The 72,089-nt window shown below is 39.0% G+C and overlaps 2 protein-coding genes across 3 annotated transcripts in view; both read right to left on the reverse strand.

The window, feature by feature from the left end:
- Nucleotides 1-15,062: 15,062 nt before the first annotated feature.
- Nucleotides 15,063-53,218, reverse strand: USP53 (ubiquitin specific peptidase 53). Of its 2 annotated transcripts, XM_061372122.1 has the most exons (17): nt 52,509-52,910; nt 43,416-44,083; nt 40,734-40,826; nt 36,953-37,087; nt 34,870-34,983; nt 34,707-34,789; nt 34,284-34,389; nt 33,343-33,489; nt 32,680-32,829; nt 31,982-32,153; nt 30,794-30,943; nt 29,034-29,177; nt 28,068-28,791; nt 26,588-26,629; nt 25,343-25,410; nt 17,271-17,370; nt 15,063-16,476 (listed from the first exon to the last, which is right to left on the reverse strand). In XM_061372122.1, the coding sequence occupies exons 2-17, from the start codon at nt 43,557-43,559 to the stop codon at nt 15,612-15,614; spliced, it is 3,237 nt and encodes a 1,078-aa protein (XP_061228106.1). In that variant the 5' UTR covers nt 43,560-44,083; nt 52,509-52,910; the 3' UTR covers nt 15,063-15,611. The 2 variants fall into 2 exon arrangements, with proteins under 2 accessions (XP_061228106.1, XP_061228108.1); XM_061372124.1 differs by lacking the exons at nt 40,734-40,826; nt 43,416-44,083; nt 52,509-52,910 and adding an exon at nt 53,162-53,218.
- A 16,123-nt stretch (nt 53,219-69,341) lies between these two features.
- The window catches only part of MYOZ2 (myozenin 2), an 18,179-nt gene continuing 15,431 nt past the window's right edge, over nt 69,342-72,089 (reverse strand). Inside the window, exon 6 of the mRNA XM_061372120.1 lies at nt 69,342-69,772. Coding sequence (XP_061228104.1) covers nt 69,541-69,772 — 232 coding nt within the window. The 3' untranslated portion in view covers nt 69,342-69,540. The remainder of the gene's footprint in view (nt 69,773-72,089) is intronic.

The following is a 72,089-nucleotide window of genomic DNA, read 5'->3' on the forward strand; positions in this document are numbered from 1 at the left end:
GGTCCGTGCCTCCATCTTCACAAATGGCGCCCCAATGTGGGACAAGACAGAGAGCTGTGACTCGGCGACCGGTGAGGATGCCCAGCTGAACTCCGAAAGGCTGCAGCAATTATCCAATACCTCTGACTGAGGTAAGCGGCTGGGAACGGGAACATGGGAAACTCAGTATCCCCTAAGCACAGATCGGTGTACAGAGTACTAGTAAAATTCCTAGCTAAGAAGGTGGTTACTGTAAATGAAGATAAACTGGAAAACTTATTAATATGGATAAATTGAAAGACTTGCTAATATGGGCCTCGGCCTATGCCCCAGAGGCGACATCAACTCATTTATCAGAAGGGAGTATGGGACAAGATTGGGGTCTACCTTTGGGACTCAGCCACAGGTGATGATGCAGCAGCATCCAAATTGCTGGGGGTATAGCGCTCAGTCTATGAGGCACTTGACAGGGCACCATCAGCTCCTCCTTGTCAGGATGGAGGCACGGACCCAGAGGCAGAGTGCAAGCTGGATCGTTTATTGCAAAGATTACACGATATTTACACACTTTCAAGCAATTAGCCAAGCACATCTGTGTCTGCCTTGCAGTTACATCAGGTGAAAGGTCTATCTGATTTTCTTACCGACATCCTCTTCCCAGTTCCGATGTCCCTGTTCCTTGCCAGTTCCAACGTCTTCCAAGTACCAGTCAGGGACAGGTCACTCTTTAATTGCCTGTGGTTCCTCCTGTCCATGATCATTCTTAATTGTCTACTGTATCTTCCCCTTCCCATGGTCTCTGCCAGTTTCGATACATTCCAACCCCCACAGTTCCCCCTTCTTGTTTTTGCAATGCAGTATACACGTCTTTCAAAAGCTTGGGCTAATATACGCTGCATACATTGTAATAAGCAAGGTACAACACAATGGCAAAGAGAGCAAGCAAAAAGACCAGTCCTCCCTTAACCAAAGTCAATAGCCACCCCGTTATACCCCAATTAGAGAAAAGCGATGACAACCAATCTTTATCATCTTCCCTTAACTTCATTACACTGTCTTTTAGCTTACGGATACTGTCATGTATGGATTCTGAATGGTCTGACAAATTCATACAACATATTCCTTCCAAAATTTCACACGTATGTCCATGTGCTAAGAGGAGAAAATCGATTGCTGTTCTATTTTGTAAAGTTGTATGTCTTATAGAATCAACATCAGTGAGCAATGCAGACAGAGCAGATGCTGTAGCATTAGTTTGCTTAGCAAGCCAACATCCTAACTTATTCGGTGTTGCTAAAGCTTGGGCGCTAGCTACTCTGGGAGCTAAAAATGAAGCAGCTATTATTTCACCTGGGTTCCAAAAATTTACCTTGTTATCGCAGCTTGGTTGAAAAGCGTGAGTTAACCTTCGAGGACGCAATCCTTGTTTATTCATTATCATGGTATTATTGGGGATGAACATACCTAGGGTTCCTATTGCACACAGGCCCCTCTTTATGTGGGATGGTACCCCTTGCCAGGCCCGATCCTCACATATCAAAAATATACCAGCGGGGAGGCCTATTGGTTTATTTAGGGATTTAGAGATGTTGGGACTGGTATAATTGCACCAGACGGAGTTATTGCGATACACTTGCATGCTGGCATTAACGGTGAACACCCCTCGTGACATGTTAGTTCCTGAGTAGTTAAAGAACAAGCAATAATTTATTTTTACAGATCCTAACAATTCTATCTCTTGAGGCTCACTATGGAGCAGGGGTAAATATGGTATCCATCCATCCCGATTGTCATACCATTTACTGCATACTTGGGGTACATGGAGTATCATCTTGCACAGCAATTCTATGCGATCAGTGTTGGGGGAGACCCACTAAACAGGTTCGAAAGGGGTTGCCTGCAGATGACACCAACAGACAAATGGTATCTTGCCCGGTGGCATTCGCCATGGTCACCCAAATGTTTCGCTGCTCAGCTATTGATTCCCAAATGGCTCTAGGATATGATAAAGCAATTGCAAAGATGCATATAATGGCACATGCTATGGGAAACCTCATTTTCGCCTCTTGGATAACTTCCACCGGAATCATTTTTGACAGGTGTTTGGTTCTTTCCCAATCAGCCTCCCAAACTTCCCAAATTTGTGGAACCAAGTGTGATCTCACACACACAAGGCTTAGTACATTGGCATCAAGCTCTGCCTGCTGACGGCGGCGGCAGATTGCTCACCACCCTTCCCAAAAGGGCGAAGCACAATACCACCGTCGGCGGCAGGGGCACTCACATAAAACCCAAGCACAGTGTCCACTGCCTGGACAAGCCAGACACGGTATACTTTGCAGTCTTCTATTCTTTAACGGCAATAGTGCTGGGTCGTGATGTTTCCAGTCTACAGCTAATGGGTGTGTTACCCTGGCGCGGTAGGCACCGGTGTAGATGGTAGTCCCAGTTGTTGGTTCTCCAAGGAGCGAGTGGCCAATCTTATAGAGTTCCTAGGAATCAGTTCCAAACCACTGATGAATTGGCATGTACATGACCAAATTTAAGGTTCAGAGGATCTGAGTGCTGGTCGGACCCATCGAGCAGGGATCCAGCCATGTCGGGTACCTGTGGAGACACAAGCATAACCCTTCCCCCAAGTTATTAAGGAATATGGCCCTTCCCATTTACCGGATTCTAAATTTTTTACCATAACTGGTGCTTGGCCATGAACTGCTTCTAAGGCTGGTCGGCCGAAATGATTTTCCACCGGCGGCTGGTCGTCTTGCCAGCGATTCAAAAAGTTCAAAACATATAATGCTTTTGCTGTGCGCTCTTGGGGGTATTGAACCCCTCTCTTCCCCCTTCTTGTTTTAACAACATATTTTTGAGAGTGCCATGGACACATTCAGTAAGTGTCTGGCCGGTGGGATTGTGGGGAATATCCGTGACATGTTCAATGCCCCAGGCAGACAAAAAGGTTGCTACCTTTTGGGATATGTATGCCGGCCCATTATCAGTTTTGATGCGGGTTGGTGTTCCCATAAAGGCGAAGGCCTGCGTCCAATGTTGACAAATATGGCGGGCCTTCTTCCCAGTATGTGGGCTGGCGAAACGGAGGTTAGAGTGAGTATCTAACGAAACATGAACATATTTCAAGTGACCAAAGGCTGGGAAATGAGTGACATCCGTTTGCCAAAGGTCAAGTGAATGTAGCCCATGAGGGTTCATGCCATACAGCGGGGGCAGCAAAAAATTCTGACAGCTACGGCAGGCCCGAACAATAGATCGTGCCTGCTCTTGGGATAGATGAAACTGTCGCTGCAGAGCAGCGGCATTCTGGTGATAAAAATCATGCGAGAGCTGTGCTTTCAACAAAGTATTCAGCACCAAGATGGGGGTTGTGAGGGCATCGGCGTAACGATTGCCTTCCACAACAGGTCCCGGCAGGGAAGTATGTGTGCAGAGGTGTGTGATAAAATATAAGCTTACCCGAGTGCGTAAAAGGGCGACTAGGGTTTTGAAGAGATCATACAACAGAGCATTTGAAATTTCTCACAGTAGCGCGCATTCTGTGTGTTGTACTATACCTACTATATATTGAGAATCTGAAACAATATTCAGGGGTTCATCCGGCCAGCATGAAAATGCTCGAACAACAGCTGCCAGCTCTACAACCTGTGTAGAGCCATGCACATAAGATACATCAGAACACCAAGCGTCGCTGACCTTCCAAACCAGGACGGATTTACCAGATTTGTCTGACCTGTCTGTGAAGACCATCCTCGCCCCAGGAATGGGGCTATGACTATAAGCCAGACAGGGTTTCAGGGGCACAAGCTCAAAAGAACTGTAGCAAGGCATTTTTTGGCCAGTGAATGGAGATCTGCCCTGGGAATCCTGCAAGGGCATAGACAAAGGCATCACTAAATTGGAAGAGATAATTAAGGAGCTCCGTGGTAGCACTGAGATAGATAACTGCAGGCTCAAGGCCCAGGAGCTGTCGGAGGCGAACACATGCTCTGCCAATTACTTCTGCCAATTGTTCCGCAAGAGACAAGACGGTTCATCTCCCTGTGTGGGGCAAAAATACCCATTCAAGCAGGAGAAGATTTTGACCCTGCATCTGGCCCAAAAGTGTTCTTTGTCGAGTGTTACCTGAAAAAACATAAAGATCAACTGAATAGTTAGGGTCGTAGCGATCAGCATGCGAATGCTGAACCTTTACAAGGACCGAGTGGAGCGCTGCCTGCGCCATAGGGGACAGCTCCCTGGGGGATGACAAATCGGGATCCCCCTTTAAGAGCTCAAACAAAGGGAAAGTTCTTCTGTCGAAATTCCAAGGGTAGGCCATATCCAATTAATAGTCCCTAAAAGTTTTTGCAAGTCATTTAGAGTTCTTACGTCTTGGGAGATTCGCAAGGATGAGCGTGTCACAGTCCGCTCGGCGATCCTCCACCCCAGGTATTGCCATGGCGGCATCCTTTGGACCTTTTCTGTCGCTATTACAAGGTGAAATGCGGTTAGGGCTGTTACTGTTGCAGTTAACACTTCGTCCAGGTGGGCCCCAGTGGAGGCGGCAATGAGGATGTCATCCATGTAATGATAGATTAAATCGTCAGAGAAAGACACGCGAATCGGTGACAATGTGCGTGTGACATATCACTGAAATACAGTTGGACTGTTTTTCATCCCCTGGGGTAAAACTGTCCAATGATACCGCTTGCTGGGCTCAGCCATATTTACAGATGGGACGGAAAAGGCGAAACACAGCACATCATCAGGGTGAAGTGGAATTGTAAAAAACCAATCTTTTAAATCTATAATGACAAGTGGCCAATTCTGAGGGATGGCAGTGGGCGAAGGGAGACCTTGTTGTAAGGGGCCCATATCTTCCAAAACAGCGTTCACAGCCCGGAGGTCCTGTAAAAGCCTCCACTTTCCTGACTTTTTCTGAATAACAAAGACTGGAGTATTCCAAGGGCTGTGGGTTGGGACTACATGTCCTAGCTGCAGTTGTTCAGTTACGAGATTGTTAAGATACCGCAGTTTTTCTGCAGTCATAGGCCACTGATCAACCCAAACAGGTGTAGTCGTGAGCCACGTCATTTTCAGGGTAGGTTGCCCATCAGTGGCTTCTAGGCAAAATTTTGTAGCCGCATGCTCCATTGGGATACTGCGTCTCATCCCCACAGCGTTACCGAAATTGGGAGGATCAGGGGCTTAAGAATTGCCGCTCAGTTTTCAAGACCTACAACCAATATCAAAGATTTACTCTGGTAAGGACTGATAGGACCGCCCACCCCAGTTACCGAGGTGTGGGTCAGTTCTGAATCCCAATGCAAAGGCCAATCTTGAACCGCAATGATGGTAACATCTGCGCCTGTATCTATCAGACCCATGATAGTCACTTCCTGATTAGTAGAACTGCGGACTGTGCAACTGAGCATCGGCCTTTTTGTCTTAATGTCTTCAGCCCAATAAATCATTGGGGCTCCAGTGGAGCCGAAACCCTCTTCTAATCTTTGGGAGTCAGTTAAAGTTTTTCGACTTGCATCTCGAATTGCACAAAATGGGATGAGTTGGGCAATGCAAGATCCTGCCGGTATAAAACACGGGGGCAGGGGGTGCATACCATGATTTTTATTTCCCCTCTATAGTTTGTATCAATGACTCCTGGCAGCACAAATAGGCCCATGAGGGTGGTGGAGGAGCGCCCCAAAAGTAAGGCATGCCCCTCCGGCAAGGGCCCCCACACTCCAGTGGGTACAGTTACCAGCTTCAAATCCACTAAGTGTGTGGGCTGGGAGGTGGCCAAGTCCAACCCGGCGCTGCCTCAGGTGGCTGCTCTGAGTTGGCAGCTGCCACCCCTGCCCACATCTTTGCGCCTTGGGGGCCCTGGGGAACACTTGTTATCTTTGTGCCCTTCCCCTTGGCGCTTCGATATCGGTTTCCCGCTCCCTGGGACTCAGGTAGAAATTTTCCTTCCTATCATATTGTCCTGGGTTTAGCAGTAGCAGTCATTTTTCTCTTTCTTGGCAGCTGGTGCAGTGCTGTGTTTTGACTTTCAGCTGGGAACAGAGCTGAAAAACAATGATGTTTTAGTTTGGCCAAGGACTTTGTGGGCCTCATGCTCTGCCAGGGAGGAGGGGAAGCCGGGAGGAAGCAGAGACAGGACACCTGACCCACACTGACCAAAGAGGTATTCCATACCACAGCACATCATGCCCAGGAGGTAACTGAGAGTTGGCTGGAGGGGCTGGGGGGCCTGCAGGGTTGGAGGAGGTATTGGTTGGTGCTTGGTCGGGCTGGGGGGGCAAGTTGTCGGTTGGCTGGTGATGGGGTGTTGTGTTCTCTTCCCTTGTTATTTCCTTTGTTATTGCTGTTATTGGTGGTGGCGGTAGTGATTTGTGTTGTGCCTTGGTTACTAAACTGTTCTTGTCTCAACCTGTGGGAGTTGCATTTCTTTTCGATTCTCCTCTCCGTCCCTCCGGGAGTAGGGGGGGTGGGCAAGAAGGAGGAGGAGTGAGTGAAAGCTGTCTGGCTGGGTTTAAACCACGACACATATCGTGACCTGCAGTGGTTGGCATAGTGTTTGTCTTTTCCACATCTTGGGCATACTGGGGGGCCCTTCGGGCAATCCCATTTCAGGTGGCCCATTTGGCCACAAGAAAAACAGGCTCCCTGTACCTGACAAGCAGCAAAAGCTTGCGTTAAGAGCTTGCATTTGCCATGTTTGGGTTTCCACTACATTACAAGCCTCCACCATCTGGGGAATAGATGCATCTGGGTTAGCCGCTAGCAGCGACTCAAGAACCTTTTTGCAATCAATATTAGCATTGGCTACTGCGATGTCTTTTAAAAGTATCTGGCGGGCCTCAGGGTGTTCGACCTGCCGCTCTAACACATCGTGCAGCCAATCGATGAATCTCATATATGGCTTGCCAGCTTCTTGCTTTATAGTGGTGAAAGACTTTGAGCCACCCCCATGACCCTCAGGAGGCTAAATATGGCCTTCATCGCTTTGTTCTGCCCCTGAATCAAAGCCTCTCTAACAATTCGCAACTGCACATTATGTTCGCGAAAGAGTCCCTCGCCCAACAAGACATCCGGCCCGATACTGTACAGGGGATCCTCCTGCTGACGCCCCACATTTTCCATGGCAACACGCTCACAATTATCCCTCCAGGCCTGCTTCCACATCATGTGCTGGGTTGGGGTCAGTATTATTTGTGCCAAAGTATGGCAGTCATTGGGTAACATCAAAGTAGTGGTAAAAACTGACTGAATGAGACCCTTCGTGTATGGTGAGTGGAGCCCAGACTCCTTGACACCATGCCAAATCGCCTTAATCAGGCCCCACTGAAATCCTTTCCATTCTGCCGCCCCATTCGCGCGCAAAAGAACAGGCATAGCGAGCACTTTCAGACACTCTGTACCTCCTTCTGCTTCAGCCTCCCTGCGGACATTTCCCCACCGACACGCGCCCTGCAGGGCGCGTGCCCGTGTGCACTGGCAAGGTTGCACAACAACAAACATCAGAGTAGGGTGGGAAGAGATCTGGCTCAGTCTCTGGGTCCACTGGCCCTGGGTCGAGAGGGTCTGGTATGGTGTTTGCAAAGACAGAAGGAGTGTCGTTTGTTGGGACAGAAAGGGTTGATGGTGTTGATGCTTCCTGTACTGCCCCGTCAAGCGCCTCATAGACTGAGCGCTATATCCGCAACAATTTGGGTGCTGCCGCACCATCCCTTGTGGCGGCATCCCAAAGGCAGACCCCAGTCTTGTCCACACTCCCATCTGATAAATGTTAGAGGATGTTGCCTCTGGGGTATGGGCTAAGGCCCATATTAATAAGTCTTTCAGTTTATCTTCATTTACAGTAATCCCCTTCTTTGCTAGGAATTTTACTAATACTCTGTACACCAATTTGTGCTCGGGGGATACTGTGTTTCCCATGTTCCCGTTCCCAGCCACTTACCTCAGTCAGAGGTATCAGTTAAGTGTTGCAGCCTTTCGGAGTTTGGCTGGGCGTCCTCACCAGTCGTCGAGTCACGGCTCTCTGTCTAGTCCCTGTTCGGGCGCCATTTGTGAGGATGGAGGCACGGACCCAGAGATAGAGTGCAAGCTGGATCATTTATTGCAAAGATTACATGATATTTATACACTTTCAAGCAATTAGCCAAGCACATCTGTGTCTGCCTTGTGATTACATCAGGTGAAAGGTCTATCTGATTTTCTTATCAACATCCTCTTCCCAGTTCTGACGTCCCTATTCCTTGCCAGTTCCAACGTCTTCCAAGTACCAGTCAGGGACGGGTCACTCTTTAATTGCCTTCTGCGGTTCCTCCTGTCCATGATCATTCTTAATTGTCTGCTGTAGCTTCTCCTTCCCATGGTCTCTGTCAGTTTCGATACATTCCAACCCCCACACTTAGCAGATACTTAACTACATAATTTAAGGTCATCCTTATTTCTAATGATAGAACTCTACTAAGGAAAATAGCTACCCCTAAGTGCATGCTTATGAGAAGTTAAACTGGGAAGATACACTTGCTCTGCATTCTGTAACAAGTACTACCTTTTTCTTTACTATGAGGCTAAAAGACTGTTAATAGCTGCATTAAGGAAGCAGGGTTTCTTAGTATAGTCCTAAGTTGGTGGTCTTTCTTCAGAACACAATAACTGCAGTCCTTTCAATGCTGAGTACTGGCTGACTGAGGGTAGCACACCCCAACAATGAGCACAGCATCAGGTTATGCAGTTTAACTTGTGCAACTTCATTAATTTTTTAAGTTCTCATGCAGCAATGTACTGAGTAAATAAAGCACACAGTATACACTATCTACATGAACCTTCCTGTTTGCTGTGGGTGTACAGGCAACCTAACCTTTAGGGACAGGAAGAACATCTTGGAACGATTTGAATTTTCCTCAACTTCTTTACATCAGGATTTTCAAAAAAGTCTTTTAGTTTCTTCCAGGTCATCATTGGCTCTCCAAGAAACCGTATCAGAAGGCACTTGTGAATGTCTATTTCCACACAAGCCCCAGTACAGCTTCACAGAACAAAACCAACACGGTCTGAGAGGACCCACCTGCTTTTCTCCAGACCTGTCTCCCCGGCCGAGAGCCCTGTCAGGGAGAGGCAACCAGTGGTACGCAAGTACTACCACAGAAACGTCAGTCACCAACTCAGCCTCCACAGGCAGCGCTTCTCCGAGAACTGGCAAGAGAAGCAGGAGTTTCCTCCATGGCCACTGCTTTTACCATACGACCCCGGCCGGTCACCGCCATTAGCCACTCAACAGTGAGGTGGAAGTACCCATCGCGGCAGCAACTCCCAGGACAGCAGCGAGGGACGCAGAGCAGCCGTGCTTGCAGAAAGGGACAAACACCACCATGCCACAGGGTCGCGACAGGGACAATGACGCAGACTCCACCGCACACACACCCGATCGACCACTAATTCCGCCCGACCCCCACCCTCCGCAGAACGTAAGCGCGACGCTGACATAAGGCGACAAAAGTGCTACCGGCGTTTGTTAACCGCAGGGCGTGACGGAGATACGTGCGCTTCATTCCCATTGGTTGCCTACCCGGAAGTACAGCTGGTGCCTGCGCGATGGGTATCTCCGTCCTGGTAGGCGACCCTCCCGGACATGGAGACGGAAGCGAGGCGGCGGGAGCAGGGGGATGCGGCGAATTATGGCGGCCGGGTGCAGGCGATGTCGCTGTTGGGGCAGTCCTACTGGCTGGACTTGTGGCTTTTCCTTCTCTTCGACCTGGCGCTCTTCGTGGTCATCTACTTGCTGCCCTGAAGATGCCGGGCCCAGGTCAGCCGCCGCCGGGGAGCGGATGCGTCCGGTCGGGTTCCCGGCCGGCTCGCAGCGGAGCGGGGAGCTCCCGGTCCGTCGCGGGCTTCCCCCTAACTTTTTAGGGCGAGCCGTAGCGAGCAGGTGCTGCGCTGAGGAGCCGGTTCGGGGCGGACGGCCAGGGTGTGACTGGCGGCCGGGGAGCTGCAGCTGTCAGCAGCTGGACGGCCCGCCGTGCGTCGCCGAGGCGCCCACGGGTGAAGATACCGCTGCTAGTTGGGGAGCGGCTCCTGGGCGCAGCCTTTCCTGTCCCTGCCCAGCCTCAAAAGGCCTAGAGAACACAAATACCCCGAAAGAAACGTAAAACTGATTTCAAAACAGCAGGTTGGGTTCTTCTTGTTTGTGCTAATACAGAAGAAGAAGAAAAAAAAGTATCAGGTCTTGGATCAGAAAGTATGCTTGATGCTTTTCTCATGTTTGTTGTATCTTTGAAAGGAGTTGTGTAGTACTGCAAAAGTAACCTCGGCTTTTCTGTTCCCTGTACAGCCACAGTCTAATCACAGGATGCACCTTAAGAAACAACCAGAGGAAGAGGAGGCCCACTTGTGCAGTATAAACAGCAGGGAACACTATTCCCCTTGAATGCAGGAAGCATATATATTAGACACATACATTACGTACATCTGTATCGTATTGTAATGCACATACAATACCTGTGGCTGTATCCCAAGTATTACAGTTCAGGTTTTTACCTGTATCCTGTTTCTGTGTTCTGAACTGTGTCCTAAGGGTCACGTATGACAGCCTGACTATACTTCTGTAATTAGTACCTAAAAGTTTGTTAAGCAGAGAGAAATAACCATGCTGTTTGAATAAAATCAACTGAAAGGACAGACTGTAGAATGGCTGAGAATAAAATCCAGCTCTAACAACTTCAGTCTGTGGAACTCAGACCCTTTCCCTCGGTGGAGGAAACTTGCCCAACTGGTTTACTTTCAGAAAGATAATCATAAGGGTTTGATGCTGTTTGATTTTCAATTATGTGTTTCTACTGCAGCAGTTACTCTGCCTTCTGAAACATGCTAGTGTTTAACAGCAGTAGCAGCCTACTGTACTAATTAAGGTAAACCAGGTTCTGATTTTCTTTGAAATAAAGAGTGAAAGAGCAACCTTCTGTCAGCAGCCTTCTTGAATAGCTAGCAGGTGATATGCAAAGTACCCTCCATGGATGACTTTAAGTGGACAGAGGTTTAAACTTCAGGTGCACATCAAAATTTCCTGTGTTAGATTAAGGAGTCTCTTGTATTCTCCAGTGAAGAAAAGGAAGGTAAACACATGGAGCAGGCTTTATACCTCATTAGTCTTCAGCTATGGATGAAGGAAGGGGTGCAGTTTTCTTGAGTATTTTTCCCTCGTGAATACTAGTTTCTGATTATAAAAGTAAAATTCAACTGCATTATCACCAACAGAAAAACAGGTGTTACAGTTAGCTCACTTTTTTTGTTTTTCCCTCCCCCCGTCTTTTTCCCTAACATGATTTCACCAGGGAAATCCCAAGGGAATAACCTATTAGGGAAGTACTGTTGCTCCATTTCTCTTCTGGTAAGGAAGACAGGTGTGCAAGTCTAAATATCCTTTAGAAAACTAAACTATTAGGAGATATACGGAAATTTAACTTTCTCCTTCAGCCAGATCTGGCATGCAAGGTTTTACTTAACTCAAAAAAACTTAAAGCTAATGAAGTGCAGGCTGTGTGGTGCCTTGGGCACAAGCTATTCTATATGCTCCTGAAGCCTGTGAATATATACATCAGAACAAATTTCACTTATCCATAATAAAGCATAAGGTAGCAAAACAGCTCGTGTAACTAATCAATCAGTTACCCAAGGCTGTAGGATTATGGAATTAAGATTACCCTATGCATTTCACAGATACAAAACCTACATCTGGGTCAGAGCAATCCCAGACACAGCTACAGGCTGGGCAGAGAAGAGATTCAGAGCAGCTCTGCGGGGAAGGACTAGGGGGTGCTAGTCGGTGAGAATATGAACATGAGCCGGCAGTGTGCGCTTGCAGCCCAGAAAGCCAACTGTATCCTGGGCTGCATCAAAAGGGAGTGTGACCAGCAAGTCGAAGGAGGTGATCCTGCCCCTTTATTCTGCTCTTGTGAGACCTCATCTGGAGTATTGTGTGCAGTTCTGGTGTCCTCAACATAAAAAAATACATGAAACTGTTGGAACAAGTCCAGAGGAGGGCCATGAGAATGATCAGTGGACTGGAGCACCTCCCATATGAAGATAGGCTGAGAAAGTTGGGGCTGTTCAGCCTGGAGAAGAGAAGGCTGCGTGGAGACCTCATAGCAGCCTTCCAGTATCTGAAGGGGGCCTACAGGGATTGCTGGGAATGGACTACTCATTAGGGACTGTAGTGATAGGACAAGGGGTAATGGGTTAAAACTTAAACAGGGGAAGTTGAGGTTGGATATAAGGAGGAAATTCTTTCCTGTGAGGGTGATGAGGCACTGGAACAGGTTGCCCAGGGAGGTTGTGAATGCTCCGTCCCTGGCAGTGTTCAAGGCCAGGTTGGACGAGCCCTTGGGTGATATGGTTTAGAGCGAGGTGTCCCTGCCTTGCTGCAGGGGGGTTGGAACTTGACGATCTTAAGGTCCTTTCCAACCCTAACTATTCTATGATTCTATTTAGCTTACTAAAGAAATACTTCACAAGTTGAATTTTACTGTTTGAAAAAATGTAAGTGAACCATCATCTCCACAAGACTTTGGACCATTAGTAGCAGTATCAATCTGTCACTAAAAATGTAGCTCTGGAAAGCCCATTGTTTCAGGGTTTTTTTTTTGTTTGGTTAGTTTTTGTTTGGTTTTTTTTTTTTAATTTTTTTAAATGTGGAATACAAAAGGAACAGGAGAGAAAGGTACATTAAATTTTTATCTGATAGTTCGAATAAGCAGGACTTTGCAAGAAAGTAATTCTGAAGATTGAAAAATATATAAATTACAAGACTTGTTAATGTCTTTACTGTTACAAAAATTGTCTAGGCTCTTATACAAATCTATAGCTGGAAGGGAACATTTATAAAAAAATAAACAGGCACCCTAGAAAAGTTAAAACAAGTTATCACATATTAGTTACCAACTATTAAGTACATACATACATGAAGTGCAGAGTCAAATATAAAACCAAAGGTGCCTCAGTTAGCTGTCTATTTAATTAAATACCTGGTAAACATGGGTCACATATAAAGTTGTCTGGTAAGACCAGTACAAGCAAAGCAAGGAGACTAGAAATACACCTATGTTACTACAGCCACTTTAAAAACATATTTACCAGTTGTGCTTACTGGAAGCCAAATCCATTGGTATTGGTAATAGGCATTCATATTGTTCATTGTACACAAGTATGAACATTGCTATGCATGTTTAAAAATAAGTGTCCTAATATCATTCACAGTTGTTGCTGTGCTATTAATACATAAAAATGTCATTTCAAATAAAAGATTTTTTCAAAACATTTTACAAATTTTACATTATTTACAAATGCCAGTAATTTATTTTATTTTTTTTTTTTTTTACACAAGTATCAGAGGGCAGTTTTACTTAACTGGCTATGTATAGTATGTAACATTGCTAGGTGAACTAGAAAAGTTTAATCTACAGGTTTTGAAATATCTCAAAAATACTGCAATTAGGAATCTTCCAAGTTGATAAATTTTCAGGGTTCTTTTTCTGTATTCAACTGATTTTCTTATAAAAGGATATTTTTTAAAAGTTTTTTTTTTTTTTTACAGTTTACCAGCAGCCATACATACACGCATGATTATTTGCACTACAAATCCTAGATCTCCCTCCAACCCCTCCCCAAAGTGCTACAACAATTGACCAAGATACAAATAAAATTAATCTGAGATTATGTTGCATATATTATGTTCCAGTTCTACTGTAAGTTACATGTAGTTTAAAAAAGAAAAAGAAAAAAACCCAACAAAAACCAACCCAACCCTGACCTTGACAAAGAACCACCAAAGCTACTGTTCAAATGTCTACCATGGACAATTGTGCTAAACAATTGCTAACATTTGGTTGAAGTAGTAAAACTCATATAAGGTATGTAAGTTTTATAAATGTAAAAAAGCTTTCCTAACTGTGCAAGCATAAGTGTTTCTTATGCATATTTAACTTTCTTGGATTATTTTCATAATGAAAAGGCATTGATGTTCAGATGTAACTAGCAGCACCCGAAGTTAACACTACGAAATGGCAAAATTTAGTCTTTTTGGATTGTGTCAGTCTTTGCTGACATTAAATTACATATTGTTCAGTGTTACAAGACTGAAACAGAACTCCAAACCCCTCCGACACCACAACACACAGCAGGTAATTCTGAACAGCCAGGGTTGCTGCTTTCTTCCCCAGCTGTCACTGGGCCACGTGCTGGGCCTCAGAACAATTGCATAGTTCGGTGCACCAATTTAACTAACCAAATAAAAGCCAAATAAATCCTCTACTTTTGTTACTGAAATAAGTCAGGTTAAGAAAAGACATGGCAAATGCCAGAGCTGCCAAAACTGCAGGGCAGAGTGCTAGGGCAGATGAAGAGAGGAACCTCCGCTTTTCTAGCCCCCTCAGCCACTGCAGGCTAAATGGCTGCAGGTTCAGACAGCCTGATGTGCCAAGTAGAGAACATACGTGTGTGTGGGAGTGCTCTGCATAGGAAAAAGCATCAGTAAAATCAAGTGTCTGACCTCCATTAAACATTGCTCGAAATGTCAAGCTCAAAAGAGACATAGGAAGCTGAATAAACAGCAGCACTGACTTTGCATGCAATAGTAGGATAAATCAGAACTGAACATAACTAGCAAATATATCTAAAACCTTACAAAATTAAACTTTTCATACTTGCATGGTAACTGTATTTTAAAATTAGCATCCTATTCTGCTACATCAGTTTGTAGTTTGTGGTTAAATTTAATTTTAGTAAGTTAAAGTATGAACAAATCTGATAAATATGTTTTAAAATGTACACTAACACAGAGCAGGTGTATTAATAGGACATGCTATTTCTGCAGTTTCCTTGAAAAATCTCACTTAACACTTGCAAAACAGAACAACCATTTCTAAAGAATTCTTGTTAAAGCTTTTCAAATAAAAACTTTGAAATTATCTGGGTAAACTTGTATTAAAGACACTTGAAGGTTTGTGAAAGCACATACTCTCAGAGAAGTCAGCTGAAAAAGCCCCATGTCACCTTCTACTATCTATCAGGACAAATACTGCTCAATTATAACTACATTTACTTCATTATATATGGTAGTATATTTATCCCTTTTGTTAGTCTATGCATGTAGTGACCACAGTTCAAAGGAACACTTTTTAAATAGCAACTTACTAAATTTTGTTACAAAAAAAGTAACATCTAGTTGATTCCACTGCTGTATGATGTATACACTCAAAGGGACTGTTTTTAGTATTAAGTGTAAAAGACAAGCTGAGTAACAAAGGGAAGCATTAAGGCAACCAGAGTAACAAATCTAAGAACCCGAAGTTTAGCACCTCTCCTCCTCTGTTCACCTCTATTTGCATATTCATTTACAGTCCAAAGTACAGTAAACTCAGTACATAGTTATTACACACTCTCTTAATGTCTGTGCCCATTTACAGGCTACATGAAATACCAAAGTCAGATCCAGATACTCTTTTTTCCAAGACTATCTACTGCAGTGTACACTGTCTACGTTTGCCTTGTACCGTTGCTCGGGATGTGGAATGCCTGGGCTTAAGAGCAGCATGGTATGTAGCATTCAGTTCTACTCCAGTTGATGGGGGATGCTATTCTTTGTGAAAGCTTCCACTGTCTGTAAAATACACCTTGGGTCTCTGATGATATTTCATTCTGTATGTGTCAGTCATACAACTATCTACTGAAAAATAAGTCGTTAGGGATACACTATCATTTCCATCCACATAACCAGCACTTGGTCCTGTATGATGAGATCCTGTCTTTAAAAAGTTTTCAGACAGAGTCCAAAAATCATTAACTGATAAGCGAGGTGGAGAATCGGGTTTATAAACAAACAGCTCATTCCCTTGAAATGGCTCTTTAAGCCTTTGTTCATTTGTAAATACACTTGCTTCTGATCCAGATTTTAAAGGTGTACCCATTTGCCTCGACGTATCGTTTTGCAACACCTCTGTCGACTTTGTACTGGGTGCCAGGTTATTTTCTGATACTAGAAAAGTATTCAGAGCATGCTTCTTTGGCGGTAAAGGCGGAGGAAGATTCTGGTACACTGCTTCAGGCACCCAAAGAGCATCCACCCTTCGGAGTGGGTGTCCGGCATACTCACTGTGAGAGTGAAACACTATAGGCCTTTCTGACAGGTTCTGTGGCACACAAGGTGACAAACCCACCTTGGGACCAAACATTCTTATGTGATGAGGCTGCGGCTGGGAAGAGGAGTGAAAGTTGTTGCTCATCAGCTTTCTTCCACAGACATTTTCTGTAGAGGGGTGGGATACGCCATCTGCACAATATATTGGCATGCTGACCTTCTCTAACTTGTCTGGACTAAGCCACTCTGAAGAATTCTGTTCACTTGACTTGTTTCTACTTTCTGACTTCACAATGTCTTTAAGAATTGGCTGTAGAGGTGATGATGGGAAAAGTTTCCTATTGGTCTCAGGCATTTCAGCTCTGAAATACAAAACCACACAAGATGTAAGTGTCCCTAAAAACATATAAAAGAGCTCCTATAACCCAAGGATTTTTTTTTTTAAGACAGCCTTGGTAACACTGCTTACATATTCCACCTGACTAGAGAACTGGAATCTGCTTAACATACAGCCATTTGATTAAAAGTCATATTAAATCACTCCAAAGTTTCTTTCATTTGAAATGTAAAGTGCCCCAGAAAATGTTTGCATCAATACCTGTTAAGGCAAGAAAAATTCTTTCCACATTTACGACTACATCAAAAATAACCTCTGCTTTCTTCAAAACATCTCTGACTCAGACTGATACATCCACTTTTCAAATATTAGGTATTACTTTTGGGTGCCAAATTTTTATTTAGGTTCTTCACTTTTAGGAGGCACTGAGCACTTACAGTTCAAATTAGAAACAACTGGTATATAGCAGCAGCTTCCAAACAGAAATCACCTCTTTCTCCCCTTCCAGGCAAACTCCTCAAGATTTCATGGGGTTACTGCTCTAACCACAAATAAGTTAATCACTGCCTGCTGCAGTATATTAAAGTAAAACCATAAAACTATTGAACCCCTTTGCTCTGCTAGGATGGTTTAAAACAGTGTTAGCTATTTGATTCCATTGACAGAGAGAGCATTTACCCTTATCAATTATATAAAATAAAAAAAGGTACTGTGTCAAAAATAGTCAATATCTTAACATCTGAATGGTTAATACTGATTACTATCACATAACAGAATTATTAAACTGTTACACAGTAAATTAATGCCAGTATTAGTTACCTCTTTACTGGAGGACTGGGCACCTGCAGATATAATTCTGTTGGAGAATTAACATGAGGTCTGTAGTTAACTTCTGAATTGACCTGGTCTTTCTTCAAGTCTGAGGGCAGAAAAAAATTCTTTCAAAATCAGCAGAAATACAGTCCAGTTCCTTCTTTGTAATTCCTCAGATGTTACAAAAGCCAAACACAATGTAACAGGACAACTAATTCCTTTCAAGAGTTGACATTGGTCAAAATAACCATTTTGAAGACAATCAGTCACAGAAGGTCAAATCTTACATTCATCCAAAATAATCTGAAGGAAATGAGGAAATCTGTTGTTGTTTGATGGCTTTTTTTTTTGTTATCAGAATATAAGCAATTACCACAATTTAGAAGTCCTGTATTCATGGTTCCAAGATCTTAACATTTCATATAATTAAAAGCAGATTTTGAAAAGCAGCTTTTTATGAAAGCACATTTATTCAAACATCCAAACTAATTTAAATTACAAAATAAAAACTATTTACTATTTCTGAAATTTCACATCATGTAATTATTATAAAATGGAATGAATACTGCAGGGATTAGGGGGTGGGGGTCTTTTTCTTCTTGTTTGTGGGTTGGGTTTGTGCTTAGGTTTTGTTGGGTTTTATTTGTTTGGTTTTTTGTTTGTTTATTGAATAAATGCATTCTCTGAAACCAATTCAAACCTACAGCAAACTGTAAAGTTCACAGAGATGCTGAGCAGACAGCACAGGCAGTCATGTGCTCTAAACACAGAGTGTGCCTGTGCCAGCACTATTACGCTCCAGAAGCTCTTCTTATTCACAGACAACGAATCATTCTTTAAAAAGACACAATTTCTGAACAATGCAGCTTCTAGTTAACACTAAATAAAAGGAAGCACTTAAGTATCCATGGCAAGAACACAGAATAAAATACTCTCTTGGCAAGTGACAAACAATGGTCTATTTGGAGACAAATATGACAAGTCTTCCTAATGCAATGACTGGGCATTTATAATGTGCCACCTGCTCTGAAGCTATTCAAAGAAGTCTTATTCTATGTATATCTAGACTAGATTAAGGTAACTACTTAGTCTATTAAAAAAAACAGAAAATAAAAAAGGCAGCATGCATTGCCCAATTTCTAGTAGAATAATCCTGTATTCAGTATTTAGACAGTTTCCAATGAGGTAACACACACTGTTCCACACTGTCATCAACACGACCTAAATTTTGTACCTATTCTTAAATTATGTAATCTTACCAAGATCTAATATTTTAATTTACTTATTTCCTCAAGTTTAAATAAAGTCTTGTAACTTTTGACTCGTGAACATACAAGTCAAAACCCCAACAACAGAAAAGAACTAAACTAAAAATTCTGGGTGATGCTGCTGGGCGATACTTGCTTTGAGGGTCAGTATCTGCCCTATCTTTAACTGACGAAAGATCAAAGATACTAAATCTTCAACAAACAAGACAGGCTGTACAGGCTAACACAGCACATAGCACAAGAGATAAAGCCCCCACATGGCTTTCCTTTGAGCCTTTAAATGAGGAGGAGGGAAAAAAAAAAAAAAGTTAAAAAATCTTGCTATCCCAGCCTGATAAACAATACCACAACCTTAGAAAGAATACTCATGGGAAAATATTGTTACTGAATGAGCCTGTGTGAAACTGGCAAGGGACAAGCAAGTCATCTGAAAGAAAGTTCAAAACTGCTCCAGTGGCCCATGGCATTAGAGCTAACCAACGTCAAGGTAATATTTCAAACTGAAAAGGTTTCATTCTGCTACAGATTTTAATGATGCATAAATCGCTTTACTGAAGGAAAAAAAAATAATTAAAAAAGGCACAGGCTCTGACACATTATTTCCTGCAACTATTTCCAATTCAGTATTTAATTTCTATCCCAATGTTATGATACAGTCCTAGGAATGAATTAGTTAAATAATTTGCTACATTAACAGTTCCAAAGCTAGTGTTTTTAACCTTCAGACTCTGACTATTATAGGAGAGTACGTCTACAGAGAAATCACAAATACATCACCCATACAACTGCGCCTTAATTCCCCAAACTGCCTGATGCAAAGAGAACAGATACTAATTTTATCTTTACTCCAAGCCAAGCTCCTAAGGCGGAGCTCTCAACAGGCAGCAGCACAAGCTGGTCTGGAGGTGGCAGCAAAGGGCTCCGTCTCAGCAGTCGCTGTCTCAGCAAGGGTCAGCTGTCTCTGGCGTGACCACAGCACACATTCAGCCAAAGCTGCTTAGTGTTACCTGGTGGTTTGTCCCTCCAGAATTCCAGCTAACTTAAAAATAGATGTGTTATTTTCTCTTCTGCTGACAGGATACCCATGCATGGTTAAAACCAGAAGCAGATGCGATTGGGAATTTTGGCTCTAGGTTCATTGCAAACCTAAATATGGGACACAAAAGCACTACGCTCAACTGGTGACTGATATCCTTATCAATGGGTCATACGAAGTTTACCAATAAACATAGCATAACTGTTTCCTGAAATACAAACCAATCTGCTCTGAAGATTTATGAACATGTATTTTCACATCTGAATAACCAATCTAGATTTTCAGAAGATTAACATCCATTCTATAGCCAACAGGTAGGCCAGAGAAGTTCTGCTATAATATCTTCATTTACACATACAGAACATTTCCAAACATCTGCAAAGCTCAGTGTTACAGGGAACCAAATAAACAGGACGAACCCCCACCCCAGTATTAAATTTCCTTTTAATATGTTTTAGCCCCATGTTTCCTGTCCTTTTGATTACGTGATGATTATTTTTTTTTCCCCTAAGTTTCCAATAAAAAAGACAAGGTGTACTACTTAGAAGTATTTACAACAGAAGAAGTACTGTGGCAAATTCCTCTCTCTTAACCAAGGTATTTTTCTGTATTCAGTTGACATGACAAACTTCCTGGAAGCTTTGGAAAAGTGGAAACATAATGCCAGTCAAGGGTCATAGAATCATAGAATAGTTAGGGTTGGAAAGGACCTTAAGATCATCTAGTTCCAAACCCCCTGCTATGGGCAGGGACGCCTCACACTAAACCATGTCACCCAAGGCTCTGTCCAGCCCGGTGTTGAACACTGCCAGGGATGGAGCATTCACAACTTCCCTGGGCAAACCATCCCAGTGCCTCATCATCCTTACGAGAAAATGAACAAATTATAACTTGTCCAAAATAGAATATTACCTTGAAAAAAAAACCAACCAAAACAAACCAAAACACAAAAAAATAACACCAAATCAGTGACCATCTTTAGAAGAAAAAAAAAAAATTAAAAAAATCCTTATGTTCAAGAAGCTGTTCTTTTGGACCAACATTCAGTTGCAAAACATTTCTTATATATTCATCACTGCTGTTTTTCCATGACTTTAAACATCTGAAGAAAACTGAAATACAAGTTTCACTTGGGATTTTTGTGGGGTTTTTTTGAGTTTTTTTTGGGTTTTTTTTTGTTTACAGGGTGGGGTGGTGCATATCTGCATGTGTGCAAGCATTTAAGTAAGTTCTGAAGTGAAAGAACAGTTGACAAGGACTACTACCCTTCCCTTCAATCTGACCTGGCTGTCTCAAGAAGTTCATCAGCTCTTAGTTTTAAAACACATTTCTGAACTTTGCATCATCTATTTTAAACTGTGAAGTTCTCACATGAATGAATTGGAAATGTGAGAGTCCTTTGTACTTCAATCTTCATGGGCTGCTTAACTACATTTGGGAATCTTGGGGATTTTTTTGGTGATTATGTTTTTTTGGGTTTTTTTTTATTTTTTACCAAAATCTTTAATCATTTAAAGACACTCCAAAAAAGGCATTTATTTCTTTCTGTTTCATATTATGTAAATTAAGTAGCTTTGTGGTTTAATTTTCTACTCAGTTCTTCAAACAGATCATATACACTGACTGCACTATAAAGATATCAACTACATTTTCCTAGGTATATTTGCATTATTTTAAATCATTACTATAAATGTATGGTTTTCCTAAGAAGATGAGTTTTCTTTTTGAGAATTTTGACTTGTTTGTGAGGTTTTCTGAAGTGACAAATAAACAAAGGCAATTTCGATTCTTCTTTACATATTCACCAGAGCTTCAGAATGATTCTAGATTTCAGTTGGAGTTGTCTCATGCTATTGAATTGAATAATTATTAATGGGAAAAAGTCTGGGTTTGTAATATTACAGAAACAATTTTGCATTTATTTTCAAGGTGAAGCAGTTTTAATTTAAGGCATTGATTCCAAGTATATCTTCTTTTGAGATCACTGAAAAGGCAGCTTTTAATACTGCAGGAAGCCTCTTAAATAGGAGGCCAACAAGCACTTGGCCAATTTTAATCACAGTGCTTATTGTACTGACAAGTTAGCTCAAGAATGAAGTGCTCTGAGCTTTGGGGAAGGGGGCTGAATCTAGAAAACAGGGCTCCTAGGATTTAATTCCCCCTCCTCCCCTCTAAGCCTTCCCAAAAGTAATGCTTTTTATTGAGTGGCAATATCATTAAGGCCTCTGTGCCTTAGGAACTGGGGAGGGTTGTAATGAAAACCACCAAAATCACTTAATGACTGAAAATTATTCTTAATAACTAGAACAGAAATTGCTCTGAAAATCCATTTAAAAGTTGTGGCCCTTCGCAACTTCAAAGAATTAGTCATCTTTCTTCAACTTGAAGATGTGAGGTTCAAAGTTTTCCTCTCTCACTGTTTATGCCACATGCTCTTTATAAATAAAAAAATAACCTCAACAGGTTCATCAAACTTCAGAAACACTACCTCATTAATATAAACTGAAGCTATTGTATCTGCTTACTGAATACCCAAGTTTCCCTGTGAAAATCTGATAACACAAATTAGGGATTGGCCTTGCAGGACATTTGTTTCAGTACTACAGTTATTTACTATTTATTACCAGAGAAAGAAGCAGCCATTTGATCTGCATAACCACTGTGTGATCCAACATTACTATCTTTATAATGCTCTAACAATAAGTTTTATTCCTCAACTGCTGAACTGACTTATGCAGCTCCAGTTAAAAGCAATGAAACAATAAAGCACTGTTATACAAATGGTGGGCATAATTTGGATTTCAACATTATTTCTATAAGAAACTTTTCCATACAAAACCCCCACTCAGAAATATTTTTTCAAGTTGCCCTGAGAAGCTAACAAAGATTTCTTACATTCTGCTCTTCTCTCAGAAGAGATTAGGCATTTCTGTCTTATTTTCTGGGAGACCGTCTGGTATTTACCTATCAATTAATGTTTTGTTTATAAGATTCAGAGATATATTACATAAGGTAATACAACTAATACCTGTAAATGAGTACTATTTGCCCTTGCTAAAGGTGTCCTGACATTCAGACAACCAAAAAGCCTGATTCTAAATGCACCAGTAACCTCATACACTCGTGAAATTTCTTCAAACTCTTCAGGTATCTTTTCAGTCCAATAATCACTTTATTCCAAAATATGCTCGCCTGTGAGAACTTGACATTTGATTTAAATACATACCTTTTTGTTACAAAACTATTCAAAAGTCAGTTACTGAATTAGAACTGAATAGATGGGATCTTATCATCAATGTTTTATGATAACTCCAAGGATCACGCAGAATCGCTACATATTTTCTTGAAGAAAATGGACAATGCATGTTGAAAGCTTTAAATATACTGAAGTAAAGTACATGGCTGTTTCCGGAGATTGCTCAGTATTAAGCTCAAACATCGTCTGAACCTATTTTTCATTCCAACGGAGCCCTTTATGCATTGGGGTTTTTTTTCCTCTTTTTCCTACCCAAGTGTGGTATAAGTGGTGTAAGTATAGTACACAACTAAAGCAGAATCAATGTCATGCAAAGCCAGATCTTTGCAATATGAATTTTGTTGGTGTTTTTTTTTTTTTGTTATTGTCAAAAACCACAAATACAAAATTAGTTCTCTCTCCACAACCAAAAAATAAATGCAGTAATTCCAGAAGAGATGATTGGTATGACACACCCCCCTCCAATTTAAGTCTTAAAAGAAACTATATTATGCATTCTTTTCAAATAAGTATGGTATTTATAAAATCAAAACATTTCCTGGGGAAGTGGCCTGGTATTTATTGCACCTCTTTGTACAAGCCCCATTCCATTGTTCCAGCAACAGTCAGTAATTTTGGCTGGCCCCATGCTGACTTGTAATATTTATATGCTTAGGCATTTATCAATTTTATAAAACCCCAGACATATTACTATGTAAAAGGAAAGAGATTTCCTTATTACAAGTGTTTCTTCCTGATACTGCTTCATATCTTAAAGAAAACAAATGGTACCACAGTCCACCCAGACATTAAAAAAAATAAAACCTTCCTTAGTATTCACCAGGAAAGTCTGTGGAAATGCTGTTAGGAAAAACATAGGGAGGGAACAAAATTAGTATCATTGTTCTTTTTTGTTTATTTTGGTTTGGGGGGCAGGAAAGGAACACGCTTGCTACAAATCAAACTTAAAACCAAAACATTAAACTGAGACATATGTTCTGAAAGCAGAATTTAACCAACAGAAATGGAGATCAAAATTTAATAATTTCAATTGGATTAAAAAAAAAAGCACCAATTAAGGCCAGTAAAAATTAATTATACTGCATGTTTTACACCAGCATAGAGTCATCCAAAAATCTCGCAATCATTGAATGATAGAAGGGTTTGGGTTGGAAGGGACCTTTAAGAATCCCTTAGTCTAATCCTACTGCTGTGGGCAGGGGCACCTTCCACTACACTGGGTTGCTCAAATCTGTAGCCAGTCTGGCCTTGACACTTCCAATGACAGATCATCTGCAATTTCTCTGGACCTGTCCCTGTGCCTCACCACCCTCATCGTAAAAAGATTCCTTCCCAGTGTCTATTCTAAATATACCCTCTTTCAGTTTAAAACTGTTGCCCCTTGTCAGGTCACTACAAACCTCAGTAAAATCACCAATACTGGTGTTTTCATTTTTTGTACAGAGAACCTACACCAGCCAGTAGCAGTTACGCACCCGGCCACTTCCTGAGCAGGCAGTGGCACATGACACACACAAGGAAGGACAAACTGCTCTACCCACCTAGAGAGAAAATGCTGTGTAACAAAACACACCAGAAGAAGACCACTATGGCAAGAAGACTGATTGTATTCTGATTATCTAACAATTTATATAAAAAAAGCTATGGCCTCCCAAAATGATACTTGTATTTTCCACACAAAAATGCTGTATTTAAAACAGATCGAAGCACTTAAAGAAAAAAAAAAAAGAAAAGAAAAAAAGGAAGAAAAAAGGAAAAAAGAAAAATCACTCAGCCTGCTACTTTGGTGCTAGAAGTCATGTGAAACAACTGTTCGGGAGGCATGTCATGCTTTTACATGATTCAGCACACTGAAAGCTGCCACTGCTGTCCGAAAAGGAGATGCTAAGAACAGGTAAACTCTCAAAATGCATATTGATGACCTAGCACCTACATAGGGAACTGCTACTGCTGCTATCATCATAGCATTAACAATTCTCTTTACATGATGGTAGGGCACTGAGAAAACCCAACTCCTTTATTTGGGAATCCATGTATCATGGCAGATAGCTATGAATCCATTTACACTGTATATTTACTCTGCAAGAAAGCCAAGAAATTAAACATATTAAGGTGCTTCGTGGAACAGAAAGCTTTAAATGCCCCTAAAAAAAGTGAGTTATTGAACTGCTGCTCTATCACATTTCCATCAAAATGGCCCAAGATGAGATATGAACGCTTGCCATCTTTATCGATCAGTCTTAACCCACTGAAGAGGCTAAAAATGTGAATAAAAACAAAATTTGACATTACCTTATGCAGAAAAACTATGAATTACAAAAGGCAGATTAGGAATCTGTTCATCTCTTTTGGATATTAGTAAGCTAGTATTTAAATTTTGTTAGATCTAAATTGGTTTTAGAAAACTTATACAAGTATATTCCTTATATTTCTTATACAAGTATAAGGAATAAGTACAAGGATAAGGTACCTTATGCAAGTATAACGTGTACTTCTTATACAAGTAAAACATCCTTACCATAAAAGTTTCTTCTCTGTTGTGTATGTAACTCATTGTCAGGTTTTTTAGTTGGCAAGTTCTGTTCACTGTAAAAGACGCATACAATCAATTTGAAGGCTTAAATCAATGATGTATGATCACAAACTTTACTGCCTTAAGTGCATAAATGCGTAAAAACTCTGCCTATGTGAAACCGACTCCTGTTATCATCGTTGACTCTTGTTACCATCATTGTCACAATTTTTACTAACACATACAAACTTCACAGAAGATACACAGAACAGCAGGGGTGGCTCTTTAATACTTCAACACCACTCCCACATGTTAACAGGCTGTGCTGATACAGAGAAATTTAGCATGACCTGAATACTTCAATAAGGGCAGACAAAAAAAATACACAGTGCAAGGCTGGTGTTCTCAGTTCATTCTGGAGACTGGACATCCACGCATCCCACCCTTATTCTAGATTAGAAAAGCAGGATACTGAAAACACAGCATGAAAAAGGCAAATTTTCTTGATGCAGGTATTACATCAGCCTGCGTAATAAAAAGAGCTGGTTCCCACAGTTGTTACAACAGAAAAATGACATGTCACCTGTGAGAAAGAACCACCAACTGCACTTTTCCCCACTATAACCTAAAGAATTTCATAAAAATGTCACAAAGTCCTTATTAACTGAGATCACCAAGAAAGCGTGACTATTTGAATACCCATTTTCTCTAGTGATTTTCAAATAGAACAGATACCACTGGTCAATTTCAAATTTGTTTGTAGGTTTTACCTAAAATTGCTGCTCTTATTGTGGCAAAAGATTACCATGCATGTGGTACTATATGGTTTCAAATTTATCATCAGTGTCACCCACATCTGAAACAAGGACATTTTTCAGCTTTAACAGTTCTATACCCTGAATATCTCAAAGTTAAACATACCTTATTAAGACAAGCTCAAGTTTCCTAAAAATGCAAACTTCTCATCAGTATCAATATCCTAAGTATGTAATCTGTTAGCTAGCATTCTGTCTTGCCCATTTCCCTACTTTGACATTCTGCAATTCATTAATACTTTGTTGTGACAAGAAACATCATTCTTGCAATTCACTTAGGTCTTTCATTCATAGAGATTTTCATTTTAAAATTTTTTATCAAACTTGAAGAGAACTAGAAAATTCCAGCAACAAATCTAAGAGGAAAGGGGAAAAAAGTGAAATCAGCAGATTTAGTATGTCTTGCTGGTTTACTTAAGTAAAAAGTATGCCTTACCAATCCAGATAGGGAGCTGACAAACACCCTGTCAATTCCTTCCTGCTCCAAGAGTAAAGCAGGGAAGGAGATACAATTTTTCAATTAAGATAAACAAAAGAAACTCTTGTTATTGAAAGTACGGAAAACCAAGAAAAATAGTGAAATAGGAAGAACTGGGAAAGAACCAATCAGAAAACAAAACACTTCCTTTTTTTTTCCACCTTCTAAAAGAACTTTCAAGTAATTCCCTTGTATTTTCTGTTTTTATAAGACAAAGTATGAAAGGTTAGAGGGGAGGTTGTGGGTACTGCCAGTCAACTCTAATTACCATTCGTATAAAAAAAAATCTTTGTGAAAATTCTAGGAAGTCATTTGTATTTTGATTAAGAAAGTTGCTTTGTTTCGGTTTAAATTTTTTAGACAAGTCAGAGCCTTTTAATTTCCAGGTGTATGCTGTTCTCTTTCAGCACATTAAAAGTTATTTTAATAACTTCTAATGAAAATATACATCCAAAATTTTGCTTAAATCTAGCAAACGTGTGACTAGATTTGGTCTCACAACTGTGCTTTTACATTTAATGGATATAAGTAGGATTCAAAATAAGAATGTATGACTTCTAGTAGGAATTAAGTTTCACATGCAGATTAAGAAACCCAGTACAGGCAACCCCATGCGGAAGGTTGATAACTTCGTATTTCACAGCACTGCATAATTGTGTAAATTGGAAGGGACATCTGCAGATCATCTAGTCCAACCCTCCTTGCTCAAACAGGGTCAACTACAGCAGGCTGCCCAGGACCATGTCCAGTTGAGTTATGAACACATCCACAGACAGACATTCTATAGAATCTCTAGGCAACATACTTGTTACTAGCATACATCAGTTCTTAGTAAATTAATAAAATTTGGCTATTAACTAAGTTTTTGGACAATTTTAGTGATTTTACACTTTTTTTGAAAGATTTCTTTCAAACAGGTGAATAAAGTATCAGGTGATGAATATATATACCTGAGATGTTCTAAAAAACTAATTTCAGAACAATGACCAGTAACTGTGTACCAGATTCACCTACTGCCATTCCCATCTCCTTGTCGGGGGCCTGTTTGTACAACTGCTAAAGATACCACTCATGTAGACACCTGTATTCCATTACACATGGCCACAGTCTAAAACCTTCCAACTAAATAAGTGTAGCAATTATTTTAAATTCAGACACCCTGCCCCCACTCAGGGATTAGCAGTTCTGGCTCAGCACCATAACAATGCGGCTCAGTGCCTTCCAAAGGGAATTAATGTTGTAGACTCAGAGTGAACATAAACTTAATTGTCCACACCCTTATTTCTAGATACATTGCTAGCTTACTAAATACCTGACCTCAAGCATACAAAGTTACAAAGTATGTTATCTTGATTATTTTTGAAACAACACAAGCATTGTAACGACTTACTTTACCTATAAATACCATCCATGCAAGTTCTAAGAGCATTAGTGTTACCTGCAGGCAGCACTTTCTCTAACATTCTTGACATCTGCCAGATTGATTCCTTCAGTAACAGGCGAGTCTGGATTTGCAGATCCATTGCTGATATGATCGCTGCTTTCATACCCAGATTCTGTCTTCTGATTTTGCCAGTTATCACCATGTATTTTTCTCTCTGTAAATCCTTTGCTTTTTTCAGCATTCCCTTTTCCTTCTGAGTCCAGTGAACTTCGACTTCCTATACCCTGTTTTGTTTCATCTTCATATATAGTCATTAAACCCTTCTGGATTTGGTTCTCTTTTGGCCAATAGCTAAAGCTTTGCTCCTTTTCATGCTTAGATTTACTGTTTGGATTTGCCTTGTGCTTTGGGCTATGCTGTTTTTTCTCAGTCTCGCTGAAAATGCTGTCTACATTTAGCATCTCCCGCATAGGTTTCCAACCTTTACTTCTGCTTCTGCTGCTGATACTTCCCTTGTCCCTAGAGTCTTGAGTGGTGTCTGTATTGTAGCCAGTGACACCATCAGTCCGGGTCCTTATCAATGGTTTCTCCCCAGTAGGACAAGCTTCTGTTTTATTTGATCCAATCACCTGTACAGAAAGCTTTGCTTGGTGAGGTGCACTGTCATGCTTGTAAGAGCCTCTTCCCTGGCTGCTGTGTATGCGCTGATCAGCACAGTGTCTGCTTCCAACTGGAGGAGACCCCAGGTTAACACTGGCACGATCTTCCCCCATCAAATCTTAGAAGGCAGAGAAAAAAAAAAAAGCTCCATTAAAGTTCTCAATTTTTAACTGATGCTGTTTCAGTACTTTTGTTTATTACACTATCTCAAAAAGTTCAATACATTTGTTTTAGAACACCAAAAATTGAGAAATTCTCATCTTACAGGTGTGTTCTCTTCAAGGAGATTATTTTAAAAGCTGCATACATAGTATTGATTTTTACAGATATTTAACCCCTTGGGTCATATTTAGAATGTACCTCTTTGTCTCCCAGACTCTTTCCTTGGTCCTCTGTCTGCATCTTTCCGTAAAGATGAGAAGTTTTTAATATCAGCAGCTTTCTGAGCACACTCTCTGGATATGTCCTTTAGCTTGTCCTTTTGATTGCTGTAAGTTAACTTAGCTACAAAAAACACTTTTCGTCAAAGATCATTACTAAAAAGTTATTCATCATCAAAACATGTCAATACATTTATGTACCACGTTTTTTAATATTACTCCTACTTAAAAAGGCTAATTAATTACATAACATAAATTAAGAAAACAAGATATACAGTATATACACGCAATTACCTCCAAGTACTCCACCCAATGGGGATAACGAAAGGAACCAAAGCAGCATAATGTCAAGCATGTCTCAAACACCTCTTACTAAAACTGAACTCTCAAAGCATATACCACTCAAAGCATATGCTATTTACACCAAACTTTATGACTTATACCGAAATTACACTAAAAAAAGTTAATGTCAGTTTAATCTTGTCTGAACATAAGCATCACAGAATGGCTAGGGTTGGAAAAGACCTTAAGGTCATCTAGTTCCAACCCCCTGCCATGGGCAGGGACACCTCACACTAAAACATATTGCTCAAGGCTCTGTTCAACCTGGCCTTGAACACTGCCAGGGATGGGGCATTTATCACTTCTTTGCCCAACCTGCTCCAGTGCCTCGCCACCCTCACAGTAAAGAACTTCTTCCTGTATCTCACCTGAACTTCCCCTGTTTAAGTTTGAACACATTACCTCTCGTCCTGCCACTACAATCCCTAACAAAGTGTCCATCCCCAGCATCCTTATAGGCCTTTTTCAGATACTGGAAGGCTGCTATGAGGTCTCCACACAACCTTCTTTTCTCCAGGCTGAACAGCCCCAACCTTCTCAGCCTGTCTTCATACGGGAAGCGCTAGTTTTACTTTTCTTAAAACAGTGGAGCTTATAAAAAGTGGAGTTTATAAGAAGAGATAAAAGTCCTTTTGTTTCTGAAATGGTAAATACTGACTGTTTTGGAGCCATAATTCCATTTCAAAGCATTCTGTTTCAAAAAAATCTAGGTATTCAACAATAAATATGATGGAGTAATATTTCAAGAGAAAGCAGCATCTCTCAGCCTAGAAAGTATGGGAAGTTCAGAGCAAAGGCACTCTGACAAGCAGTGCAGAAGTCACTGCTTCATGACTTCTTATAGCTTCATTTGCTTGGAAGTCTAATGTACAAATAGAACACACTTTTCAACAGGGAAGACCACTATTTTACTATTCTTTCCAAACATAAGGTGAAGTCCATTATTATACAGGACTACAAATAATGCTGAGTATCACAATATTGCTGGGGAACAGCATTCTTCAAATACTGTGGTTTTGTGATCACAGGCTATGTGCTCCAGAAGATCAGTCAGGTTAAAGTTTCTAATATGCCTTTTCATTAATAATATGATTGGAAGGTATGATGGTGAGTGAGAAATAGATCATGGCCTCAAGAGTCAGTTCAGTACAGGAATAATTAGGGGTAATAAAAAAAAATTTGTATTTACAGTTCTCAAGAAAAGTTAACATCCCACGGCAGATATAACTTAAACACTAGTTGCGATTCCAAGATTCATTCAAGTCAATGATAGAATTCTATCTTTAGAAACAGTTCTAGTCCAGAGACTACCATACGTCTGGAATGCTATCAACTGAAGTATTTCGTAACAGTATACATTTTGGGGTTTTTTCAGGGACAGGAGTAGGTAATACATACCTGTATCTCTACCACCACTAGCTTGAATATGGCTTCTACTGAATGCTGAATTATCTGGCTGAAGTTTTTTATGAGCCCTTTGATTACTGGGGTCTCCGATTCCATTCTCCTTCATTTGGTGTGATTTAGGAGCAGAATGCTTTTCAAGTCCTATCAAATAACATAATTACTTTTAGAAATTAGGAGTTTCTAATTCAAAGTTACCAATATCTAAATTAAAAAATAAGAAAACTTTTTAATCATGGATTAGAGAAAACCCCCATTAGAAAACCACACCCTATTTCAATATGGTATACAATAAGGTTCTGCAGTATTTTATATACTGCCATATTTATAGTGGTAGACTATAGTGAAATCACTCAATTCTTTCTTCCCTGAAGCAGTCTATGTCCAATTATTACTCATTATGTAAAGAGGAACACGTCAAGTTCAACTGGCCTTTTATGTTATGTTTAATATTAAAAAAACTAAACATAAACCCTTCCCCCCCAAAATACCACCACCACCAAGCCCAAGCCCCTCCCTCTCCCCAAATAAAAATAAATCCACAAAATAAATCCACAAAACCCACCAAGGCAGCAGTACAAACTACAGAACTACAGAACCAACACAACTGGCTTCTTACATAGAGGCCTATGCTATATGAACCCTGGAGAGAAGTTTCCTGCAGCTCCTCCTGATTTTTTCCCAACATTCTGACTTGTACTCTGTGTATGTATATATATATATATATATACACACATGTACATATACACAAACACAGATGCTCCAAATAGACCTCTCTATGTGTACGAAGCTTTTTTTTTTGTATAGCATTTATATTTTTATAGCATTTCTGAAGGTATTTTAAATGTATCAATAGACAACATCTGCATACACAAATACATATTTTTCATCTGGAATTTCTGAGATTACTAGTAAAGTAGCTATGAACAATCTACAAAGGAAACTCTTTATTCCTGATTATTCATGAGTCTCAATTTACATTCCTTTATCAGACACAAAAAAAAACAGTTCTAGTACTGCATATATACACTAATCTCTTTTCTTTTGAGGCCCTTTAGATAATTAGTAATTGAAGTATTTAAGAACAGAGCAGCTAATCCATTACATTCTCCTTTTTAATCCCCATTTCAGAAGTATAGTTAATACAGCTACTGGAAAAAAATGTGTTGAAATCTTAATTACCCAAGTTTTCGCTATTTCCTGCTGCTGCTTTACATTGAGACCAGTGAATAATTTGCTTTGGAGCATCTTCTGGAGATACAGCTGTGCCATCTGGGTTAGCATAAAACAACAACAGTGGTTGAAAGTGACATCGAATGCACCGGGAGACCACATCTTTCCATTTTGTTCCGATCTATAAAAAAAAAAAAAATTTAAATAATCCAAACAAAACAAAAAAAAAAAAAAAAAATCAAAACACCCCCCCCCCCCCCCGAACTTTATCATCATCATTGAACCCAATTATGGAAAGAATAATTTATTAGCAATTCCAATGCTTAATTCCAAAGGTACATTAAGATTCAACATCTGTCACAAGAATTTATGTAAATTGCAGAAAAAAGCCAGAACCTGTATTACATGGGCTAACAACCACATCAACATTGTGAATACTGCTGCCAGTAATAAGGGCTTCTTTTTCATTAAAAGAAGCACAAATATGATTAACTGTAGATAAATTCATTAATATTCTGAAATAGTTGGTATTTGGAAGGAAGAAGTGGAAAATAGTGAAATCAATTCTAAAACCTGTGAAACTCAATTTACAAAACTAAAATTTAATTTTATTGAAGATATTTGTTTTTCTTGTTTCAAGTTTGGTGTCAGAAGAACACATTAAAGTAAAGATCATGAAACTGGGTAGCAGTAAAACAAGTATTTACCTCTTTTACATTTGCATCATCAAACAGCACCCATTTGCAACTCTTGGTGTGAAAGGCAAAGGCACAGTAATGTCTGCTTGTGTAGCAAATCATTCCCACTAGAAAAAGTTCACTATTTTTGGCATTTTCATCTGTAACTCTATAAAACAGCTATAAAGATGGTTATATATTTCAAAATGTGTAAAACATTTACACTCAGTTTTTAAACCTACTACTGGCATTTCAGCGTGACAACTGGTATTAAATACACTGTTGCATTATAGAATTTTTCATGAGTAAAATAATGATTTTTGTATTTATTAGATCTATTTTAATATTTATTTTTGCATAGTTTGATGGGTAAAACAATAATGCTTTGAAATAATTCCACAAATGTCAAACTGGACATAATATTCCTAGATTTTCAACTAGGAATTCATCTACATTAAATGCTGTACCTAAAAAAAACTACACTTCTGACTGGACTTTTTCCTCTCAGACACTAAGTTAAACAGCACATTACAAAATGGTGAAAATAGACATGAACTTTGAAGTTAAATTGTTAAAAAAAAAAAAAAAAGAAAAAGATATGTATATATTTATTTTTACTATATTTACATATACATAATACACATGTAAAATAAAAATCTAGAATGAGCAAATAGTAAGTCTTAGATCAGATACCCCAGGAAGATAAAGTTGCGTTGCCAGATTCCGCATAACCTCTTCTGTCAGATCAGAGTGTTCCGAATCCCAGACTAAACCGATTGTGACAATTTCAGGACAATTCATAAGAACACGGCGAATTTTTATTTTTTGACCACAGTTACTCTAGAAAAAGGGAAAAAAATGCGATGGGAGGGAAAACAAAGATGTTTGAAAAAAATGTAAGTCCGAAGTTGAGTTACTAGACAAGAAATAGTGCAATAATACAACTCTGCAGCTTCTCAAATTATACATTCAAATTCTCAAATTATGGTGTTTGTTTCTAACAATTTAAGGATAAAATTCATGATAAAAACATCCTCTGATGAAGACTACAGCTAAACTTCCACATCCAATCACCACCTTAAAACAGAAACCTCTAAAACATCTAAGTCACCATGACATTTTCTCTTTTGTTCCGCACCCGTTTAATCATTCAAGCTTAACTCTGTTCTTGTGTACTTTCCTATGGTTCCTAAATTAACAGTATTTATGCAGAGAAAGAGATACATTACACAGAATAAGCTAAAAGAGACTATTTTTGTCAACAGAATCACACAATTATTCCAATTAGAAGTTAATGTTGTTGGGCAGTGTATATGAACTACAGCAGCTTCACTCTGGAAAATACACCTGTTCCAATTAACCAGGCTGAACATGAACTGAGGAATAAAACACAAACCTAGTAACTCAACTGTCTAAACAGGCCATCTGCACCTACATACCATGTTTATTTGTAACTGGAACAATAAAATATAAATTTAAATAAAATAGAATTTTTTCCCCTAAGTTGGGCTGTGTAGAAGTGGCCACAGGTAATCCTACTTTTCAGGGAATACTTTAGTCCGATGTATTATCTTAGAAAGTTGTCCCTTGTATCTTGAAGTAATGCATGTAATGAAGTATCTTTGTTTACTTACAGGACAATTTCTGTAGTCATCACTAGTATTTGCTGCCTGCAGCAGTTCCGCAAACATTTCTGGCTTGAGACGTTCATGCCTCTCCATCATTCTTTCTACTTCATTACTGTTAAAAAAATAAATGGAAATAACTGTTGATATCCCTTCTTAAGAGTTAAGAGATTTCAGTCAAATCTCAACTATATCTTTTGACTAAAAAGGAAAGATAAAGTGGTAAAATGGTAGCGATACATACTTTTTGTCAAGTTCTCTCTGAATCTTAGTTTTGAAATTCAAATGTTACTTTTGGACCATATCTCAAATAAACATTTCAACAAAGGAACAAACATCCATTTTTAACAATTACAGCATTTCTCTGACATGCTTTGCTTATTCTTGAAAGGGTGTATATAAAAAACAATATACGAGAATAAAAGCTCTTACCACAGGGCTGTGGTAGAAATATAACGTACAAATTCCGTAAAAGGCAATGGATCTGATGATGCTCCGCAACTACGACATACACACTACAAAAATAAAAATATTTTTATTTACTCAGGACAGTGGAAACCAATTGTTTGTTAAAGAAATCAAATAAAGGTCTGACCTGTTCATACAGTGTCATAGCAAACTTCTGATGAGAAATACAGGATTTTGAAGTGCACATATCTGTTTCACTGTTTGGCACTAAGTGAAAATGGATCCTCTCAAGGATGTTTTCCTAAATAGAAATAATAATGTAAATATAAACTCAACTGGTGAAGTCAGAATATAGGAGCAACATTACAGTTTAATACTCCAACTACTCCCCTTGGCTCCAAATAGTCCACCTGTAAGTTTAATGTGTATTTAATTCCCTTCCTATTCACAGTCCAATGAGAATTCTCTTCATCTCAAGGTTTCCATTCATGAATAAAACAGCATAAGACAAGTTATGCACTTGTTCTTCGAGTGCATTCTTCTTTGGAGGAAGTGCATAATCAAGAAAAAATTAAAAAGCTGTTCTTACAGTAAGATATGGTATTAATGTCACCATGCAATAGCTGAAATGTTTTTTTAGATTAGGCCTCTGTCTCAGTTCTTCATGGTTTTTTGTATGTATGTGAAAACCCATCTATCAGGTAGGTATCCATCTGTGGATACTCACATGAATGTCCAAAGCTGAAAGTATTCAAAGCAGTAACTATATTTTCTGTCCCTCAACTTTGTGCCTGAAGGTTAATAGTGATATATTTTTTCATAGAATCATGGAACCAACTAGGTTGAAAAGACCTTTAAAATCATCAAGTCCAACCATCACTCCAGGACTGTCAAGACCACCACTATACTGTACCACTGAGGGCCTCATATACATAGTTTTTGAAGCACTTCCACAGATGGTGATTCTGTCACTTTCCTAGGTAGCCTGTTTCAATGCCTGACCACCTTTCTCCGTGAAGAATTTTTTCCTAATATACAATCTAAACTTCTCCTGGCGCAGCTTGAAGCCATTACCTCTTGTCCTATCCCTTGTTACTTGGCAGATGACGCTGACCCCCATCTCACTACAAAGCCTCCCTTCAGGTAGTTGTAGAGAGTGTTCAGGTCCCCCCTGGAGCCTTCTCTTCTTCAGTCTAAAACAGTTGTCTCAGCTGATCCCTGCAAGACTTATGCTCCAGACCCTTCACAAGCTCCGTGGCCCTTCCCTGGACCTGCTGGCACCTCAATGTCTGTCTTGTAGTGAACTACACACAGGATTTGAGATGCAGCCTCACCAGTGCCAAGTACAAGGGGATGATCACTTCCTGGCCCTGCTGGCCACACTATTTCTGATACAGGTTAGGATCCTGACTGGCTGCCTGGGCACAAGCTGGCTCATGTTCAGCTCCGTCTATCAGCACCCCCCGATCCTTTTCCACCAAGCAGCTTTTCAGCCACTCTTCCCCAACCCTGTAGTGGTGTATGGGGTTGTGGTTCAAATGCAGGACTCAGCACTTCACCTTGCTGAACCTCATACCACTGGTCACAGCCCATCAATAGACCCTGTCCAGATCCCATTTTATTTTAAATGATCCCATTTTTTTTTTAATGCTGAACAATTTTTATAGTCTAACAAAGGACTTCTTAGAAAGGCCTCTTTACCAGTGTTCTACACGATTTTCAGTCATCTTCAATTGCAACAGTAATGACTCATGTTTTTCAGGGAGACACTTCATGCAAGAGTCAAGATCTTCACGTGTTGGTTCATTCTTGGATAAGAAAATGGAAATATCTTCCGCAGAAGACTTTAGAAACAAGATGGCTAGTTGCAATGGGATATATTTCAATAACTGATGAAAGAATGCTTGGAGGAACAGTCTATATATTCAAATCCATAGACACCTCTTCTCCCTCGAAGAAAACCCTTCTCTCCATTCAAGAGCTTTCAGCAGTAACTGAGAGTTCATCATCCTCAATGACCTCCTGTAGTAACCACATTTCACATATCCCTCTGCCCAAGAGAGTTAGGGAGTACGGAGCAAATGTGAGATTACCCCACATTACCAGACACTTTACTCCATGTGCCTGTTCCCCTAAACTGGCATAAAGGAGGTTTGTAGTATTACATCACTTGTATCCCACCTGTGAGCCTGGCGTGACAAAACAAGCAGCCAGCTTGGCATTCACAAAACTAACGTAATTCTACTCAGCTATTACAAAGAATACTTAACGAAGCATTCTGCTGCATCATCCATGAATCCAAGCTGGAAACGCTGTTCATCCTTAAAACTTTCTGCCAGGGCATGTCGCATATTATCTGATGGGAGTGCTTTTTCTCGACTGTGTTGAAACTGTGAAAATATTGCCTAGAAGGAAGTACGATTACTTAGCTTTAGTAGTCATTTGACTAGACATTATAGTTCTACACAAATACACCAGTTCTTACACAGCATGCCTAAGCAGCAAATATTGTAAATGTTTATTAATCTATGCAACTTTAGAAGCTACCACTGTATTTTAAGGTTACATAGGTACCTTGTTCTGTTCCATATTCCATTATATGCTACCAAACTTAACTTAGATCCAATAGGAAAACAACACAGAAGCATACAGAAGTGCAACTAGTTGATCCCCAGAAGCAACACAAGCCCTAGTCCATAAATGTACAGCTTTTTTAATGCTATTTCTGGAATAGCAGTTCATGCATACATATCTCATCTTTACAGATGATGTGTATTTCTTGGGGCATAATGTAATGCCACTCAGATTAGTTTAATGCCCATCACTTATAAAGTAACAACTACAGACAGGATTGTATCTTTATTTAAATTATGGATATGAAAAAAACCTCACATAAATTAGACAGAATGCTTATAATCCTTGCTCAGCTCTCTGCTGAACCAGTGCACACAGTACAAACAGAAAAGGTTAGCATCTGCAGATCCAGAACATGAGGATGAATTGCACTTGATTTTTTATTAATTTCCCAGAAGAGGTAGTTGGCTGCTACTACTCTTCCTGGCAGAGATATGTATGCAAGTGCCTTTATCATTTAGCAAGTAAGGGAGGTCGATTTTGAAAAAAAATGGAATTTAAAAGACCTTAAACAAATGAGAAACATTTGCAGATATTAAAGGGTGTATTCCACTGTCAAGAATTTTAAGTCAAAATTTTGAAAAAAAAGAAGAAGAGAATAAAGACAAAACAAATAGAAAGAAGACATGCGAAATATAAATAAAGATCTGCATTTTTCACATATGCCTTAGTTAAAAAAAATCTGTTGGACAGAAGGCAAAGACACGAGAGATAAGCCAAGTTTCAGTACTAACACAAAGTAGTGTTTTAACCCTGATTCGTTCCAGGGTGTCTGTCAAATATTTAAACTTCCCTCTGTAACATATACTACTCATAAAAATTACAGTTGGTATCTCATGTAAACATTCAAAATTAAGTTTTAAACAGATCTGGTAATACAAGTTAACTCTGCTTTTAAAACTTTTATCACTTCTCTTTTTGGCTGGTAGGTCATTTTTTGTCTGCAACAGAGCCTTACATGTCCAGATTTTAAAAAAGTACAGATAAGGAGTTATGCAGATATGTATGCTCATTTTAGTGGCCTGCATTGTCCAATTTCCAGTGTTATCCAGAAAAGAAAAGAGCATATTGAATTTCTGAAAGAAAAAGATAAATGGATTGAACTGAAGGAAACCGGAAGTTATTGGCTATGCAGTTTACAGGAAAGGCCAATTTACATAAAATAGCATTCTTTTCTGGGGAACAAGAATGGTTAAAATAGCCCAACACCACAAAGAAAAAAACCCCAACCCAAAACCCCGCATTAAAACCAGAAAACAACCCAAGTTACCAAAAAGCATCTTCATCCAGTATATACACTGCGTGAAAATCAAAACACCCCAGGTTCTGAACACAGAACAAACAGAAACACTCAACCAGTATCTCTAAAAAGCCAAGAAAGAAAAATCAACAGCTGACATAATGACTGAGGACAGATACTTCCAAATGTGTTAACCACAATGTTTTGAGCTCAGTACCTAGGCTACTGGCCATGGAGTTATAAAGTGTTCAAGGCCAGGCTGGCCAGAGCCTTGGGTGACATGGTTTAGTGTGAGGTGTCCCTGCCCATGGCAGAGGGGTTGGAACTAGATGATCTTAAGGTCTTTTCCAACCCTAACTCTTCTATGATTCTGTACTATTAAAAAAATAACTAATTCCATTTTAACCAATTTCAGGACAGGCAGCAATACTACTGTTTAACAGCATTCTTAGGAATGGATCAAAATAAGAGGATTGTCCAGGCAATACAAAATATTCAGGTACAGTAAGCTGTTTAGATAAATCACACACGGAGATGCATAATGGCAGTAAGCAATCCCTCAAAAACAGATACTTGAAAGAATAAAGAAAATTTCAAGTCCTCAATTACAGCTGCCTTATGAAGCAACTGAAGATAGTGTATTGCTTTGGAAAGTGACTTCAAGTGAAGCAAACCTTAAACTTATTTATACTGGAACCCAAAAAAATACACGGAGAGAGGACATTAAGGTACAGCAAGTGGTATGTTCTGCTTGAAAAAAAAAGCAGCACCTGGTCTTCACAAGAGCACCCTTAGAATAGAGCAACTCCTTACTAACAGGTTCAATTGCAAAACACCACACTTCCTTCTTCATGTTTGAGCACACTGAAGTGGCTACATTATTTTTACTATGATTTCAGCTATATGATTAGTCATTAAGACTATGTAGTGTAACACACACATTCCAGCAATTGCCATGCACCGATTCATCTTCATTTCTTAAAGGTGGTTACAGCGCAACTTGGAAGACTGTGTATGAACTTCACATGTAATATGGGTCAAATCAAAAGGAAAAGATCATAAAATTTATTATGTATTACGATATCAGATACAGACATGAATCTCTGGACAACACAAAAATCTTAGAAAACTGAAGATATAATCCCAAGACAGACACAGATTTTTTTCTGAAAATGCAGGAATGCCTGAGTTATGATCTGGACTTTATGTACAAGTAACACATTTCAGTCTGTGAAACTCCCCAAGAATAAAGTCGAAAATACTTGGTTTATTCTCACCTACAATTTAGCACCATCAAAAAACCACTTCCTCAGTTAGCTACATTTTCAAATAATGTTTTCCTTCCAAGCTCCCTCCAGATGAACAGTTCCCAGTTCTGTATATTACTATATCTACTACTGTATTTAAAGAATACTCTACAGCCCTGTATAGGAACTCCAGAAGTGTCTTTATTTTCAAATTGCAGTAAAAGTAGAAAGCACATACTACTAAAAACATACCCGTGTTTTTTCACTGGTATTTATACCCAAATGAAAGAGAGATGCTTGCAGCTATTTCCCTAGTAACTGCAGACAGCCAAAGCAGTAAGAACATAACAGAATTTGACAGAATTCAGATGAGTTAACAAAATGGTTTGAAGCGTAAGCTTTATGCACTAGTAAAGATATGCAGATCTGACTTACTTTCTACACTAAACACAAAAAAGGTACCAGCTTTCATTAGTTTTCCAGTATTATTACCTTCCTTTCATTACTTCTAACTGAACAATTATATTCTCCACCGTCATCATCAACTACAGAATAAAAAGAACCTTCAGCACTTAACAGACAGTAATATAGTTATTGTAAAAGAACTGTTTTCAAACACTACAGGAAAGAAGAAAAGCATATGTACAATATGCACATAAAAAATATCTCCAAGAGGCTAGCTAGAAATTTTCAAATAAGTCTGTCTTTAAATAGGAAGAAAGTTTTATGTATAAGCAGACAAATTTTTGTACTGTAAAATATCTTCTTTAAACACAATTATTTGTTTCAAGCATCCTTAACTCTAAATTGTATATTCACACAAGAATGACTTAGTCAACCAGACATATACGTGATAGGAATATAAATTTGTGACAATTACTTATTTTTCCCTCATTTTGAAAGATAAGTCTTCCAAAAATTATTCTTTACCTTTAAAGCACAAAATATGCATGCATCTCCCTGGCACACATGTCCAGTTAAACCTCTTAAACTTCGTCGAAATACGTCAAGCTGCCACAACACCTATAAAAATAAAGTTTCACAGAAGTAATGAATTCTGAAAGTTCTATGTTTAAAACAATAACATACAGTAATATACTTTTTGTTTGTTTTTTAATTTCACATAATGTACAAGTAGAGCACCACACTGCTACAAGAATTATAGTCCTTTTCCATTAGCTTGGTGAATAGTGGAAATGCAATTGCATTTACAACTCAAAATTTAGGTCTGTTTGAACTTTGTGAAACAATGGCAGACCATGTGTGGAAAAGGAGGTGAAGCACTCTTAAGGAAACAAGTAGCAAGCTAAACTGCGTACAGAGATTCTAAGACTTCTTACGGCTTTACAAAAGAGGAAGGTAGCTATGGTTCTCTCATTCCCTCTCCCCTCTTTTGTGCTTTCTTTCAAATAACAAATAAAAAATATGAAACTGAACTATTGGGTAAAATGCAAGCATTATTTTGGGTTAAATCTATACTACATTCTTATGGTCTGTTACTAGAATGATTGCTGTGATGTATTTGTTTTTCCACATATCAAACTAACCCTGGGGCTTAAACAGGTGTGTTTCTACTTTTTATTTGTGTAACTACTCTTTATAAGGGTAATGTCAGCTTGGCTACACACACTACTTTCAGTAGCTGATGTCTTAAGTACATAATCTGTGCAGTAGTTCAGAAAGTTGCAAATTAAAAAAAAAAAAACAAAAAAACAAAAAAAGAAACAAACCTCCTCCTCCCCCTCAGAATTAAATTCCAAGAGGCACAGTAACAAATGCATGTCCAGGTAAAAAACCTCAATCCTATCTATAAATATAAAATCTAAAACTAATTAGGATGCATTTGAAAATTAGTATCTGAAACTCAGTTCTAAAGGTCGAACGTAAGTTAGAAGTAGCACATTCCTCCTTGCAAAACAGCAGTCACCAATCAGCAACAGGATGTGAAGTAGCAGGATTCTCTGAAGCTATAACTAAAAATTACTTAGAATTTAATTTTAGGTCACTCTAAGTGAAAACAGCAAAACTGCAAGAGAAAATAAGTCAGGCTGCTCCCACTGAACGTAAAACAGCAAACTCTTTCTACTAAATCTATTACACGTATTTTAAGCGCATGCAGATGCTATACACATCACGTAAAGATCTTTTCAATTTCCTACGTTTAAATACATACTGTTTTTAAGAACTAGAGTGTTGTGGTTTTCTTTTGAAGGAAACCAATGCAGCTATTTATAGCCCTTGCCAGTTTGGTAAATAATTCTGTACAATTTGATAACAATTAGGTCCAAAGTTTAAGCATTACAAAAAAGTACTTTGTTCTGCTCTTTATTTACAGAGTCTAGAAACTTGCTGCTGTTAATTTTGAAATTTAAAAAAAGACTACAATATAAACTTAGTTATTCACGGTATACCAATTTGCAGGCTGTATAAAGACTAGCATTGCTCTGTCGGAGAATTAAGTAGATCCCTATATTCCCTGTCATAAGTGGGCTTGTAAAATACCAATTTTTCACCAGCTATTGTTGCTATTCCCAAGAGATCTGACGAGCCACTATTTTTTCAATTTCTGCTCAGAACAGTATGTAAACAAACACATGCAAGAACTTGGCGAGTAATAAATATGCATATAAACAGTAAAAGAAATCTAAATCACATTTCTTTGGTATCAAGTTTATCTCCTACTCTAACTCATAGAATCATAGAATGCTTAGTGTTGGAAAGGACTTTAAGATCATGTAGTTCCAAACCCCTTGCAAGGGGCAGGGAGACCACAAACTAGACCATGTCGCCCAAGGCTCTATCGAACCTGGCCTTGAACACTGCCAGGGATGGGCCATTTATCACTTATTTGGGCCACCTGTTCCAGTGCCTCACCACCCTCACAGTGAAGAACTTTTTATATCTAACCTGAACTTCACCTGTTTCACTTTAAACCCATTCCCCCTTGTCCTATCACTACAGTCTTTCCTGTTAAAATCAAAGCTTTCAGCTATATGTGCATCTTCTAATATGTTCCAAAACAACAGGCTTGTGCTAATTTTGAGAAGAGAGTATTTTAATAAAAACAGAGTCCTATTCAATACAAATAGTAGTACTGACTGCCCCACATTAAAAAATATCTCAGATTTTGATAGGTAACAAACTTACATTTGACAGAAACATTAGTTTAAAAATTCAGCAGCAAGTTTTAAAGTTAATGAGTCATGAGTTTCCAGATACAAAATGGAAGTTTTTCTGATATTCTTAATGCATGCAAGCAAAACAACACTGTATTTTTTTGCAAAATTAAATACTTAATACTCAGTCAATGTCTTGAAATTAAATATTAAATATGATTACTTCCATGGAGTAATCTTTTCTACAATTGCCACATTTCCTTCCTCCCCTTGCCTTAGGAAAATCCATTCCATACAGACATGCTGTTCTGTCTCACTTGGAATCATTAAGGAGTTTAACCAAGAACTGAATTTAACACTACTGAAATTTCCTGTAGAATATGCATACTGCAATATGAATTATAAGAACAGCATTGCCAAAAGAATCCTTTCCCTACTGTGACCATCTAAGCTGCTATAAAAGCAAAACTGTTAATAAAATAAGTTTTTTTCTTACCTGAACAGCACTATTAAGAAAGCAGCTGTTTTGTCCTGGTTCATTTAATAAGCCTTTTGTAGGGGCCAGGGACAGTATACTTCCAGGCTGATAAACTCTTCCAAGGTTACCTCCAGGTTTTCTTAAGAATTTCACCCATGCCATTATTTTTTAGTCTTTCTAACTGCAATATTTACACTTAAATAATTAAGGGTACAATGGGTGCAAGGCAAAGAAGGAGGTCCTATGAGAATTACTCTAAAATCATGGCATTCCATTCAACTCTGTGCAACAGTAACCACTCACGGGTTTAAGTCCATTTCTAGGAGCTGCTGTCAGCCATCTACCATGATCAGTGTCTCAGTCAAAATACAGATATATAAAAATTTTAACTCTCAGACTTAAAGAAAACCAAAAGGTGTCCAGTTAAGTTTAAAACATGTGAAAAAGTTACCAGAAGTTCTTATTAAGCAAATAGCACAGTAACTGACTTCTCCTTCCAGGGATATCAATTAAGTATTCCTATAAATCACCAGCTGTATTATATTTAAAAAATGGAAAGTTCTTAACAGTCGTTATATTCCTGTTCTCTCATTTTGTTCCATCTTCTTTTTACTTTTAACTGTGACCCATGAAATACATTCCAGTTTAGAAGACTCCATGTTTATTTCATTCTCTTTCCAGTGAACCTGAAATAAGAAAGAAAAAAAAGAAAAAAACCCAGAAAATATAAAAATACAGTTTCCAAAAGGTTAAATCCTCCAAGGTCAGGAAAGGGATCATGGGCAAAACAACCTCCTAACCTAAAGGTAGGTGCAACAACAACCAGGGAAGAAGAAAAGAAACAAGTACCACCTAACAGTTGCTTTAAAGGCAAAAAAAAAGTTATTTTATGTCATAATCATTTCTCTTCTAACTTACTAGACACCTCTAAAAACCATGATAATTACTCTAATAGTCGTGCTCATGATATGCAACTGCTTATAAAAAGAACACATATCACATGAATTTTCTGTCTCTGAATCTCCAAGGCTAATAAAAAGATTGCCAAGAAATATTTTTATCCAATACTTAAAAGCCTAAGACGGTTTTGATTTCAATATCCTATCAAATCTCACAAACCAATACATATTTCTGTGACTGAGGATTACTAAAATATACAGACTGTCAGCTAATACTCAGCTTTCAAAAATTTGTATTACATAATAAATACCACATAAATACTTTATTAGCCTGGTTGTATTCTTAAAGCATCCTGAAAAACATAGCAAATAACAAAGCAAGAATATTCCAGTAGATGCCCCAATAACTGATTTCTAAGATTTTCAAATTACAGCAGTAAGTTGTTTCTCTTACTGCTGAAGGTGCATGTTTAAGGCTAAATGACTCATCATCCAAATCATCGCAGGCATATGTAAAGCCCATGCAGTCATCGCCTCACAACAATGGACTGTTCAATCAGTTTAGCATAACTATTTAATCACTACACAAAAATTTGAAGTAACTGCACAGAGCAGAATAAAGTTAAAGGAAAGCAATAAAGGCTGCATATTTATGGAGAGGAAAAAAAAAAAAAAAAAGGACTGAAATTATGGCCTCACATAACCACCAAGATATTCACTTAAATTTTATAAACATGTGGAACATGCAGACTTTTCACTGTAATCTTTTTCAACTGTGCAAGCCTTTCAAGATTGGTCAGCAGCATTAAGAAACAAAAATAAAGTTTCTAACTGGAACACTGGATAAATTAAAAGATCACTTTCCCCAGCTCAGAACAACCAACAACACATTAGCAAACAGTTCTATGACTCTTGATTATTGTACAGTTGGGATACCACAGAAAAAAATCGCATGACTTCCAAAAATACTTGCAGGTAATCTTGCATCCCTAAAACTATTGCCCTTTTATTTAAAAGAAACATTGGTACTTGCCTGCATTATAAAAAATAAATAAATAACAATATACAAAAATCACTAACTGGAACCTAACCAAAAGTCCCTTCTGCCCCACGCATAATCAGATGTTTTTGTTTGTTTACTGATGTTACTGTACCTCACCCATAAGTAATTTGATGTAATAATACTGGAATTATTAAGTGTGATTTGTGACAGCCCTGAGGAAGAAGTCTTCAACCTAATTGGAAACAGACCTTGACAGAAAATCATGTGGTAATTTTGTTTTGTTTACTTCAATAAACCCAGAAAGTAAAAAAAAAAAAAAAGTAGCGAGTAACTGGAAACGCATATTAGTTTAAGATCCTACTCAAACCTTAATTAAAAGGAGTATCAATTTCCAATTTTTTCCCCCCACATAAAAGTCAAAGTGCTCCACAGCGTAACACCCATTTTTCTACAAAGGGCCAAACTCTACGAAAATGGGGACAGAGGTGAAAGTAAGAGTAAAACAAAGATAAGCACAGAAAAAGATGAAAGATTCTCTGAGGTCAGGTATGCAGAAGTATTCACATGATATCTGTACAGAGCAATTAAAGGGAAGAAAATATTTTCACAAGTGTTTTCATTTTAAAGTTTCAGTACAGTACATTAATATAAAACAATGAATCAATACAGTAAAGATAAAGAGGAATCAAGTAAAAAATGTAAGGTGTATAGCTGTTTGTAATCAGATACATATATACGAACACATATAAAAAAAAATGTATTCAAGAAGCTAATACCACACATCAAAAGCACTTCGTAATATGAAGCATCATTTGGCCCCAAAAGTCTCCTGCCTTCACAGGGAACAATAACTTTTAACTGCTAAGGATAATGGGATAACGTCAGAAATATACCTAAAAAAAACCAAACCAAACACCCCCCCCCAAAACCTCCAAAAACCCAAACAAACAAAAAGCCAAAAAAACCCCAAACAACCCAGAAGAATCTTACATTCAACTATTTCAACCACCAAATACTTTCTACTGATTTTTGATTTAGTATTTCTCTATTCATATTGAAAAACTGACCCAATATATTTTTGTCAGAGAATGAACCTTCCTCTTGACATACTAGAAAAGCTGCTTGAGCATGCACTTTATTGGTGATATACAGGGTTTCTGATTCCACTTTATATAATTTCCCATATGGAAAATTGTGTACCGTTTTCTCCACCCTCCTGCTCCTGTCCCAGAAGACAAAACTGATGTTAAGATGAACTATATTTGGTAATCAGCGATGTCAAGATGGGTACAATGAAGAGGAAAAAACAGGAAAGAGACTGGACTGGAACAGTACAGATGGCCTATGCTACACATAAAGGTGTGAAGTGTATTTGCATGCCAATGCATGCTTGAGGTGTCCCTCATTGTGCTCTTACCTTTACGAGGGCAAGAGCAACAGGATCAAAACAGTGAGGCAGAAACACCAGGCTTGCTGTAAAGTTTCCCAACTGAATACACTACATCCCTCATCTCCAAAACTGCTTATGTACTGGTACCCCACCAACAGCGGCAATTCAGCAAACCTGTTGCCTGCTGTCTTGTGTTCCATGTAGAGATTGGTTAGCATACAGCAGCCAAAATAAGGGAGTTCTTCCAGAACCATTTAAGACAAAGAGTATTCAATCGCTAAGAACTCCTAGAAAGTAATTTTGTCTTGCATTTCAGGGATGCTTGAAAGTATTGTGTATAGTTCTGGTGTCAACTTAAAAAGGACATGGAGCTGCTGGAGAAGTCCAGAGCAGGGTCATGAGGAGAAGGGAGACTGGAGCACCTCCCATACAAAGACAGGCTGAGAAAGCTGGGGCTGGAGAAGAGAAGCTGCTTGGACACATCAGTGCAGTCTTCCAGTACCTGAAGGGGGCCTATAAGGATGCTGGAGAGGGACTCTTCATTAGGGACTGTAGTGGTAGAACAAGCGGTAATATGTTCAAACTCAAACAGGGGAAGTTCAGGTTAGATATAATGAAGTTCTTTACTGTGAGGGTGGTGAGACACTGGAATGGGTTGCCCAAGGAAGCTGTGAATGCTCCATCCCTGGCAATGTTCAAGGCCACGTTGGGCAGAGCCTTGGGGTGATATGGTTCAGTGCAAGGTGTCCCTGTCCATGGCAGAGGGGTTGGATCTATCTGATCTTAAGGTCCTTTCCAACCCTAACTATTCTATGATTCTAAGCATTTACCTGCTGGGCTGGGTTTCAAAAAAGTTAATCATTCACTGCAAAAAAAATAAAAATAATAATTAAAAAATAATTAAAAAAATGGTTCTGGGTTATCTCTATGTTACTGTCACATTTCATTATGGTGCTGTTTAATTTCACATCCTCAAAGCTGTGAATACAAATAATTCCAGCTATTACACCAGGCAAGTGCACAAAATCTTATCCTAAGAAATTGCAGGATACATTCATTGCACAGTTTTCATATCTGGACCAGATATTAATTTTCCAGAGCACTGATATTTTATTCATATGGCCTCTGTTAAGTACACACATTAGTACACCTTTTCCTGAAAATTTAAATACAACACCAGAAAGATCAGAAGCTATTTAAATATTATTTCACTCCAATCATCTTAAATTACTTTTTCTACAAATTAATTCATTAAAGTGCATAGGTCAAACTAAACATACTTCCCCTGCAACAGTTCAAACAATCCAAATATATACGTAAAAGCAAAAAGGGCATGTCAGAAAGGTATTCCATCTAAAAGATCTCTGTACTTCTCAACTAGAACTTCGCACCAAATGGGCATTCCAGTCCCCCTACTATACTCTTTTGCCCCCCAAATGGTCATTGAACCCAAGAAACAGACAGAAGCTGTGAAATAATACTATCTTGACACAGAGTTCTCTAGAGGGGCACTGTAGATGAGCCTTCCAATGGTGCCATAGGTGATGTGACTAACTTGTCATCCATTTGTCATCACAGCCGTAAGGAGACAAAGTTTAGACTAGCATCTTAGTTTTAAATTTACAACATGCAAGCATATCAAAGTCCGAGTTTGTTTAAAAAAAAAAAAAAAAAAGGAAAAGAGGAAAGACAAAAGCCAAAAAATCAAAGAAAGTTATTGCTGAAGACACTGGCAAGGATGTATACTCTAGTCACAAAGAGTATTTTTTTGTCTGCTGACAAGCCTACCCTCAACTGTAGGCAGTTCCATAAACCAGAGTAAAGATGATGCTGATCAACCTTGGCTCCTTCCACCTCCCATAATGTTTGGCTGAGCTTTCAAATGATTGGGACCGAGACCACTGACTTCCTTAACTCAAATTCAATACTTCACAGTATAATCAGGAACTTCAGACTATTCTTACATGTCTGTGGTAAGCCTACTAAGCACTAGCATTTATTAGCCACTAGGGTTTACTAGTTCTTTGCAAGTTCCTGGCTTGGCAAAGGTGTGGGTCCCTAACAATAGCTTCTAAGTCACTGAACCACACATAGTCTTCAGTAGGTGCAATCTCCCAGGAAAGGTTATTTCACATAAATGTAACTGACATGCTACGCAAGATTTTTAGCAGCTAATAGTTAAAGAAATATTCTTGCCCTTCAGACTAAAGGGATCAGTTTTGGATGACTGTTTTCCAACCAAAAGGGCTATGAACTCTCCAAATCAACATTCATTTAAAAGCCTAAATTCTCCTACCTCACCTACCTCTGAAGAACAGACACTGTTCTTCAGTCACCAATGTTCTCAACAAGCACATGGCTACCTTTTGTTGTGCAGCCTTACAGAACAAAATATATGCCTGTCACAAATTTCTGGCCACTTGCCTCTATAGCTTCTAGAAGAACAGACATGCTAGTCAGCAGAAACACACGTTACCACCACTTTTGCTGCTATACTCTAGCACACAAGTAACTGCAACCATCACAGTCTTTTCAGTATAACAAGTAATGTCACTGAATCAGCTTACAAATCAGCAGTCACTATTTTACCTAAACAAGGAACTTTCTACAAGCAGATGTAGGGTTAAGAATCTTTGATACTCATTTAGATAAAACTGTTGAGATAAACAGTTGAGATAAAGTCTGAATACTGATAGCTTTATGTCTCACAGCTGAGTTCTCATGTGGTTTTCTGCCTACTACTTTGGGATTTTGCCACCTCTGCTCCTTATTTCTTCTTACAGGGTCTCTCTCTTCCAGCCAACTGCCTGTTTTTCATGTACTTTCTAAGTATATTATCATTTATAAGACTTCCAGACCTTCCATCAAATCAGGTGAAAACTTGCAATGGGTTTGGAAGTTGTTGCCTCTGTGTATCTCTGAAATTTGTCTGAAGAATCATTATTTCCATCTTCTTAGCTTCATTTTGCAACTACCCAAAGTGTGTTGCATGACTACTGGCAAAGCTTTTTCATTCCCAATGCTAAGGTTACTTTCAAGCAACAGTTTCTTTGCTCCTGCTTGGAAGTTCACACCTCTGTGATGAGCCTGGCAACCTACTCAATGGTCTGACAACTGTAGTAAATCGATTTCTAAAGTAACGTATGTTAAAACTTAGGAATTTCAGTACAAAACAACAAAAATTTGGAAGGAAGAATGATTAAATGCATTACAATGTAATATGCTTATGATGGGAACCAGTTTTCTGCAGCAAACCAACATTATGGGAACTGTGATTACTCTCACTTTCTCAACAGAATGAAATCAATAAAAATTTCAAAAATGTGCAAGAATTCGACTGTTTTCCTCAACTCAGAAGTGTGTAATTTAAAATTGCCAAATTTGGTCAAGAACAAAAAATTTTATTTGTACTGTGATGGTATTTGAGAGTTCACTCAATTTTTTTGGTCCCTGCACAAATCCTGTCCCCTTGCACCTTTACCATCATGTTGAACTGTATATATCAGGAGATCTTTTTTGCCATAAGACACACCTAATGCTTTTAGTAATCAACATTCTTTATCTTTGAAAATTATACTATTCACTGCAAAAACTGACAAGGAAATATGTTAACATGCAAATTCTCACTATTTGAAACACCAGAGAAAATAACCTTCATTATTAGCACTTACATACAAGACACACAACATGAAACAAGAACGCCACGGTAAGACCAGGGCGGGGGTGGGGAGTGGGGGAAAGCAAATTATATTCCCGGCAATGACTATTAACCATTAGCCTTGATTTTGTGGGCCATCTGCAAGTATACTAGCCAGTGGTATTGGCCTGACACATTCTTTCTGCCTCCAGTCACTAACTTATTAAGTCCCCAAGAGACAAAAACGGTGTTTGATGGTTATCACTTCTAGAAATTCTTCCAACCAATCTCTGAAGATTTTAAACCCAGGTTTGGTTCTTTTTTTTTTTTATTTTGATGACCTCTTACTGTCTCTTCTTCAGCCCTGATCCATTTAACTGTTCCTCATATGCCAAACCACTACTCTTGTATGCATGATTCTTTGTATCCCTTCAAGATGGGAGAACCAGAAGAGTAGATGCTTTCCCAGACGGGTTTTGTGTAAGCACAGATTTTTATTTTTTTTTTTTAAACTGTTCCAATAAAAACTTTCCTGTTTGCATCAAAAACAAAACAACAGGTTCACAGCCCAGAATCTCTGGGCTGTCATAACTAGACAACAACTTTAGAAACAGCTACATTAGGAACTCTGAGTAAAGATCTCAAAGAGCACAAATTCCAAACCCATGACATGGGCCAGCATCTGCAGTGAATCATCACACAGAAACAACAGAGAAGATTTTTGTTTCTCCATCTTCCTATTCCTTTACAAAGTGCTTTGTTCTGAGACTACCATGTACTCTTTCTTGAACCTCAGAAAGACAGAAGGTATCTCTACAGTCGTAACTGTCACACTTGCCTACTCTTCCCAGTTAACTATGTCCATAAACTACAACCATACTTTCAGTTTTCTTTGTAGATGCTTGATCATGAACAGAAGTGTAAAACACTGAAGTTCTGTTCCTTCCCAAAAGGTGTTCTGCTTCTTAAGTTACCAGAAACAACATAACTGAGTTACAAGGAAAAGCCATATGAGCATAGTCTTCAAGGCAACCCGTATTTTATTAGTTTGACAAAAAAAAAAAACCCAACCCCCCCCCAAAAAAAAAACCAAACTGAATCATTACACTTCCTAAATTTCTTCATGAAAAATCTGTACAAGACCTACGCACCAATATTTCACTCAGCCCACACATCTAAAATTCTTATCCAGTCACTGTCCCTGTTACAGCCTCAACTCAAGTCTCACTGAACCTGGCTAACACCAGTTTGTTCCCGCTTAACCCATGAGGACAATTTTTAATAACTCTTTGAAAAGACTTCATTCCCATCACTACATCCCTCATATGACTGAACTGTTCTACTCTACCAAGAGGCATTAACCAAGGAAAAATCACAAAGTGTTGCTACTGAGATCTTAGGAAGCAATGTAATCAAAACACATAGTGCTAATACTCTGACCCTGAAGTCCTATGGGTCTCATACCCAAACAATTCTGTTAGTACATCACATACGTCCTATGACTGAGAAAGATCGTGCACTATCAACTTCTGATATTAAAGTGCTTATTTTCCTATTTTACTGTCAACATCCCACTGGTCCAGGATAACTTTTTACACAAGTAACTTAAAAAAACAAAACAAACAAAAAAAAAAAAAAAACCTAAGGAAAACAGTAAATATGCTTTACTTTGAAATAATTTGTTAGGGGAAGAAAGGACTATGTATAATTTGATAAGGATAATTAATTTACTTATAAATTACATTGTATATCGTTTATACATTTATATGACATGAGTTTTCACTATTTTAACATCTAAAATTACCCTTATACAAGAACAGAACCGTTAATAATAAAGTCAGAGGGGGAAGGGGATACTGCATCAGTCAGGCACAGTACTGTTTATGTGATTAAGTTTTTCTCTCTCAAAATAATCCTAGCAGCTTCAAAGTTAAGTAAGAAGGGATATTTTTTAATATATTTTTGCAGGTACGTGTAATGTAAAGCATTAAGTAGAGATATGAAAAACTCAGACTTATTGTGGGAATGGAAAAAATACATGTTGAAAGAGACATATTTCCTTTCAAAAGCTGATTTGAAATTATTTGCACTGAAAATCAAAGCAAGCAATAAACTTAAACTTAGATGAGAGGCTAAACATACAATTTGCATACATCTCCCTACATGCCTCGGAAATTCTTACCTGTACGAACACAGCAAATAACACAGCCTCTAAATTCTGTAAACTGATTAAAACGGCTCCATACTACCTGTACTGGCATTTCCTGTTCTAAACACCCTCTGAAAGCACTTCAGAGAAACCGGCTGATGGGCACGTGACTACCAAGTTAAACATTACGTTCTGGCTCTCACAGAGCCAACACAGGAGCGCACGCAGTCTCCACACGAAAACATCCCCATTTCAGGGGCAGGCTGTCCCCCGTTTACACAACCTACGGAACAGCGCCCGCAGCTCGCCCCGCGATCTGTGTGTGACCCTAACCTGGGCCGCCCACAGGCGGCTTCCGGGCCTCACGCCCATGAGGGCCCCTCCGCGGGTGGGCGCCGCTAGCCGGGGCAGGGGCGGGCGGCGTGTCGGGCTAGCGGGCCGGTCACTAGCTCAGCGCTGCACCCTGACCAGACGACAGTCCCCGCTTCAGCCCTCGGCCGCCCCTCGCCGGACGTAACCGCCCCAGCCGTCACCAGACATGCCGGCAGCAGATGAACGGCCCGCGGCGGTCCCGACGCCTGGCCGCTTCCGCTCGGCACAGCTCGCCCCATCTCGCTAAGGATAAGAGACAGACCCTACTCCCCATTCCCCAGTTCACGACTCGGGGGCCGATGCCGCTGCCTCACCTCCCGCCGCGCCACGAACACGACTGCCGCTTTACCCTCAGTGTCCGCGTCGCTTCCCACTCGCTCCGCTCTTCCGTTCTCCGCTCTTCCGCTCCCTGCTCTCTGCTCTCTGCTCTCTCTGCTCTCCCCGCTCTCTGCTCTCCCCTCTCCCCTCTCCCCTCTCCCGGCGGCAACTCCGAGCGCACCCCCACCTTCACACAAACTTTTGCTTCCCTCCTCCTCTCCCGGAGCCGCGCGCTCCTCCTCCCGTCTCCCGCCCACTGGTGCGTTTGCGCAATGAGGCGGCAGGCAAGCAGAGGGGGGGCGGGCAGGTAGGAGGACGGGCGTCTCTCTCACGGTATCCCGGATCTTCTTGAGCGCGTTCGGCGCCCGGAAGGAGATATCGCTGCGGCAGGACAGACGGAGGGGGCGAGTCAAGAGAGTGGCTGAAGTGGACAGACCAATCACAGCGCCACGCACTCGCTGGAGAAAACCCGGTAGGAGGAAATAGCCGCCCCAGCTGGAGTGCGGCAACGCTGCGCATGCGCATTGGGCACGCGGGAGACTTCCTCACGGGTGCTCGTGCTAGAAGGGAGATGGCGAGGCTGCGTTTTTGCGGTATGCTGAAGACAGAGGGCGAGGGCGAGGGCGAGGGCGAGGGCAGGGGCAGGGGCAGGGGCAGGGGCAGGGGCAGGGGCAGGGGCAGGGGCAGGGGCAGCTGCGGCAAGGTAAGGGGTTGCCGCAGCCCCTCCTCCTACATACCCCTTTCTATCAGTGGTTGAGAGTGCGGCTGTCTAAAGTGCCGTTGCGGTGGCACCCGAGGTAACTGGAGCAACTCTTACAGTCGTCCGGTCACAGCCCAGGAAGCCTCTGTTGGGGCCGTTCCAGACCGCAGGGTTTTCGAGTTAATAGCCCGTTAAAATGAACGAGGCAGCAGTTGTTTTCAAGGGCCCATTTCAGGATATCTGCCTACGCACATTGGGCTTTACTTAAGATAACCACAAAATAACACAGACACGGCAGTGTCTGGTGGGGAGAGGGCAGCTTTAAGCCAAACCCCAAACAAGTGTACATACACCTCAAAACTGTGTTGTGTTTGAGTTCCGTGTTACCCAGAAAAGTCCTGTATTACATGTATACCTACCCGAGGGTCATTGCCCCAGTCATGCTCCCTATGCTTTTTATCAGGTCTGTTATTTTTTTTGGGGGGTGGGGGTGGGTGGGTGTCCTTTTGTTGTTTCCCAAAGGAGTTAAATGTTGATGAAGACTCATCTTTCTTGTTGCTCAAGTAACTTCTGTATTGCATTATTGTAATCTTGTTTGCTGAACAAGGAGATTTCATTAACGTCATTTCTATGAGTATTTTAGGTATTACCACACCCAACATCAGTTCTTGCTGCATGCTGCTGAATCCAACTTTTTGTATTCTCTCTCTTCCTGTTACATTTTTTATGGTTTGGTGGGATTGGAGAAGTATATAAAAGCATGCTTACTTTTCCAGGAGCATCTCCTGTAATAGTAAATTGTTTCCATGTAAAGTTCCCTTTCTGTATCTCCTTTAGGTCATCCAGATTGCAATAACATTTCACTCCAGAACTGACTGTGCGGAATATGAGGCACTGCATCAAATTACTTCACTGCCTTATTTATATTGCACTGGTATTGCTTTTGTATCCATTTTCATTAAAAAAAAAATCAATTTTAATATGTTTTGATCAGATTAGTTTTGGTAGCCTTCCATTAGATTGCTGGTATGAAGATGCACACTGGCAAAGGCAATTTTCTCAGTTTCAGTCTCCAGTCAAGTGTCTGACTTCAAAAAGCTCAAAAGTTCTTTGGGGAGATTTTCATTAGCTTTTCCAGGCTTTTGTTACTTATGTATATATGTATATATTTATATGGTTGCATTTTTCAGTGAATTGGATAGGCCTATTCACTAATTGGAGTTACTTGATACAGGATTTGTATGAAGTGTTTTTTCTTGAGACTGTATGCTGGTAGTTGGCATATATATAGACACGTAGTCTTTTAACAGATACCCTGTTTACTTGCCTCTCACTTTCTGAAAAGTTTCCTATATTTGTGATTTTTGAAAGGAATTGAATATTTAATTTTCTCTTGGTGCTAAGATTCATACAGTATGTTGGCACAATGAGCATTCTGAGTGTTTTTCTATCATTCTTTTTTAGCTGTTTATTAATAAATATCTGAATTTCTAGTTCTCACTACAAATTTTAAGATATAAGCATGTTAAAGTTGGTATTTTAACATTACCATTAAAAATCCAGTTTTGTATTAATGTATATTGTTATTCTACATTTATAAGGAACATTCTGCTTTGGTTAGTATCAATTTAGTCCTTGATCCCTGCATTAGTACTTTGCAGTCAAGCAAAGGCATCTGTGGATCCCAAAGTGGGATTATGACCTCAATTCTGATTATGACCTTGTTTTGATATTCTTCCTCCTCCACGTACTCTGTTTTTTCTTTGCTTCTGGCCTTTCTTCAGTGCAGGTTTGTTTTTTACTGTTAATCTTTTAGGAGTCCCTTAGAATTTATATTGTGGGGGTTTGTTTCTTTTTTTCCTGTTCCTTTTTTTTTCCTCAGAGTAAGTGTAATCTGTGAGTTTTAATTATGGTATATTTTAAGGTTCCCTACCAGTGAATCTTGATAGCCTTCCACACAGTTTAGACAGCGAATGACGCAGGTGCAGCACAGGAAGCCCTGAATGGGGTAACAGATGAACTTTAAAATTAGAATAAATGGTGCAAGTACAAACCAACGTTACAAGCGCAAATGATTTCTTGTTGTAGTTATTGTCAGTACAGGATATGTGCTATGCATGATGCAGAAGAATGTTTATGTGGTGTTAGTACTGATGTTTATGTAAAGTTTGGCAGTGTTGGTAGCATAGATTGTTAAACTGGGTAGTTGAAAAGGCATTAAACTTGGAGGAGAGGGATCCAAAGTAAAATAGGCTTTTACAGTTCTACTCAGTAATCCAACCATTCAGATTGGCACAAGGCTAACAGGCCTATATTAGGATTTTCAAAAGGAAGAAAGATCGGTGTAGCAGAGTGGATGATGGAGAGATGGGGTTTGGCATGTGACACAAAACACAGAGCTGAAAGAAGATGGAAGTGGACGGTATCTAGGTCCTTAAGCATATCTAGGGCACTAGGGTTTGCACATGCCCAGTCCAGGTTAAAACATATTTATGGAAAGTCATGCACCAAAAGAAAAAATTCAGCATAGTTAGGAAACATCAAAAGGTTTGAAAGTAATTGCATTAAGTATTTTTTTTCGCGAAGTGCAGGCATCGTACTTTAATTGATGAATGAGCTACAAGTCTGTTTCACAGCTGCACACAAGAGGGTTTATTTTCATGTTAGAACTTTCCACTTCTAGTGTTGTCTATACTGTTGTTGCCACCAGATGATCTATAAAGAAATTCTGATTCCTTCCTCTGGAACAAATTTATTGCATCATGTGTTTTGTATACACAGTGTTTCTATGAGCATTTTTATATCTGTTGGTGTACTGGAACACCTTCTCTATTTTTTTTTCGTATTCCTTTTTAACACTTTGAACACATTTTCAACAGCCTTTTCGAACAGGTTACTATCCTTTTCATGTTCAAATGATTCATAAAGAAATTACATCTGCTCAAATCTCACATAAGAGGAGAAGAAGACTGAATTTTGTGGGGTTTAAAGAATTAATTACATCGTGTTTTCTTGAGAGCTAATAATTTTTTTTTCCGTTGTTATTCTTGGTCTTCTGCACTGATCTTTCTTCCTCTTTGTAAGTTGATAATCATGTGAGATCCGCTGTATATACTCAACAGGAACTGGGGGATTTAGCAAAAAAAAATTAGTAAATCATGTGTAGGTTCTGAGGCAGAAAAATCCACAAGCTAATGCAGAATTTAAGGTGTGGTTATTAGTTAAATATTTTTTTAAGAATTTTCACTGAAGTCACTACACATTATACTGCCTGTTATGGTCCAGTCTGTTTTTCTGGCCTATCACAGAGAATGTTATGTGTGAAGTACCATTTATCATTGATTTTTAATTCCCATTATAATTGTAAAGTATGTTTTATTCCAGTGGCTGGGAACCATCGTGTTTTTGTGAAGTAATTACTAAGCTCTTAAGAAAGTGTCTGAGACTCTGCTACTCTGCTGAGAAGAAAGAGAATGAGGAAAATTGAGAAGAATCTGTAATCTGAAAGATACCAGGGACACTAGGCTCTATTCTGCATGAGTACTCTGCATAATAACAGGATGAAGCTTGATTAAGTAAAGTAAAGGTTATTTAAGATGCTGTATTGCTAAACTACTTAAGAATATGTGATATTCCATGTTCTCTAAACCTTTGGGGTAACGTCAGATTATATTGCTGTGGTTTAAGCCCAGCAGGTAACTCAGAAACACGCAGCTGCTCCTGGAGGGATGGGGAAGAGAACCAAGAGAAGGTAAGAATAGTCCAGTAACTAAGGTATATGTGAAACCAATACTGCTGCCACTAATAATAATAATAATAATGGAAATAACAAATGGAGAGAATACAATTGCTCACAATCCACTGACTGATACCCAGCCAACCTGAGCAGCAATCTAGGCCTTCCAGGTGACTCTCCCCAGTTTATATACTGGGCATGATGTGCTGTGGTATGGCATACCCCTTTGGCTAGTTTGGGTCAGGTGCCCTGCTTTCTTCCAGCATCCCGTGCCCCTCCTCACTGGGAGAGCATGAGACTGAAAAGTAGGCATTACGTAGCAGCAGCTAAAACCACTAGTGTGTAATCATCACTGTTCTCAGACTGAAGTCAAAACCACAGCACTGCACCAGCTACTGTCGAGGAGAAAAATGACTGCTACTGCTGAACCCAGGACAATATGTTTAAACTTTTTTGGCCGGAGAGGAAAAAAAAAAAATAAAAGCTTTCGAATTCCAGGACACTCTTGTAGTTACTTGTCTTCAGGAGCAGTGTTTTTTCTCTGGTTAGCTTGGTGCTCTTCATAATGCTGCAGGAATTACCAATAAGGAAAATACTGGTAGGAAGCAGAGCCATAAAGCAGTAAAAGAACTAGAGAAAAAGTAATTTTTAGTATTTTGCAACATAAAGTAATACTCATCTACATTTCATAGGTGGGAAAGGAAGCCCTAACATCGTTTTAGTCCAAGCTGTCTAGGTCGTATGCTCTCCTGTTTTATCACAAAAAGCTGCAACACAGGAGCAGAACAAGTAAAAAAAAAAATAAAAATCTCTCTTCAGCTTGCAGTAAGCTAAGTGAGGGCACATTGTTTTGAGAGTAACTTTACCTAACTGTATTCCAGTCCTCAAGTCTCCCCTGCCATGAGAACTTATGCTCACAACCTTTCCTTTTGAACATACTCTGGCAAATTTTTCCTCATACAGCCTGTAGCAAGCAGTCACATGAGGCTTAGTCATCTGACTGCTCTCATTCCCACATCCTGTATAGAGTCTAAAATTTATACATATGTCCATATTTTTCTTCTTCAAAATAGGTTAATGGAGCATTTCTTTAAAGGCTCATTCAGACAAATGTATTCAGTCAGCTAGTTTCCCACTCCTTTTTTTTTTATTCTCTCTGGAGTGCTACATTTAAAAGGTATTTTGCTCTTTGTAGCCTTTCTGGCTATGCTTCTGTTTGTAGGCATGCTTGCAGGCCTGCTCCATGCATACTGGGTCTATGAGAAAGGGCTAAGCAAGAGCAAAACATAGAGAATGGAGAACAGAATGAGGAAAAATACAGTTTAGGAGGAGGATATGGAGTAGTGATGGTGAAAGTGAAGGTGAAAAATAAGAATGAAGTGATAAAACAAGAGTTACTATCCATCAATGAGAAGGAACAAAAAAGGAACTGCAGACGTAAAAAGACATGAATGAAAGAAGAAAAGCAATCCTGGCTGAAAGAGCATCATTGGTTTTTTCATCATAAAACTTCTAAGTTAAGCTTCAGAAGCAATGAGAATGTTAAAAGAGTGGTGGATTATTTTAACTAGATTAAAAAAAACCAAACCCAAACTAATACAGAGCACAGGAGACCACAAGAGAGTTTAAATATAGGGGCATTACAGACTTCGAAGGAGGAGCCTCCTGCATGCTCTCTCATGGGCTGAGATTCTAAACCTCCTGTTATTTCTGTTCAAGTTGCTACTCCTTCCTCCTCTTAATTAGCTCTAGACACACTTTCATGGATCATAACCACCGTTTTTTCACTTTAGGTGCGGGAATAAGCACAATATATTTTGCTCTTACCTATTCACTGTACATTACCCTGACTAACTTTTTTCCCAGTAGCTTTTCAAGTGCTAAAATGTTCAGTGGGGTGGCAAAAGCAATTTCACTGAAGACATCTAGAATTTCACCCCCAGAAAAAGAAACACTGGTTTTCATTGTTCAGACTTTTTGATGATAATGGGTCTGGAAGAAGATCTCTGCATGCATCATGGTTTTCATTCTTTAGGAACAAGGAAAAGGGTGGGCATTGCTTAAATCTTGCAAATTAATATTTTCCTCTTGGATTATCCAGTTTCCAGTCCAATAATCTACTTCTGTGGAACAGCAATGCAACTGAAATTTTTTCTTATTTTAGGCTTTTCTGTTTTTAAAGTTAGTTCCTGAAACAGTAGAAGTATGAGAAAATTCTATGGATACTGCATATATCAGTGACTTTTCTGAAGCTGTATCCTCAAATTTGGGTACTCTTGAAAACAAAGTTTTAAAAATGATCTTTGTTTGCATTGCATCAGTCTTGCACGATGCTTTCATATTTCCAGGTCTGGTTTATTACTTTCTTTAAGGATATAAACCAGTAAGAATCATAGAATCATAGAATAGTTAGGGTTAGAAAGGACCTGAAGATCATCAAGTTCCAACCCCCCTGCCATGGGCAGGGACACCTCGCTGTAAACCGCATCACCCAAGGCCTCGTCCAACCTGGCTGCAACAGAAAAAGAAAGAATGATATGTTCCCTCATTCCTTGGATTCACATAGATTTCTGTGGCTAAATTGAGCTTTTTGTGTGAAACCCCATATGAAGTGAGGACAAAAGAGCGGTATGCACTGAATGTAGAATGAGGTTATTTCTCACTGTATTTATAATACAGTGGTTAACATTACATATACACACTCAGTCTCATTAGAACTAAAATACCTGAATACCTCAGATAATAGCAAGCAAAAATGTGCTCAAGTATTTGAAAGCTGATTTTGTCCTGTGTGAGAAACTGAACATGATTTGATTAAAATGAGTTGTGTCCACACCTCACACACCTCAGTCTATACCTAAACAAAATTTTACAGGATTGTGTTAGAGAATAGGCTGACTTTAAAAAAATAAAAGAATAATTTAAAAAGGCATTTATGTGTTCTCAGTGCTCAGTGTTCTCAGTGCTCAGGATTTAGACCATTGCTTTCCTTTTCCCTTTTTGTTTTTTTATGCCTTTCTGAAGTTTTCAGAGCTCCCAGAATATAGCCCCACTTCTGTGCACAGAAGCTGGTTTGCATTTGCAAATTAGTAAATTACTTTGCAGCGTAAATTTAATCTATATGACTTTAATCTGTACAAAATTTAATCCCAGTAATCTAAGAATGTGATAACTTTGTAGCTGTTACCATGCTGAGACATCCATACTTTTTCTATTTCCAGAGGTATCTAGTTCAAGCACCTCTGTACTATGATCCACTTAAATTGTAGAGAAATCTATGGGAATGTTGGGGGTGGGGGTGTTACATTGTCAGATAAACTTAAAGCCAGATCAGTTCTAACCTTTAGTAAAAGCTTTTATTGATTCTGTTGTAAAAGGATGTCACTACTGTTTTTCTGGGCAAACAAAGGATGAACAGAAACCACTTGCTTCTGGAGTCAAGATTTTCTTGGTGAGTTTCAAAGCTGCAGTGACCATCTTAACTGATTAGTTTCTGTAACATGGACAGGACATTGACACCGAGGCAGATTGACTTTTTGTAGAGGATATGCACTTTTTAGCTTGGCCTTACAGACTGAAAAAAATCACCACCACCAAACAAAAACAACAAAAAGATCTGGAGGGAAAAAAAAAAAAAGGACATGAAAGTAAATAGGATAAACCATTTTTTTTCCATAGACAGATTATGCCACACTTGCCTGCTTGCTTTCTGAGATACACTAACTGCTCTTCTAGACCCATGAAATTGTTAAACTGAAGAAGAGCGAAGTTAGTAAATTAATTGTTGAGCAGGGAAAGAAATACCTCAGGGGAAAAGGTAGCAATATATTATGCTGAATGGCAGGGGGGGAGTTGTTAGAGCTGTCTCAAAAAATGGATACCGAAACCAGTATTGTTTAATATTGTCATCAGTGATCTTGGCAGAAAAACTAGAACTTGTTAATGAAATTTGTTAACATCACAAAATTGGGAAACAGTCCCTGTTAGCGTGGTATCATACTGGAATAACTGGATGACCTTGAGGAGTACAGAAATAAAATGGGATAAATAGAATAATAGAAAATACAAGGCCAACTGACAGGAAAGACTGTTTGATACAGGTTCAGAGCTTGTTGCATGGAAGATAAGAGAATTGGAAAGAACTGGATATATAAGCCAAAGAAAGGGTGGCTGTGAGCCACAGATTTGATATTGCTATGAAAGGTATATATTCAGTCCTAAGTAAATTCATCCCTGTATTTTTTGTGCAGATAAAGAAGTATTAATGCCATGTGTGGCTGGTGAAACTTTGAAACAGAACAGATCTAAAAATCCAAGAAATTTGACCTATGAAAGTTGTGGAAAGAAAAAAAAAATCACTGCTGAAAGAGACTAAAGACTAAAGAGATTAAAAGAACTTGGATTGTTCAGTTTAGACAAGTGAAGCATAGAAGACCTTACTGTCTTTGAAATACTAGTTGAAGTAAATGTGGTAAGAAAGGAACCTAGTTTTAATTAAAAAAAAAAAAAGTTAAAAAATTGTGTTAAGAAATTACCCTAAGATGGGTATGATGAATATGCTGCAACTGGTAAATTTGCTCTTCTCCTTCCTATTTGAACAGCATATTCTTAATTTTTTCCTTGTCAGCAAACAGTCAAAATGTTCTCTAATGAGAACTTGGGGAATGACATATTGCTAGAATTCAGCTGCCAGAGTTAAGCCTTACTTGGCTTCTTGACGTGCAGTAGTCCAGCCTAGGAAGTGCCTGTCATGCCTCAAATGTTAGTTTATAGTCATTTGTAGTTATCTTGAATAGTCATCTTTCAGTAATCTTGAGCGTAATGACTACTGTTTAACAGTAACTACTGTTTAAAGTTAGTATTTTGCCTAGCTTGGCTAACTTGGCTTTACAGAAGAACTTTGCAAAGGAAGAGAGAGTGCTACTCTGTAGACTGCTGCATGGCCGCTAGCCTTCCAGCCATGGTGATTCTTAGTCTGCTGCTCTGTATGCCACCCAAAAACTCCTCATTCCCTACGTTTTCCTTTTAAATCTTTCTCCATTCTTTTCCTGTGCACATGTCAGGGAATCTGGATGTGTTTTCTTGCAGAAGAATCCTGTCATGTTCATGAAAGAAGATTTGACTGTCCAAATGTGCTTCAGAACTCCAGAGAATTCCAGTTCTAAGCTATACTTTCCACACAAAGCAACCTGAGGGCATTCCTGCATTAATGAGTACAGCCAGCTCTGGCAAGGTTCAGGCTGTTCTTTGTGCAAACGGTCGAATATTTTAATCTCCATTTGCTTTTGAAAGAACAGTTGGCTCACAATATTCAGGCTTTTATTTACTCTGACAGTGATCCTCTGCCTCTTGCAGGTGTTACTTAGCTTTGTCTCACAATGTCTCTGTAAAATAGGGAAGTATGGTAAATCCTGGGCTATGTGTTTTGGATGAACAGGTTTTTTCACAGGAAATGCAATTTTCATCTGAAAGCAAGATACTGTAAATTCAGCTTGAATTTAGTTCATTAATTTTGGTGGAAAAAAATTGTAAGAAGAATAACTGAAAAAAACCCTGTAACTTTGTTAGTCTTTCTTTTTAAAAACATTAAATTCTAATTTGTTGATACTTCTATCAGTTAAAATTTGCCCACTTCAGAATCAAATCTGTTATCTCAAGCAGAATTAAAGTAGAATTTTATTCTACTAGTAATGGTTCTTGTCTTCACAGTGCATTGTTGCCTGGAATATTACACATGTACTCATGTAAACCTGTTTTTTTTACTTTGTTTCTTTATTTTTGCCATTAAATTTCTTGGTTTAAATGTAAAATAGCCCTCCCCCCCAAAAAAAAAAAACAACAAAAAAAAACACAAACCCCACAACTTATACAGCTCACATGAGTCGTTCTATTTGATTAATGGGAAAATGAGGGAACAAATTTTAAATGTTGCATCCCAAATCAGTCTGTAATGGACCTGGGTACAAAGTTGGGATTTTTTTTACTTCCCCCCCCGCCCCGACTCTTCATGTGTTCTGATCAGAAAAGTGAACCGTTCTCTTTTATCCATTTTCCTTAAACTTTGTATAATAGTCATAACTTACTGAAAAATTCCTTTGACATACTGTGAGCTGATGCGTATTTAACATATGGAACGTGGTGACTGTGGACCCGAGAGGATGAGGAGTCTTGCCGAAGGTGTAGCTGAGGTCAGGCTTCTGCGTTCCCTGCAGCACCCATGCTCTGTGTACTAGGTTTTAAGTTAACCCTGACTCTCTCTGGTTCTGACTTGCATTTTAAGTGTTCTCACATCTGGAAATTGGCTTTCTTCTAACTGCTCCCATAATGGGTATTTTGTTGTAAGTTAAACATCTGTATTAATGGCACTTGCTAGAGTTGTCCTGGTACTTTAAAGCGTGATTTTTGGAAGACAGCCAGAAAGTATTTCATAGCACTGCTAAATCCTTCTTTTATCAATCTTTGAAAGTGCCCAGTGGAAGATATTTATAGAAAGAAATCAGCTAAATTGTGTGGGTGACCTTTTCCACACAACTTCCTATTTTCCAGTGATAAGCCCAGATTCAGCTCACAGTTGCGGCTGCAACATCCTGTAGCACCAGGTTCCACAACTAGGCATTCCTAGAAAAAATATTCTATTTATTTTAAAGATGGTTCCTTACCATTTTACTGAGTCAGTTAGGTCCTGTGTTATTGTTCCCTCCTCATCTTCTCCATACTGTTCATGGAGACCTCTGTCATAACTTCCTTTATTTGTGTTTAAATAGCCTAATTACTTGCAGAAAAAAATTTATTTGTCTCTTTGTTTTATGAGTCTCCTCTATTCTACTCTTAAACCATGCTCACTTTTTTTGAGGTAAGGTTTAGAGCTCTAGTAGTTTTTACTTACTCTGAACACTTAGCCTTGTAGGCTGTTTAAAGTAGTGTATTATTTCCTGAAAGAACTTTACTCTTTCAGTTGCTTTTTAGTTTCCTTTTAGTAAGACTATTTTATATGCAGGTTTTGTTTCTTAAACTCTACCAGTATGCTGACTGAATTTGATGACTTTCTTATTATCTGCATTCTCAGACCCCATTACGTAATAGCTCTGTGGCAAGCACAGTATTTATAAATAATTTAGAGCACTTTGGTTTTGAACAGTACATAGCCTCTGGGAATAATGAAGGACCCACCACTACGTGGCTTTTCAGCCCTGTGGGGATTTTATGGTATTTGTGTCTACACTGCTAATAATTTATGGACACACCACTGAGCAATTCTAGTCTAACATATATGGGATTTTATGCTCCACATTATTGCTGTATTGCAGTATTTTTTATCCTATTGTTCTAGGTACAGACCAGAATATGTTGTGCTGGTTAGTGAGGCCATCTAAGAACTGGAGCAGGGTGCAGGTTACTCATGGCTGGTCTGAAAATAATTTTTAAAACCTCTTAGTAGGTATGGGCTCATTTTCTCCATACAGTTCCATGCAGTTTCCTGGAGTATTTGAGGCATTACTAGGGTTGTTTGCACTTCATGGTGTATACAATGCAAAATGAACTACATACGTAATTAAGCCAAGCTTTCCAATCCAAAACGTCCATTCTGACACTGAATATACCCTTGATAGGGGCATACATTTCAATTACAGATACACATTGGAGATGTAATAAATGCCACGAATAGCTCCACAGAGATCAGCATCAAAACCTTTGCTTGATTTCACTTGGATCAGAATTCCATCTCCAGTGTGGTTTTCCCACTTCTGGTTGAGACAGTGCATATTTAATTAAAATGCATAAGTACTTTGAGACAATAGAATAATAATTTATTTCCCCAATTGTCAGTTTCGTAGTTTATGCAGAGGGAAAGCAGCCAAGACATGCTGACATATTTAAGAGGTCTAAGAAGGGAGTATGCAGTTGAAGACATGCAAAATACAAGACTGGGTATAAACAAAGTATTTCTGAACAGTAATGAAGTAACAACATGAATTGTTCGTATCATGGTACTGATACATAATCTCTATTACACAACAACCAGAAAACAAAAGAGCTGCAGTTTTTGTTGAAACTGGGAGAGACACCAGATGGAGGGTTTTATTAGCACATTCAGGCAAACAAACCAGGCATAATCAAATAGCCGTCATAAGAAATCCAGTATTCAAGAGACTGTGACCTGCTGGATTCAAGAACAAATTTCAGATAATCTACTGTATGTAGTTCCTCTGAAATTATTTCAGTCCTGCCAGCGAAGGGCTTGCGTATTAGATAATTTGGCCTCTTAGCTAAGTAAAGTGAAATGCAGTTATATAATATTGATGAGTCTGACCAAAGTATGTGACATAGGAATGTCATAAGTGATACCAAAAAGCATAGTTTAGGGCCATAACTGTATAGGGTTGAAATATGAACTCCTTCTGATTATTGTTATTGCTGATACCAGTTTATTTTCCAGTGCAGACAGCACAGGCCGTGAACCCTGTTTTTTCATGTCAAAAGAAGTTTAAGGCACATGTTTTAAAAAAACATTATATTGATGGAGCTAGTCAAAAGTGTTCATCTAATTTCTTTTTTACATACAGTGATTACAGAGTTTTTTATATAGATTGGGAAATAGCAAATGTATTTCCTCAATTCACATTTTTAGTGAAAACATTTAAACGAATTTTTAACTTCCCTTTAAAGTGCTCGAATGGGTACCTTAATTTAAATAAAATTATCCAAGAAAACTTTAGAAACAAAGACTTCTAGGCATTTTAAACTGTATATTGACTCCTATTACATTTTTGCCTTTTCATCATATCTTTCAGTCTTTTTCTCTTTTGGAAGCAACTGTGAGTGTCTTGTGATAAAGTGTATGTGATGTTATAAGCACATCTTCTGAAATATTTATATACCTGTGAATGTTTATGCTTGTGTAAAGCTGTAGCTTATGTGTTTTTCCATTTAATGTGTCCTTTCAGCTGTCTTCCTTACAGCTAAAAGACACTTTTAGAAGCAACACTGAAAATTTTAAAACATGTATTTGTTGATCTTTCTAGACCTATGACTAAGGAAACCTTTGTTCTCTCACTTAGAGCCATCTTCTGGTCTACAGAAATTTATACAAATACTGATCTCTGAAATTCTTTATCACTAGTGCCCAAAAGCAGTTTTTCCTCTAGTTATAAGATATGTTTCAAAGTGTGATGTGTCTCACACAATAGTTGCAGGTGCTAAACCTCATTGAGGTTTATTAATCTCTGAATTCCCAACCTTAACATAAGATTTTCCTTTGTGGCAAAGGAATTGGCTTTTGGCAGAGAGATTTGTTTATTGCAGTGGGACTTACACAATAAGGCTACATTGTGGCTGATGCAGCCAGGAAACATTCCTGGACACTGGCACTTGATTCTCTGTGCTGTTAGCACAGAGAATACTTCACACATACTGAATACTTAGCACATTGTGCAGTTATAGCTTCTGCCAATTAACGCTCTCCCAGACAGTTCCCAAGCATGGTTCAAGAGTTTAGAATGGTGAAGAGCCTGTTCACAACAGGCAGTTTGGCAAAAGCCACCCAGTATGGGAGGATTAAATAGCATGGCTGCTGACTATTCTTGACAGCCGACCTCAGTTTTAAAACAAACCATCTGTGCACATCCAATGTACAAGTGTATATGTATATAGGTCGTAGTAGAGTTAGGAAAGCAGGAGACACAGAGTTCTTACTCTTCTGCAGCACCTGACAGCTGTAGCTGAGGGTTGAATTAGAGGTACTGGTTTTGCAGTGATACAGCTTGTTTCACAGGTCTCAGACAGAAGTTGAGGAGTTAAGAGCTGTCTGTAATTCCCAGCCCCATCTAATACTGTTATTTGGGCCATCAACTGAACACATGCCTATCAGGCTAAGTACTTCTCAAACATCTTAAGCCTCCTGAGCCCATTCTGCACCAGTGGATGTGTAGACTAATAGGAAACTAAAGTTACCATTGCATGTGTTGTGTAAGAAGCAAGGTGGCATGCTCTGCATGTGTAGGTTATTTTTACAGAGTATGTGATAAAAATGATGTATCCCTTCTTATAGTCCTCACTGTGTGTATGCTGTGCACCCATTTTCTCATGTTCCTGTCCAAACAGGCTTACAAATGCTTATGCTGGTTCATAAAAAACAAATTACTCCAGAAGCTGTTTGCATTGCTCCTCACTGTTGGTTTAGTCTTTTTTTTCTTTAGCCTTTAGATTTTTAACCTTCAAGAATTAACAGTTTTGTCATTGTATAATCATTGTACAGTGCATGCAGGTAAGGTTCTCAGACTAATCCCTTGCTAGGAAAGTGTTCCCAGTCAGTGAGGTTGATTTTTGATTTTCTCCTTTTTTCTTTTTTTCTTTCATAGAGTTGTTCAGGACCCATATATTTGTGTGTGCAGTTTATGTGACAAAGTATATAGATGACGATTTCCTCTGCCAGCTAACTGTCTTAAATCAGATTTGAAACATGGAAACCGTTTTTACAGACAAAAATTTCAGTAACAGAAGTCTAGGCATCACTTTTCCATTTTACATGTGGAAAACATACGTGTGCCATTATTCAGATGTTGATTACTTCTGAAATACTCACATTTGTATCTCAAAACCACCAAAACCATTAATAAGGAAAATATCTGGAAAAACATTATTTTATTTGCTTACCATCATCATCTGTAGATTTTGAGATGAAATTTAATTAACATGTTATTTTAGAGCTTGCAAAATTCTATGAATAAAATAATTTAAAGAAAAAAAAGTATCTGAGGTAGCTAGAAACCTCTTAGTAATCCTTGGAGACCATAATGTCCTGGAGAAGCATTTAGGAAATATGAGAAGTGGCCTATTGGTTGAAGCCAAGTTTCAGGTTTCAAAACACATACAGACTAAACTGTGTATTAGAATATCCTACCTGCAGATGGTGGATACTTCTCAAACACAAAAACATTTAGAAATAAACAATTATTAAATAGGTGTTTGCCTCTTACTAGAATGTAGTTGCAACTGGAAAAGGGAGACTGAAAAACAGCAATCTCTTTTTCTTGCCTGCTCTCAGTGAAGTTATGCATACTTAGTAAGAGTCTGGTAGTTGTAGTTTTAAAATGTCAGAGCTCAAGAGCGAGAAAACTTCCCTGCTTTGAAGTCTCAGTATGTGCTATGGCTGTAGGGAAAGAAGCTCTATGCAATTTCTAGTAACAAAAGCATTTGTGGTAACATAGCTCAGTGATACTAATTTGGTATGCTTGATGTAACTGGTCACTGGTGAGTTTTTTAGTTGTGATTAACCCAAACATTCTAGACTTATCCAGGAAATACTTCTGTACTTTTTGATACCACTGTGTAATGTAATCTTTGTCATTGCCATTTTTTTTTTTTTTTTATTTTTTCTGTAAACACATCCAGGTGACATGGATATTGACATCCATAATTAAAGATGAGTAAGAGTCAGAAAGGAGGAAAATGGCCTAAACTTCCTGTCACTGAAGTTATGACAGAATTCTTTGGCTGAAAGCAGGACCTGAGAAAAAAAGCATTTTGTCGTCATCTTCATGATTTCTCCTAAGCAAGCAGTACTCAGAGTGTGCTGTTGCGGTATGGCTCAGTTGTTTTACCGTAATCAGGACACCTGTCAAATCACATCCCTTGATAGTTGTGTCACTTTTTTTTTTTTTTGTAAATGCACTTGTTCTCAAATGACAAGCAAATATATTAAAAAGTAAAAGATCATGTAAACACAAACAGAAAATACCTGTCATATTTGCCAGATTAGTTTATTTATATTATGTCTACAGATGAAATTAGGTGCTGGAAAAGAGACACTGCATCAGACATTATTATTCATACTTCAGCTGCCAAGGAAGAATTTTGTTGGTAGTCTTTAGTAATAATTGGACCAAAATATGTGGTTGTGCAGCTTTCAGCTTTTTATATGATGTAGAGTGCAGCTTCTCTCACAGGTCCTCTGTTTCTGGAACAGTGACAGAATCTGAAGGCTGAATGAACACTACAGGAATGTTCTCAGATGACCATCCTTTTGGAGTCCTATTGAAGGATCTTCTGGTAGCAAGAGGGTTTGCGAGGATCATGAATCTGGGGTCATTTAGCATCAGTAGATTATAATCTGGTACCTTGAATTTCACCAGCTTTGATGCTCTCTCAAAACCACCAAAAGGAGTGGCAACTCTGTAGATATTGGAGAAATAAAAGGAAAATGTGCTTTTAAAAATACCTGTTTCCTTTTCCTCACAGAAGCTGAAAAGAACAGAAGCTATTTTAATGGTACAGATTTGGTACAATTTCTTGTTTACATTTTCAGACTTTGGGGGTTCATTGTTTTTCTGCCAAATTCTCTAAGATCTGTTCTGTTTTCCCTTAGATAAAGCCTTCAGCCTTGTTTGAAATTCAAATGTACAGAAAAGCTGAGGGAAGAAGATGTTGCATGACAACCTTATCATTGGTGAGTCACAGTTACTAAACTACTTGTTGGTGATAAGTTTGTAAGTCTGAAAGCGGTGCAAGATATTCTCTCTAGCAGGTAATTAGTTTAGGAAATTCTCCATTTTCTTCTATCACCAGTTGCTTATTTCTCCCACTACACTATATTTCAGCACCATACTGTTGTACCAGTTAGAATGTATGTGGGTTGTGCCGTAAACTTGGGCCGCTTATGTGATCTGCGTTAAAACAAAGACCCTTCAAAACAAAGGATCATTTTAAAATCCAAATTATTTCATCAATCTGGTTTATATCATTATGCTCTAACAATTGCTGCTATACAAGTGAGGAGGCAGTAAAGTGTAATGTGAAGCAGAAAGGAACAGCCAAAGACAACAGTCTCTGGAAAGGAGGGGAATGGACAAGGACTTCTTACATAAGCTTTGTTTCTGAAGAAAGTGTTTACGTAACTAAACCTCGAAGGAGTGGCTGAAATTGCCCCATTAGTCTTCAGTCAGTATTTTTCATGTTATTTAAATGAAAATGTTCCCTGAGGCAATACTGCCTGACAAACTAAAAGATAAGAAATACTAAGCAGGAATTGACTGTTCCATGGATTTGCAAATATTTTAAAACAACAGTATTTTCAAATACCTCCCATGATTCTTCTGTATTTGTAGGTTTCTAGGCTGGGGAAAAAAAAACAAAAAACAACACTAAACTAAAACCAAACTGAGTCTTTCTGTTACTTTTTCCAGACTCCTTTGTAAGAGCAAAGAAAGTATGACGTGTTCTGCATTTTGATCAGCTTGCATAACCTTGCTGGAATATACTCTATCCAGTTAAGAGTGAGATTTTTAAGCTACAGATTGAACACCTGATTTCTGTGTAGATACTTAGTGGCATGCGAAATGGAATTCTTACTGACATGGAATTTCACCAGCCTTGGTAGGTTTTGTGTTTTCAGTATAAAACAGCAGATCTGCTGGTATATATCTCCAGTGGCTCCAGGTGGTACAGTAGAAGCCTAAAGAAATGAATGCTGGCAGAAGCCAAAGGAGGTAATTTGAAGATCTGACTAGGATTTTCAGGAAGATAACTACAGATAAAGCAAAACCTAGGGAGAATTAAGTACACACACACGCATACACAAAACCCCCAGATACTAATTCAGAAAAATGAATCCGTGACCTAAAAGAAATGGTACTTCTCTGTCATTACACAGGTAAGTCACTAGATCTTGGTATAACAGCATTTGTTGGAGGGGATGGTGTTAAGTGCAAAGGGTCGATACTGTAAGATGTAAAAAAATCATGCAAGTTCTGGACATGCACACTTACTGAGTGAAGAACACTGCTTTGGATTAAGCTCTAAAAATGTTTCTGAGATGAAGATAACACAAGATTTTGCAGGAGCAGCAGCCAGTCCAGGCATTAAACTCTCTTGAGGTCAAAGGAAATTCTTTATGAAAAATGCTTTTCTTGTGAAACTGTCATCTAGGTCACAGTGTCAAATTGGATACAGTATGATACTGATTAAAAATGATGGCATGGTAATTGGCAGTGATCTACATCTTGCAGGGTAATGAAGATCGTTTTAATTGCTGCTCTAATTACAGTACACATTCTCACATTGGTGTAATATTTAATTCTCATCAATATGTAAATTGAAGGGATATGTATAAAATGCATAGCAATTCTATAGTGTAAAACTTCATCTTTGCAGTATTACTGGATTTTAAATGCAGTATTACTGGATTTTAAATACAGCATGTTTCTGCAGGTAACAAAACCAAGAGGCAGTTTATGGAAATTCAGATGTCTTTTGTGGGATAAAACCCCATATAGTTGTGTACAAAGTCTGGCTCCAGAGAATTACGCATTTCAGCATGCTGTGCAGAAGCACACAATGATTGACATAAAGGAGAGTACAGTAATTGGCTAATAGATGTTAATTTTCCATTACAGCAGCAGTATATTTTGTGAGCAATAACTTGTCTGACAACATGGTGTTGTAGTGACCGGTGTTGTGTACACATTGACTTGTATCACTTGAGCTGTGATTC

Source organism: Neopsephotus bourkii, unplaced genomic scaffold (genome assembly GCF_033783945.1).
Source record: "Neopsephotus bourkii isolate Nb327-2 ecotype Australia unplaced genomic scaffold, CSIRO-AGI_Nbou_v1 NB_1598, whole genome shotgun sequence".
NCBI classification, from domain to species: domain Eukaryota; kingdom Metazoa; phylum Chordata; class Aves; order Psittaciformes; family Psittacidae; genus Neopsephotus; species Neopsephotus bourkii.

Coding starts and splice junctions, on each gene's coding strand:
- USP53 (XM_061372122.1), bottom strand. CDS start 43,559: ATGGCATGGGTGAAATTCTTAAGAAAACCTGGAGGTAACCTTGGAAGA. Junction 29,178..30,793: donor TAGTGGTGGTAGAGATACAG/GTATGTATTACC, acceptor TGTTTTTTGTAG/CTAAGTTAACTTACAGCAAT. Junction 25,411..26,587: donor TCAGCTCCCTATCTGGATTG/GTAAGGCATACT, acceptor CGTCTTTTACAG/TGAACAGAACTTGCCAACTA.